The 60,948-nt window shown below is 42.6% G+C and overlaps 2 protein-coding genes across 3 annotated transcripts; both read right to left on the bottom strand.

Moving 5' to 3' along the window:
* Positions 1 to 212: 212 nt before the first annotated feature.
* Positions 213 to 28,880, bottom strand: LOC106564479 (structural maintenance of chromosomes protein 3). Of its 2 annotated transcripts, XM_082958755.1 has the most exons (30): positions 28,664 to 28,880; positions 27,933 to 28,008; positions 27,740 to 27,778; positions 27,546 to 27,613; positions 27,370 to 27,441; positions 27,186 to 27,265; positions 26,991 to 27,069; positions 26,172 to 26,289; positions 25,618 to 25,793; positions 25,297 to 25,377; positions 24,566 to 24,730; positions 23,441 to 23,562; positions 22,910 to 23,123; positions 22,626 to 22,729; positions 21,707 to 21,806; positions 19,279 to 19,439; positions 18,868 to 19,009; positions 18,518 to 18,668; positions 18,038 to 18,188; positions 15,402 to 15,555; positions 14,662 to 14,820; positions 10,379 to 10,486; positions 9,729 to 9,837; positions 9,288 to 9,430; positions 8,717 to 8,821; positions 7,477 to 7,689; positions 6,861 to 7,052; positions 2,192 to 2,369; positions 1,244 to 1,350; positions 213 to 1,048 (listed from the first exon to the last, which is right to left on the bottom strand). In XM_082958755.1, the coding sequence occupies exons 1-30, from the start codon at positions 28,676 to 28,678 to the stop codon at positions 977 to 979; spliced, it is 3,654 nt and encodes a 1,217-aa protein (XP_082814881.1). In that variant the 5' UTR covers positions 28,679 to 28,880; the 3' UTR covers positions 213 to 976. The 2 variants fall into 2 exon arrangements, with proteins under 2 accessions (XP_082814881.1, XP_082814882.1); XM_082958756.1 differs by lacking the exons at positions 213 to 1,048; positions 1,244 to 1,350; positions 2,192 to 2,369; positions 6,861 to 7,052; positions 7,477 to 7,689 and adding an exon at positions 7,712 to 7,800.
* A 3,377-nt stretch (positions 28,881 to 32,257) lies between these two features.
* LOC106564480 (dual specificity protein phosphatase 5) lies at positions 32,258 to 39,725 on the bottom strand. The gene is made up of 4 exons (XM_014130596.3): positions 39,250 to 39,725; positions 38,103 to 38,266; positions 36,750 to 36,969; positions 32,258 to 33,123 (listed from the first exon to the last, which is right to left on the bottom strand). Exons 1-4 carry the CDS (start codon positions 39,611 to 39,613, stop codon positions 32,669 to 32,671), a joined length of 1,203 nt encoding a protein of 400 aa, XP_013986071.1. The 5' UTR covers positions 39,614 to 39,725; the 3' UTR covers positions 32,258 to 32,668.
* Between the last annotated feature and the right edge of the window lie 21,223 nt (positions 39,726 to 60,948).

Below are 60,948 nucleotides of genomic sequence, written 5' to 3'. Positions count from 1 at the left end.
TCTTATTCGTGGTCCATGTAGTTACCAGACAGATGTATGGTTCAGGTGAAGAGTTTGTGACCTAGCGCCACCCAGTGGTATAATGCTACACAGATCACATGTCACACTACAACTTACTTCACTACAAATGCACACAACTTCTCTTCAGGAAATGTCCCTTTTCTAGTTGACTTTAAGGCCACACAAAATAAAAGATCTATACAATTTAAACATAAGATTTATACGATTTTTATTGTTTTCTAATAGAGTAACAGGGAGAGAACAACTAGTTAAAATGCTGCAGTCAGTGTAGAACTAACTAATGACCTACAGCAGGGAATGCCAAGACACCGTTAACAAAAAGAAAGAATTAAAAAAAAATCTGAACGTTTCAAACCATTTTTCTGGTAACGACGTTACAACAAGTTAATAATATGTCATATCTTAAACATGGAAGATTATTCTGACAAACTGGTTATTATTTCTGTCTTTCACTATACCTCACAGTTTGAGATTCAAAGTGACCAACCAATTTATGATGAAAAATCATCAGCACAACATCAGCACAGACAAACAGTTTCAAATAAAAAAAGAACATGCATTTAAATCTGACATACAATGAGGTCAAAGGCTGCGCCAGCACTGAAATTCAACCCTCATCTCAAACATCAACACGACCACCTGAAAACACTGTTAAAAAATAACAAAACAGTCCAGAAAAAAACGAAATTAACTTTTATTTTCCCTCCTCGGCCGCTAAGACGATGGATGTCGTCATAACGATGGCATAGAGGAGGGAACAGTGGTGCAGCTACTAAGCGCTAGATGATGGACTTGGGAGTTCTGACGGTAGAATGAGAATAGATTCCAATAACGGCTGACCATAGAGTTCAGGTTGAGTTCTGTCAGAGTGGAGAGGACTGAAGGCTCAGAGTTAGGCAGTGCACTACGGAGGTGGATGAGGAAGAGGAGGATGATGATGAAGAGTTGATTATTCTTAACCATGGGTAGTGTCGTCCTCCACAAAGTCTTTCGCCTGCTCTGCCGAGATCACGTCAATGTGACTCACCTGGAAACACACACAGTGAGTGACCAATGCCTGTGTCTGAGTTCCACTGAGACAACCATCTTATGAAACATACTTTTCACGTCTCTGAATGCCAGAGGTTATTAAACTAGTCTAAAACTAGCCAGTGAGTGAGTAACCAGTACCCACGCATTCATACCGATGTGGACCAACGTGTAAACTTTTACGGAACTTCACCTTGTTTCTGAACTTGACTCCGTAGAACTTGTCGGCTGACTCCAGAAGCTCAGGTCTGAACGTAGTGGTGATAAACTGGGCATGGCCCGCCAGCTCTACAATCATATCTGGAACACACATTACACACGGGTAAGGATAAGAGATTTATAGATGTTATAATGCTTACATTTCTTCATGCTTGTTGAAGGATTGTGGTTGCCTGACGACTCACACTGAATTCTTCCACTGCTCTACATACTTCAGTCTGAGACTGCCATCATTGAAGCTGTTTGTGGTGACGTCAAAATGATGGGTGTTGTACATCAGCGATTGGATCATTTCTAACCAATCAAGAGTATCAAAGCCAATGAGACATTTTCAAATTGCTGCTGTGCCCAAGTGTGTTCTGGCTCTGGCCCAACCCATCCGTTTCTGGGACCAATCAGAACATGTTTGCGTTCTAGAAATCGTCGGGGAGGTACTCAGATCTAGACTCATTGTGAAGAAGAAACTAACGTCCATGGGCGTATCGTTTGGCCGGAGCAAGGAGTTCGGGGAGCCAGGCAAGGGTTGTGGATGGCCGAACATTGAAAATCAAGACAGAAAGGATAGCTGTAAATTCAACAGACTTATTTAAGTCAGAAAATCTATTTTACAGATACATTTGTCATTCAGCAGACACTCCAGAGCGACTTACAGGAGCAATTAGGGTTAAGTGCCTTGCTCAAGGGAACATTGACCGATTTGGCTCAGGGATTGAAACCAGCGACCTTTCAGTTACTGGCCCAACGCTCTTAACTGCTAAGCTACCTGCCACCCATTGAAAATCAAGAGAGAAAGGCTAGCTGTAAATTCAACACACTTATTCCATCTCTTCTTATCCGAGGGAGGCAGTCTGTGAGTGGTTGTGTTGTATAAAATATGCTATTAAAATATAATCTATTTATTTGATACGAGTGGTGTTATTACCCGAGACAGCCTTCCTGTGCTGTGCGTCCAGGGCCTGGTCAATCTCATCAAACAGGTAGAAAGGAGCGGGGTCACACTTCTGGATGGCGAAGATGAGGGCCAGGGCCACCAGGGACTTCTGACCTCCAGAGAGCTGCTGCATCTCCCTCATCTCCCCCTGCTTCCCCGTGAACGACACCTGGAGGGGGCAAGATGAGAGAAACAAATGTGGAATATTATTGAAAAGGAGATACACATACAGTGCCTTCGGAAAGTATTCACACCCCTTGACTTCTTCCACATTTTGTTGTGTTACTGCCTGAATTTAAAATGGAATCAATTGAGATGTTGTATCACTGGCCTGCACACAATACACCATAAAGTCAAAGTGGAATTGTGTTTTTAAAAATGTATAAAAAATGAAAAGCTGAAATGTCTTGAGTCAGTTAAGTATTCAACCCCTTTGCTATGGCAAGCCTAAACATGTTAAGGAGTAAACATTTGCTTAACAAGTAAGTTGCACAGACTATGTGTGCAATATTAGTGTATAACATGATTTGTAAATGACTACCTCATCTCTGTACCCCACACAATTATGTGCAAGGTCCCTCAGTCGCACAGTGAATTTCAAACACAGATTCAACCACAAATACCAGGGGAGGTTTTCAATACCTCGCAAATGGCACCCATTGGTAGATGGGTAAAAATGTATCCCTTTGAGCTTGGTTAAGTTATTAATTACACTTTGGATGGTGTATCAATACACCCAGTCACTACAAAGATACAGGCATCCTCCCTAACTCAGTTGTCAGAGAAGAAAGAAACCATGAGGCCAATGGTGACTTTAAAACAGTTACAGAGTTTAATGGCTGTGATAGAAAACTGAGGATGGATCAACAACATTGTAGTTACTCCATAATACTAATCTAAATGACAGAGTGAAAAGAAGCATGTACAGAATAAATGTTAAAAAAACATGCATCCTGTTTGCAATAAGGCACTAAAGTAAAACTGAAAAAATGTGGCAAAGAAATGAACTTTGTCCTGAATACAAAGCTTTATGTTTGGGGCAAATCCAACAACACAACACTGAGTACAACTCTTCATATTTTCAAGCATGGTGGTGGCTGCATCATGTTATGGGTATGCTTGTCGTCGGCAAGGACTAGGGAGTTTAGGATAAAAATAAACGGAATGGAGCTGAGCACAGGCAACATCCTAGAGGAAAACCTGGTTCAGTCTGCTTTCCAAAAGACAGAGACAAATTAACCTTTCAGCAGGACAATAATCTAAAAACACAAGGCCAAATATACACTGGAGTTGCTTACCAAGACTGTTACAGTTTTTACTTAAATTGGCTTGAAAATCTATGGCAAAACTTGAAAATGGCTGTCTAGCAGTGATCAACAACCAACTTGACAGAGCTTGAAGAATTTTAAAAAGAATAATGTGCAAATACTGTACAATCCAGGTGTGCAAAGCTCTTAGAGACTTACCCAGAAAGACTCACAGCTGTAATCGCTGCCAAAGATGATTGTAACATGTATTGACTCAGGGGTGTGAATGCTTATGTAAATTAAATATTTATGTATAAAATGTTCTATAAATTAGTAAAACAATCTGAAAACATGTTTCACTGTCATGATGGGGCATTGTGTGTAGATGGGTGATATGCATTTACATTTTTACCTATTTTGAATTCAGGATGTAACAACAAAATGTGGATATGAATACTTTGTACATACACATTGACATATCGAATTTCATGACTTTTAACCAAATTTCCATGACCAACAATTGGTGTCGTCTCTGTACGTATAAAAAATAAGCGTAATGTGGAATCGACACTGGGAGACTGCTCTCTGAACCCATATAACATCGCCTGTCGTGGTGCAAGGCACTTAGGCAACTGTATAAAACACATGTGGTCAACCCTCAGTCTGGAGAACCTATGGATGTGCAGCCCTGCTCAAACACATCAGAGCCAGTTTATCAAGGTCTGGTTGAGCAGCTCATTTCTAAAATGTGGTTTGTTAGAGGGGGACTGGAATAAAAGCCTGCACACTCATTAGCTCTCCTGGAGGATGGTTGACCACCCATTAGCTCTCCTGGAGGATGGTTGACCACCCATTAGCTCTCCTGGAGGATAGTTGACCACCCATTAGCTCTCCTGGAGGATGGTTGACCACCCATTAGCTCTCCTGGAGGATGGTTGACCACCCATTATCTCTCCTGGAGGATAGTTGACCACCCATTAGCTCTCCTGGAGGATAGTTGAACACCCATTAGCTCTCCTGGAGGATAGTTGAACACCCATTAGCTCTCCTGGAGGATAGTTGACCACCCATTAGCTCTCCTGGAGGATAGTTGACCACCCATTAGCTCTCCTGGAGGATGGTTGACCACCCATTAGCTCTCCTTGAGGATGGTTGACCACCCATTAGCTCTCCTTGAGGATGGTTGACCACCCATTAGCTCTCCTGGAGGATAGTTGACCACCCATTAGCTCTCCTGGAGGATAGTTGACCACCCATTAGCTCTCCTGGAGGATAGTTGACCACCCATTAGCTCTCCTGGAGGATGGTTGACCACCCATTAGCTCTCCTGGAGGATAGTTGACCACCCATTAGCTCTCCTTGAGGATGGTTGACCACCCATTAGCTCTCCTGGAGGATAGTTGACCACCCATTAGCTCTCCTGGAGGATGGTTGACCACCCATTAGCTCTCCTGGAGGATAGTTGACCACCCATTAGCTCTCCTGGAGGATGGTTGACCACCCATTAGCTCTCCTGGAGGATGGTTGACCACCCATTAGCTCTCCTGGAGGATGGTTGACCACCCATTAGCTCTCCTGGAGGATAGTTGACCACCCATTAGCTCTCCTGGAGGATGGTTGACCACCCATTAGCTCTCCTGGAGGATAGTTGACCACCCATTAGCTCTCCTGGAGGATAGTTGACCACCCATTAGCTCTCCTGGAGGATAGTTGACCACCCATTAGCTCTCCTGGAGGATAGTTGACCACCCATTAGCTCTCCTGGAGGATAGTTGACCACCCATTAGCTCTCCTGGAGGATGGTTGACCACCCATTAGCTCTCCTTGAGGATGGTTGACCACCCATTAGCTCTCCTTGAGGATGGTTGACCACCCATTAGCTCTCCTGGAGGATAGTTGACCACCCATTAGCTCTCCTGGAGGATAGTTGACCACCCATTAGCTCTCCTGGAGGATAGTTGACCACCCATTAGCTCTCCTGGAGGATAGTTGACCACCCATTAGCTCTCCTGGAGGATGGTTGACCACCCATTAGCTCTCCTTGAGGATGGTTGACCACCCATTAGCTCTCCTGGAGGATAGTTGACCACCCATTAGCTCTCCTGGAGGATGGTTGACCACCCATTAGCTCTCCTTGAGGATGGTTGACCACCCTTGATGTATAACATTGCGACATTACAACCAAATACGTTTTTTATGCCTTAAAATAATTTGCTCATTCAATATATCAAAAGATCAAATGGCTATGGTAGGCTACAAATCCTTTTATTCGGCTGAAGCAAGCCCACAAATCTTTTTCAGGAAATGTACCTTTTCGAGTTTAGTCATTTTATCTTATAAGTGGTTATTTGCAGGCAGACTAGCATCTATTGAGTTGCAATGTCCCAAACATTGAATGTTCAAATCAACTGAAAGTATCTACAAAACAAGTTGAAGGCACATATAATCCAAAAGAAACGCCAAATTAAATATTTTTCCTAATATAACTGTTCACGATTCACAAATTATTATTTTGATTCACTGCGATTGAACAGAATCCCAACTAATACAAAGGCAAAGTGAATCGTAAGTGTTGTCAAAATCTTTTAAATGAATCGCTCAAAAAAGTCAATAAACTTTATATGGCCTTATTCGCGTGTGTCGGTGGTTTTTTTGAGTCATGCCGAAAACATTAACACATGCTAATAACAGCTAAACAGTTAACTAGAGGGTACAAGATGTGTTTTGAATAGGCTATCTAGTTATTAGTCCGTTCTCTATCATATTTTATAGGCTAGGCCTACCTGGTGCCGCAATGTCCGACTGTCTCTCTCCTTGAGCAACGGCCCACTCGACTAGTCTCGCACACATAAAGGTGATGCCACCGAGGTATATGGTGATGCGCGCAAACACAGACGATGCTCAACTACACTTCAACTTGTGTATTCTACCTTCCAACATTAGGTTAAGACCCCAACTGAGTTCTTTAAAAGAAATGGTAAAGGGTTGCCCATCCCTGTTCTACATGAACCTGGAAATACGACAGAACCTTACCTTTTTTCAATATTAGGAAGAAAAGGTGACATGAGCAACAGCAAACTAGGATAATGTGATACAGTCAATAATGAAACTAATCATGTCTTGCCCACGCTGGGGTTTTGATTACTTTGTGTAAAATAGGGAGAAAGAAATATCTTAAAAAAGCTATTCAGAGTGCATATGACATTTTCACTATTTATCACAAATCTCTCTCGTGGTTCTTGGGTTCACTCTCAAACAAACAAACAAACAAACACACACACACACACACACACACACACACACACACACACACACACACACACACACACACACACACACACACACACACACACACACACACACACACACACACACACACACACACACACACACACACACACACACACACTTACCCTGATGCCGACTCCGGTGAACTGGTCTACAGAGGGCACACTGCTCTGAGAGCCTGAGCCCTTCTCGCTGTCGGTGCCCCCCTCCCCCTCGTCCTGGGACTGACCCCCCTCCGTGTCACCCTTTTTCATCACCAGGGTGGCCTTGCCCCCTGGAACCAGCTTCTGGAACACCTCACTGAAGTTCTTAGACACCTGAGGAGAGGAAAAATGGAATGGTTAGTCACTTTGAAACAGAAATTCTTACTGTAAAATGAAAAGAGCTTGTAAGTAAAAACTACTATTATCCATCCAGCAATGTGATTGATTGAACTCATGATGACAGAACTCAACAACAACCATGTCCTTCATTTGGGCTCTTGAGTTTCATATGGTTAAATCATGAACATTTCTCCTGTTGAAGGATAATGACTTATTCAGGGGGTTGAAGTCTCTGATTGAGACCTTGCTCAGATGGTACAGGTGTATGTGCAGAAGGCGTCACAGTCTATCTGTTAAAGACCTAAATCAGGTTGAAAGCGTACCAATATGAGAGTCGATTGAGGCTTTGATTCAAGGGTTGAAGCGTACCCGTCACCTAATGGAGGGGTTGGGTACTTGCCCAGTGAGGACAACATACCTGTTTGAATGTGAGCTGGATGGCCTCGTACTTCCTGAGCTCCAGCACGTTCATGAGCTCCATGATGGACTTGTGTCCTCGCTCCAGCTCGTCCTGGCGCTTGATCAGCTTCTCCTTCTGCTCAGAGAAGTTGACAAACTGGTCCAGGGCCTTCTTGTTCACGTGGCTGTACTTCTTCAGCTCTGTGTTGCACTGCTCTAGCTTACGGAACAGCTACAGAGGGAGGGAGGGAAAGAGAGGGAGTTAGGGTAACATTAAAAATGTCTTGTTCACGTGGCTGTACTTCTTCAGCTCTGTGTTGCACTGCTCTAGCTTACGGAACAGCTACAGAGGGAGGGAGGGAAAGAGAGGGAGTTAGGGTAACATTAAAAATGTCTTGTTCACGTGGCCATACTTCTTCAGCTTACAGAACAACTTGTGGGGAGGAACTTTTGGATGAAGAGGCAAGGTAACGCGTTACTACGCATGCTGTATTGTAGACATACACGTTTCAAGTGAAAAGCTCGATGGCAAAGTGCCAAAGATGATATTTCTAATCATCATCTCTTGAGTATGAAGAGGAGTTGAAATAACCATAATCCCAACTCTGACATGTATTCCTTCAAAACACTCAAAACTATTAATAATCTTCAGTTTCTATGTCAAGTCAAGAGACCTATCAAAGAGAGAGGCTGTATAAGAGGTAGACTATCATCCTTAGGCTTCATCCACTTCTAGAATCCACTATCTGACCTGGCCCGGCTAATCAAGACTCAATGTCTTGGGGAGAAGGATTAAGGAAGCTAACCTTCATCCTCACGAAGTATGGGATATTTCTAGTCTTGTCAAGGAGACACACACTTATGAGAGATGAGCCAGCAGCCCACTCAACACACACGGAGGTGCCCAGGGACGCCGGGAGCCGGCTAACTAGGTGTCTGAGTCACAGTGAGATGGCTGCTGCTGCTTTCATAAGTGTGAGAGTGGGTGGGCGGTGTCACAGCCGTGTGTATGTGACCAGGCCCTGGCCCCTCGGTCGAGGCTTGAGGAGGCTCTCTGAGATTATTGTCGTCGTGACTGTTTGGCTTTGGCTGCTAATCAAAGTCCTGAAAGTTAAAAACAGGACAGGGAGCCCAGAGAGAGAGAAAGTGTGTTTACCTATAGAGTGTGTGTTCATTAAGCATTTGTTCAGAGTATGTGTGCAGGTTTATCCCTAGGGAGTGTCTGTGTGTTTATCCCGAGAGAGAGAGAGAGAATTCACCTGTTTGAGTGTGAGGGTCTGGTACTTCTCAAAGGCCTCCTGTGGTAAGGACCCCAGCTCCCTGATCTTCTTCATGCATTCCTCTTTCTTCTTCAGCAGCATGCCCTGTAGTAGGAGTAGTAACAGTAGCATTATGGTTTTAGTTGTAGTATCAGTACTTTATTACCACACAGCATCAGCAATGATCAGAGACACAAGGAGTAATAACAGGTGTTACCTGTCAGGTATTTTAAACGATTCTAATATCTGCTTATCAAATGTTTGTAATGTCTACTACTGTCGTCTTTCAACATAAATTGTCAAGTCTTATGTCTAATGTATTTTTAGTAATGTGTATGGACCGCAGGAAGATTAGCGGTTGTCATGGCGTCAGTCAATGGGCATCCTAATAAGGTACAGTAAGTAGCCTTGGTTTGTGCGAGCCACAATGGCTCATAGGAGCAGGAGCCCATCTCCTGTTCCTGTACACCCACTGGGCAGGATGCTAGTCTATCGCAGGGCCTTACCCCCAATCTATCCAAAATAATGGAAACACTGAACTCTAATATAGCTGGAGATTTAAAAGGCGGACCTGTCGGTTGGTCATCTTCTCCAACTCCTTGGTGTCATGGTTGATGGCGTCGTTCTGTTCCTTCTCTACGTTCTTCCAGCGGTCCATGCTCTTGGCGTGGTCCTTGACCTCAATCTCCGCCTTGTCGATCAACACGTCCAGGTCTGGGGGATGAACAGGGACAGATACCATTTTTTCTTTTTTAAACGTTGGCACTTTGAAGATGTAACAATTGTACTTGAGTTGTACCTCTATTGATATTGAGGATTGTGTGTAGGTTTTCATCAATTCAGGTCAAATAACATACTAATGTTCAAGAGAGACCAACACAATACTTCCTGTGAGCTCCATTCTTTCTATTGCTAATGCCTTTGTGTGTGTGTGTGTGTGTGTGTGTGTGTGTGTGTGTGTGTGTGTGTGTGTGTGTGTGTGTGTGTGTGTGTGTGTGTGTGTGAGACCTACCCTCTGAGCGTGCCAGTGTATCTTTGATGCGTTTGTTGATTCCCTCCAGCTCTGAGGAGGTGGCTGTGAGCATGGTGCCTCCCTCAGTCTCTCTCAGCTCATTCAGCTCCTACAGGATCACATGGAGAAAGACGTTAATAAGGAGAAATAAACACGTTTACATGCGCTTCCCTGTCTCTCTCAGCTCATACATCTCCTACAGCAGTGGTATTCAAAGTCGGGAACAAAAAATAAAGAGTAGAGATTATTGTATGGGACAATATACAAACGTTTTTGAGAAAGATATTTAGAAAAATTACATTTTATTCAGTATTTATTTAATGGTTCTTTTTCATTTTGATAAGAGATTAAAATGTAATGAATTGAAGGTTATTTGAAGATGTAAAAATGTTAATGTAGCAATTTTAAGGTTGTGTCAATATTTGGGTTGGGGTCATGAGACATTGTGAAATAAATTCGGACAGATTTTTTTTTTTTTAAGTTAAATAAAAAATAAATAAAAAAAGTCGCTATTGTGATATTCTGGAATTCTACCAGTTCTAGGTTCCCATCTAGACATTCAGGAATGGGACCTGTTCTAGTTTCTGTTTGGAAGATTCTGGAACCGGACCTGTTCTAGGTTTAGTTTTGCACATTGTGTAACACCATACCTGTTCTACTTGGTCGAGGCGTTTCCGTAGGTTCTCGTTGAGGTACGTCTCCACCCTGGTCATGATCCCCTCCAGCTTGATCCTCTCATTCAGCAGCTGCCTGTTGTCCTACACACAAAGATAACCTGATGAATTACTCCTTTCATACAACAATACATCACACACAAACACAACAATCATGTTTGTTGTTCTACATTCATATCCTCATCATTCATAACAAAATACAGAACACATTTCAGAGAGAGACTCCCTCTGTTCGTAATAGAATAGATGAGAGAAAAACAGCGTACTCCCCCTCACACACCAAACAAATGAGCCTTCATAAGAAAGAAAGAAAGAAAGATGAATTTAGAGAAAAAAATGAAAAGAACTGCAGGCGGGGAGAGAAAGAGAGAGCGAGGGAGAGGAGACTGAGGGTCACAGCCCGTCTACCTACTCTTGTACAGAACACGAGTCTATTTCTATATCGGGGACGATTGCATAACGTTAGCAGATAGAACGGCTGAGGTGGCTACTGAGGTGGTCATTGTGAGCAGCTGGCAGTGTGTCTGTGTGGTTGGCTGTGAATGCAGTGCCCACACCACAGCAGCTAGCTAGCGCTCAAACTCTTCGAGGCCACTTAAAACAGGACAGTGAGTCTTAGGGTGTTTTTGTATCAAAAAGGCAAAGACAAAGCTGTTAACAATCCATGTATGATGTAACAACGGAAGGAACACGACAGTGAAATGATCATAAGCCATAATCTTCTTCTTTCATCAGGGACAGGGTGATAAATTAGAATCAACTGAACTTCCGGTATTCATTCACTCACTATCTGTATTCTTGACAATATCCACAAACTTTCTCAACCAGGTATTACATCATTCAGGGCAAAAGATACATACCCCGTACAGGCCTAATTGCAAGAAGATACATGTGCTAAATGACTTTCTATATTCTGAAATGGCATGTAGAGCTCTGGTGGAAATCATCAAAGATGCCAAGAAACAACATTTGATTTAGATGTGTGGTATGAAACATATTGTGATATTATATATTCTGAAATAGGAACAAAATTATGTGATTAAAGAATACACCCAAGCCCAGGAAGGTTTACAAGCCAAACAAGTCTTATTGGAATGATAAGCTAAAGGATCTATAGTCACTAATGCGCAAGGCTGAGTACTTATTTTTACAGTGTAAAGATAGGAATACAAGAGAACATTTTAGGAAGGAATTTAAGAAAAATCAGCATGTGTTTGATAAAAGACTGCACCTATTTAAACAGAGATATAAGAGAGGGCAGTTATTACACCTTGAGGGGATACAGACAATACATCCTCAACAGTTTGAGCCAAATAAACAAGTTGTTACCAAAACGACATAAGAACATTCCAATGGAAGTCAGGGAAGAGCGGGGGGGGGGCTGAACTCTGATATTACACAGGCTCTTAAGGAGTGGGAGAAGGGGTTTGCTAGCTTGTTCTCAGGTATCGAAAATGTTGTATATTTTGAGGAATAATTTTATAAAGACATATGTTCCCTGAGAACTAAAACGGAAAATACAATGTCAGAACCCTCATATATATATATGAGTTATATATATAACCCGTACTTAAATGAGGAGCTGTCTGCAAAAGTTAAGTGATTGACACTGCAAAAAATGAGAAAGTGTTTAGCACTGATGAACTGCCTAATGAAGTTTTAAAATCCCCTAAATTGACGGTAGGCCGTCATTGTAAATAGGAATTTGTTCTTAACTGACTTGCCTAGTTAAATAAAAGGTGTATATATATATATATATATATATATATATATATATATATATATATATAAAAAATTGAAGTCCTATATGATTTGCTCCAAATTTGTTTTTGTGTACAGTATACTGCCATACAAGTCTATAGTGAATCCCATTCCCAAATCTTCAAAAAAAATGACCCTAGAGTGCCACTGAACTAGAGGCATAAGTTTATTAAGTACGGTTTATAAATTATTTTCATCTATCCTCAACAATAGGCTATTGACCTTTTTGGAGGACAAAAAACATTCTGGTGGAAGAACAAAATGGTTTTCGTAAGTCCACAGCCTGTATAGATCACATCTTCTCGGTCTGTACAATAATCAGAAATAGATTACACAAAGAGAAGCCTACTTTTGCATGTTTCATTGATTTCATTTTAGTCATTTAGCAGACGTTCTTATCCAGAAAGCCTTTGATTTTGTATTGCCTAGTTAAATAAAAGGTTAAATGAAATAAAATTCAAAAATTGATTTTGTAAATAGGGATCTTTTAGCCTATAGTTTGTTAAAGACAGGGGTTGGTGGGAAATTTTATCACGCAATCCAGTCTCTTTACAAAGTACCAATTGCTTGTGAGTGTGTGTTAATGAATATGGTACAGATTGGTTTCCCACAACCTCGGGTGTAAAACAAGGAGACGCCTTATCACCGACTTTGTTTGCCATGTTTATAAATTATTTGGCAAAAGAAGTTAAATATTAGAGTAAGATATGATGAAATGCTAAGTTACCTTTTATATGCTGATGATATTACTTTGATGGGAGAAACCGACCAATCCTGCAGAACATGTTATTATGTGCAGTCAACTGGAGTAAAAGATGGAGACTCATGATCAACCAGACAAAAACACAAATAATACCTGGTTTTCTAAAGTGCATTAAGAGAAGCATTTTTCAGTTTTGGTGAAGACATTCTTGAGTTCACTAGCAATTATAAATATTTGGGTATTTTTATTGATGAACATATTACCGTCCTATACGGAACATCTGCCCTGGCCGACTCAGCAAGTAGAGCTCTTGGGGGAGTTGTAGGAAAAACAAAAACACTCAGATACTGGTTACGCTACGTATTCCAAACTGTGTTAGACAGTGTCCTGTTCTGGACAATTCAGCAGGAGTGTGGGTTGCTAAGAGGCATTTTAAAAACGAACATGTCCATAACAGAGCAGCTACTTATTAGGTGTCCAAAAGTTTGCACCTATACTTGCAATAACTGGGGACATGTGCTGGGAACCCTGTGAGGTGAGATGGAAGGCGTGTATGGTGAGACTTTGGAATAGACTGTTGGATATGCCAACTGCCAGAAAAGCTAGTCAAGTTTTTCAATGGGATCTACCCATAGGGGGAGCCTGGGCAACTGAAATGTTTAACCTTTTTCAACAGTCTGACTGTGAACATCTGAACGAAAACCAAATTAAGGCAGACATAGATATGATTAAAAAACAACTGTTGATGCAATTTGAAAAAGAAAAAAAAATGGGTGGAGGAGATTAATCATAAACCCAAATTGACAACCTTTTGTTTGATTAAGGGTGAATTCGTGTGTGAGAGATATATTATGTATAACCTATCCAAAAGCAAGAGATCGCTATGTGCACAGGTAAGATCAGCGATATTGCCTCTGCGTATTGAAACAGGTCGGTATTGTGGTGAAATGAAAGAGGAAAGACCATGTAACTATTATGACCTTGAAGAAATGGAGAATTAAACTAATTTTATCCTCTATTGCCCTTTCTACCACGATATACGCTTGCTCTTATTCCAGAAAGCACACCAGATATACCCCGGCATTATGTGGCTGAGCGATGAGGAGAAACACATTTTTTTTTTGTCCATTGTGTATTTACATTTGCGGAATATTTAGATAAAGACTGGAGTAAAAGAAAAGGGCTACCTATAATTAAATTGTAAAAATATTTACCTTCTATGTGGTAAATTGTACGTGTGTATATAGATTGTGTATAGGCTTGTCTCCCATATGAATCTTCTCTTTGTGCCAGACTGGGTTTAAATGCCTTCTGTTTAATTTTTCTGTATTTATTTATCTGTATATGTATGCATGCATGAATGATTTTACTGCTCTAGGAATATAATTATTGTTTGGATAACCTTATTTACTATTACGTATTGATTGACCTTTTTTCACTCTTTATGCGATGCGCAAAACACCAGAAGAAGAATGATCATTGAAATACCACAGTGAATTATTGTAATGTTTGTTTGTGTCAATTAATCCATAAGGAATGGGTTGCCAATTGGCGATTTGACACAAAAATAAAAATGTAATTCATTCATTCTAGATATAACCTGCGCCCCATTTAAAGGTGTTCCCTGTCTCTAGCTGTAATGTTTACATGCTGGAGCGGTCTGATTTCAACGTCAAGGTCTTAACAGTAGGTAAAACCATCCATCTATTCAAACACCACATACAACCATACATCCACACACAGTGCTCCGTTTAAACTTGTTCCCCCTGTAGTCTTTCATTAGCTGTCTCCTTACCTGCTGCAGCTGTCTGATCTCGTCGTTGAGGTCATCCACACGTCTCTGGTCCTCCAGACTGAGCTGAGAGAGCAGGTCTGTCCCCAGCTCAGCCTTCAGAGACTCCCTGGTGGACTCCATGGCATGGAGACTGGCCTCTAGAGACTGCAGTGAACGTTGCTGTGAGGAGAGAACAGAGGAGAGATTGTTAAGAGAGGAAGAGTTACAGGGTAGACTCCATGGAATGAAGACTGGCCTCTTGAGACTGGAGAGAGCGTTGCTGTGAGGAGAGAGATTGAATGGGTTGAAATTACTTTAATCAATGCCCAAAAGATGACATTTGGTTTGCAAGCAGCAGGCACAGTTTATGCTAGTACAGTGCAGCAATGTGTTCATGTGTTCAACATGTTCAAGATAATTCAAGAAGTCTAGACGGAAGACAGCAACAATCATAAAGTTAGCTATATAACTGTAGGCTACCTTAGGCATGAATGTCTTCTCAGACTTTTACATTTGAGAAAATGCAGCAAGGCAGGGCGCTTGCCATGGTAGCATGATACTGACGTTTGTAGGGTATTAATTAAATACACCTTTCTTATCATCCTCCTGGATGTTATGGTACTTTTCTGAATCTAAAAACAATCTGACATTTTTTGGATCAAGGTCTGATTCAGTCAACTATGGCTACATTTTATTCATGATTCCCTTGAATTGGGCCCAATAGAAACCAAGAGACACATTGAAGTCCAAATCAACCTCACCTTCGGCATGAACGTCTTCTCGGACTGCTGCCTCTTCTCCTTGAGCATCTTCATCTCAGACAGGATGGAGTCTCTGGAGGCCTTGAACTTCCTCTGCTGGGTCTCAATCTGCTGCATCTGGTTCATCAGCTGGTCGATCTCATTGTTGATACGTGATGCAGGGTTAAGGAACATACTTTATAAACAAATAGAACCTATATATCATTGTTGATACATACAGGGGAGGGTTAAGGAGCATACTTCATAAACAAATAGAACCTATATATCATTGTTGATACATACAGGGGAGGGTTAAGGAGCATACTTCATAAACAAATATAACCTATATATCATTGTTGATACATACAGGGGAGGGTTAAGGAGCATACTTCATAAACAAATAGAACCTATATATCATTGTTGATACATACAGGGGAGGGTTAAGGAGCATACTTCATACATTGTTCAATTGATTGATTGGTTGGTTTTTGGGATTTATAACACACTTTTGGAGAGGCTCAAAGCATGTAACATTGTATTGGTTAAACTCAAATCATCTAAAACTAGAGCTTTCGTTTTCCATACAATTGAAGTGGCCATCAGCAATTTAAACAATAAAAAATATGACTCCCTGCCCGTTTGGGTTAAAAGCTGAGGGACAGGGCTGGAGAAATGTAACCGCTCTCAAACTGACCGTCCATGATATCAAAATTATAGTTTTAAGCATGTTTTGAGTCTATATAGTGTTTGTTTACATTTACTTTGTTTACAAACATTGGCGTAAAACAAGCTTATATATTTTGGGGTATGATGGGGTATGACAGCTGAACTAAGCTCATCAGGCATTTCTAAATTTTATTCAAGAATCAATGGGTCCATATCATAATTAATAAGTCAAAAAATGATGTAGCAACTACAGATTGCCCATTTAAAGACTTATTAAAAATAAAACAGACAGGCAATCTAATGGCAATCTTACCTAAGGGCCAGAGGTGGTGTAGATAAAAAATAAATATATAAAAAAAACATGCTTTTAAAATCATTGATTGAACCTCTGACTCATCGCTGGGGGCTTACAGGAGTGATGCCATGTCAACAATCAACTCAAGCACGCACACGCACAAACGCCGTGGTGCTGCCTGCTACCAGTGACTCACCGAGAAAGAGGTCTGAGGGCAATGCTCTCACACTCTAGCTAATCCTCTTTGGCTCTCCATCACACACATTCATATTATACATGTAATCCTCCAACATCCACCTACACACACCTCCTCCCTCCTGCTGGGTTCAAGACATAACCTGGCTGCATGAAATCCCCTCCAACCAGCCAATCACACACAACCTCCTGAGAACCAGGGAGAGCAAAACATGACACTCCATTACCTGCTTAATCCCCATGTTTTACAACTAAATGAAACACCACACACACTATCCCATCCGTTTCAATACGAAACCTGTTCATCTCTTACACATTAAATCTCCTCCAACTGAGCGCAAGAGCGACGACAACACACCATCACCTACTGAGCACCTGTATTTAGGACTAAAATGGCATATTAGTATCTCTGGTGTCTGACTCACTTCAGGTCCACTGTAGGGTAGGGAGTTGAGTTAGTGTACGACAAGCTAGACTGAGACAGGACCATGGTAAATGGGTCAAATCACAAATCAATACATGCCTATATTCCTGACTAATCAGAAACAAAAACAGTGCCTATAAAATCCACGATGCGGAAAACGCGGACAGAATCATGGAATCCAGATATTAAAACGGAATTCAACAATATTCAAAAAAACGCATTGAACTTAGTATGGAATCAACTAAATGTATTGAAGATTAATTTGCCCAAGTATATCATAGTAAATTAACAGAATGCATCAGTTATTCGTATTTCCTGCAACTACCTACCACCTTGTGTAGCCGTTAGCGATGATGCTAATGAAAAGTCTTGTTAGATGGAAAGGCTTTTCCGAAAACCTTTTCAATTAAACGTTAACTACAAAGTAGCCTCCGCTTACCTGGCAGAATGCTATGGTTATTTGCATCAGTATTTGTTTTGCAATCTCTACCATCACATGCGCTACAAAAACACAAATTAACTCTACCTACATGTACATACTACCTCAACTAACCGGTGCCCCCGCACATTGACTCTGTACCGGAACCCCCCTGTATATATTGTTATTTTTTACTGCTGCTCTTTAATTACTTGTTACTTTTATCCGTATTTTTTGAAACTGCACTGTCGGTTAGGGGCTCGTAAGTAAGCATTTCACTGTAAGGTCCTGTTGTTGTATTCAGCGCATGTTATTAATACAATTTGATTTAAACAACAGCCAAGTGCTTGGTGTGCACTAGAATGAAAAGGGTAACGACACCCAAAAATACACATTTCCAATTAAGTTGCTTTTCCTTTCTTTTGTGTGTGTGTGATTTTCAGAACGAAAACCTGAAGAAACAGGGGAAAACAGAAACCTCGAAAAACAAAATGGAGAAAACAGAATTTTTGGGGAAAAAACCCAGAAATCAGACAAAAACAATCAAATTTTATTGGGCCCTACAAAAAAAACTGTTTGGGTCTTTAATTTAGAGGACTAGGGGAGGATCTGTGTGATTGAATGAACCAACAAACTAACAATGGAGTTAAAAGATATGTTCGATGTTCCTGCGGAGGTTCTCGTTGAGTTTGGCCTCCAGCTCTCCCAGCTCCTCCTCAGCCTTCCTCATGTCCTTCTGCAGCTCCAGACGTGACTTCCTGGTGTCATAGTAACCCCCTGTCAGCGCCCCGCGGTGGGAAACCTGGTCACCTGAGAGACACAGTAACAAAACAAAAAAATTTACAAAAAATATATATAAATAACAAAATCACACACCAGAAAAATAACAAATTCAATTACAATTAAAATAACTAAACTGTCCCACACCACACTAACTGGTATGGTACTGTGCTGGTCACCTCTGCAGCAGAAAAACACCCGTGATCTCAACTCACAAACACAACAACAACAAAAAGCGAAACACTTCAAAATCTACACCAAGAAACCTCTAGTTACTTGAACATAGACTGTAAAAGGCAGACAAGAATTGGTGTCATTTACATTAAAGTGTCATCTTGATCACGTAAGTTGTCACCTACCCTCCAGAGTTATACAGTCCATGGTGAATGCCCGGGCCAGCTGGGTGGACACCTCCATGCTACGACAGATCAGGGTCTTTCCAAACACGTGCTTGAAGGCCTTGTCAAACTGCTGGCTGTAGCGCAGCTTGCTGATCATGGGGATGGCATCCTAAAGGAGAGAGGAAATATAGGTCAGTTTACATTTACGTCATTTAGCAGACGCTCTTATCCAGAGCGACTTAACACTCTTTGACGACCCTAAGTCATAGCAGGCCTGGGTCAAATACATAGTACAGTATTTGAGGTATGTTTGATTTTTTTGCTTGGTTACACTTTTAGGACAATTCCATTCAAGAATATTCCCTTACGTTGGTCTCAGGGTAAGCGGTGTCCCTGACGTCCAGCTTGCTGAGGGGTAGGAAGGTGACCTCTCCAGGCAGGTTCATCTTGTTGAACTCCGTCAGGATCTTGGTGCTCACCTCATCTGTCTCCACTATGTGGTAGAACAACCTAGTCGGGAGGGGGACATGAAGGAGTATGAGCTGACAAATTTGAGTAAGAGTTACTTTTACATTGAGGAAACAAGCTTCTCTCTGGCTTTCTCAATGGTCTTTCCACAATTCACTGTGTCCTCTCTCCCAGTCTCCTTCTCAAAACACACTGGAGGTCAGAGAGGAAGAAACTCGGATCTTCTCCTCCAATGTGTCCTCCAATCCAGGAGAAAAGAAATGACATAAGGAATACAAAAAAATACTATTGAAAAAGAGCCCGTCACTCACCTGGTTCCCGCGGTGACCTCCACACAGGTGTAGAAGGCGGGCTCACACTCAAAGTTGTTCATGACGATGCCATGGTAACCGTTGATGACGTGCTGGTTGATCCCCTTTCTGCGGAAATGCTCCAGCACCTTGTTGATGCTGTCAATACCATTCAGAATGGCCTAGTGGGGACAAAAACAGCAAGATTTACCTTAACATTTCAACACTTTTTAAATGCATATTTATCTGTGGCGTCACACAAATGTCTTCATTAGGGATGGGCATTTGAAAAGATTTCGAATAATATCCAGAATTTTTTTCTGATATTCAGACAGTCGAAATAGATGCGTTTTAAAGAAAGCACTTGTTTTGATCCCCACGTCCTTGTCTACAATTCAATTCATATTAAAACAGCCCACCTGTTGGTTGCTCATTGTAGCCTAATCCTCATCATCTAGCCAATTTAATTCCGTAATTCTAAGTCCATTTAGCATCGATTAGAAATCTCCCACTTCACTTGCTACACATGGAGCCTTTGATGGTAGTGAAGCTTTGATTGACCCACAATAAGCCACATGCATGAAAAGTGTGTAGGCTACCGGCACCTCTTTTTCTATTTGTTATGGGGCCCAGTCATAAAAATGACCAAACTGTTGTTTTATTAAAAAGTTATGGTCTGTCTTTGTATGTACTCTCGGAAGTCATTGAAAACTAACGTCCGTTTGGATATTTATAATAATAGTGCCCATCCCTAGTCTACGTAGGTGAAAATAGTGATTTTCCACATTCTGTAGTCCAAAAGATAAGTACTCTCTGTGACGTCCCGGGCATTATTTATTTATTTATTTCACCTTTATTTAACCAGGTAGGCAAGTTGAGAACATGTTCTCATTTACAATTGCGACCTGGCCAAGATAAAGCAAAGCAGTTCGACACATACAACAACACAGAGTTACACGTGGAGTAAAACAAATATACAGTCAATAATATAGTAGAAAAATAAGTCTATATACAAAGTGAGCAAATGAGGTGAGATAAGGGAGGTAAAGGCAAAAAAAGGCCATGGTGGCAAAGTAAATACAATATAGCAAGTAAAACACTGGAATGGTAGATTTGTAGTGGAAGAAAGTGCAAAGTAGAAATAGAAATAATGGGGTGCAAAGGAACAAAATAAATAAATACAGTAGGGGAAGAGGTCGTTGTTTGGGCTAAATTATAGATGGGCTATGTACAGGTGCAGTAATCTGTGAGCTGCTCTGACAGCTGGTGCTTAAAGCTAGTGAGGGAGATAAGCGTTTCGAGTTTTAGAGATTTTTGTAGTTCGTTCCAGTCATTGGCAGCAGAGAACTGGAAGGAAAGACGACCAAAGGAGGAATTAGCTTTGGGGATGATTAGTGAGATATACCTGCTGGAGCGCGTGCTCCAGGTGGGTGCTGCTATGGTGACCAGCGAGCTGAGATAAGGGGGAACTTTACCTAGCAGGGTCTTGTAGATGACCTATAAGTCAGCAACGACCGGACCACTCAAGCTAAGTAAAGACGGCAATCACCAAGGTAACCATCTGGAATTTTGACAGAACTTCATTTTGAGGAGATTTTGATTGAAGAAAGGACTGATTAGAGTGTGACTGAAAAAGTAATAATCAGCTGAGTCATAGACACACACTGGAGATTTGTAGGAGAGTGGGGAGAAAGGGGTGGGCTGATTCTTTGTTAGACTGTCTTTACCTCTAGGCAATTTCTTTCCCTAATAATTGGTTGAGTCACAAAATCACTACCACTCTCTCTTTCCCTAATAATGGAGTCACAAAGTGAGTCTTCGGTGTTCAGGTGGGATTGCTTTCATCAGTGTTTGACTCATCGTTGCGAAAGCCGAGCCCTCGACGTCGGTTGAGTAGGTAGTGCGACGGCGTGTGTGTGTGTGTAGCCTTTATTTCATGGTGTGGACTTAGTAATTCATCTGTAACACCAGGCCCATGACATGACATAGTAAACAGTAAATGTGTGGAAACGAGTGTCCGTGTGAAGGTGTGTGTATTCTTTCTCCTTGGCCGTGGGGCAGGGAGTATATAAATGGATGGGTGTGTAAAGGTGTGACCTTTGTAATCTATGATTGCCTCAGAAGATTTACCACATGGCTAGTATGATCATGTCTAAAGGGGAAGGTGTGTGTCCTTTCTAATCTGGCATTGATTCATAGATGAATGGAACTACCACACATGGTTAAGCATAAGGCTAGTAAGATGATATGGATTACATAGACATTCATGTAGAGGTGAAGTTGGGTCTTGTATAATTAATATGACTCATAGGTCAATCTAACGCCATAGGGGGAGGAGGTTATTTTGACCTTGCCGGTGGCAGTATGATGATATGCATGATATGACGATGCATGCTAAGGTGCGAGTGTGTGTGTGTGTGTGTTTCGTTGGGTAGGAGGTCACACTGACCTTGCCGGTGGCTGCTCTAAGGAGCTGTTGTTTCTTCTCCAGCTCCTCTCGTTTGGCTGCCAGGGCCTGCTGCTCAGCGTTCTCCTCCCGCCACAGATAGCTGTTGGAGGCGCACAGACAAACACACTGCTGGTTTAATGCATTAACTTGTCATTCAGTCCAAAAGACATTGTGCCAAATTATGCAGCCAGGGCAAATATTGTAGATGTTAATTTTGTTGAATCATTTCCAGGAAAATGCCTTAATTTTGAGAGCAGCTCTATTGTAAACTTTAATGACCCATATGTCATATTCTATTCATCATCTCTGGTCTTCTCCCTCCTTACACAACTCAGTATCTCAAGGCCCTTCTCTACAGCACACAGTGCAAAGCTCCAGGCAGCATCCAACATCCATCTCACAGTGTTATAAATACCTCTCCATTGTTAAGGAGAGGAGAGGGGAAAGGCATGCCGACATTCACAGCAGAGCAGACCACAGTCTGGTAAGGAAATAAAGGTTACCAGGCGGAAGATGAATGTAAGTCTTAAGGGGGAACAACCATCCGACCTTTAACACGGTGGAGGTCGAGTCATGGCTAATAGGCCTTCGTCTTGTATTCCAGACAAAGTAAATACATATTTTCTAAGTAAATAAATATTTAAAGTGCAAACCATGACTCAATGAGGAAAGAGTACAAAAAACAACAAAAGGAAAAGAGCAAAGAAAGTTACGATTTACAAGTTAGAATCAATATATAAAAGCGCAAATGATGACTCAACGAACATTGACCAAAAAGCAGCAAAGAAGAAAGAAAAGCGAGAAGACGAAGTGAAGATTTACAGGTTCAAATCAATATCTTTGCCTAACACTGCAATGACTCAACCCAAGAAACAAGATGGAGCAAAACAAATGATTAAGATATGGATCATGATCTTACTTTCTCTCGCTCTGCAGCTCGTCCTTCTTATTCTTGACTTCGTAGTATTTCTTGTCCAGCTCTTCCACCCTGGTCTTCACCTCATTCAGGTCCTGGTCCAGTTTCTACAGGGGAAAACAGACCAGTCAGATAGAAACTTGATCCCAAGAATTATAGAACACAGTGAAATCTAGAACAGAATCGAACATTCTATTTAAACTAAATCATTCTTATAAGACATTATAATCAACCATAATAGTAACAATTGAACTACAGCATAATGAGTCATGAGTTAGGTTCCATACACTATACTGTTCCAGGTTCTTCTCCTTGTTGGTCTCAGTGTCCTCCAGGTCTTTATGGATGGCAGCAATCTGCCTCTTCTTGTCATTGATGGCCTGGTCTAGGGACTTGAGTTCCTTCTTGATCCACTTGTCCCTCTCCTCTTTAGAAGTAAACTGGCTGCCACGGCCCTGCTTGGCGTACAGGTCTGTTCTCTCCTGGGTGGCCTGGGCCAGTCTGGGTGGAGCGAGGGATGACAGGAGGTGTTAAAAGGTACATAGGGAAGTTCAGAAAAAAAATCTGAAGGGGGTCTTATTCCTTATTTAGTGGCCTACCAATAAGGTGCCATGTTGGACACACTCCAGTCTTTCACCAATGAGGATTACAAGAGAACCAACTTCATTCACTTTCTAGTGGCTCAACATCAGGTGTAACTAACATTACATGGGGGGAAAATGAGTTAATATCCTTTTACTAATACATTAAAAAGTTGTTGCCTATTAAATGATTAATTCATTGTTGAGCCTTGAGCAGTGTAGGGTTTTCCTACAGACCTGGCGATGCCCCTCTCCTCCCTCTCCTTCACAGTGTTGAACTTGGGCTCAGTCTCCTGCAGCTCCTTCTGCTTCTCCTCTATCTTCTCTAGCAGCTTCTGCCGCTCCTTCAGCAGACGTTTCTGGAGGAGGAATTCATTATTATTAAATAGAAACAAATGGTGACAACGGGTTACACTCAGAGGCATTTGAGGATACTCATACGTGTGTGGGGTCATCAGTGAAATAAGTTCAAACGCCAGCAGATAAAACATTATCTACACACGTGATTACTCTAGATATGTAAACCATAAGGGAAAGGGGATACCTAGTCAGTTGCACAACAATGCATTCAACTGAAATGTGTCTTCTTCATTTAACCCAACCCCTCTGAAGAAGAGAGGTGCCGGGAGCAGCTTTCATTGATGTGGTCGCTGCCCGGGGAGCTTCCTAAAGTCTGCTTTGATCCATATCACTCAGATAGGATCATGTGACTCACAGCAGTCAGAAAGGCAGATGACGCAGGTACACCCACCCGCTTTCTCCCTACTTCCCTCTTCCTGCCCCCCTCCAACCATCCCAACAAAACAAAGCTAACAAGAAAGCTGTTGCAACATTGTCCCGGCCAGGTGGGCCTAATCCAACCTCGCTGAGATGCTGCTGTCTAATCTGTAACACACACAGGGATTGGGGCCAGATCTCTTCCCTTGGGCCACTGCCCAGAATGAAGGGATGCAGGGAGAGAGAAAGAGAGGTTAAGACTAGCAGTAGGGGGAGAGGGATGGAGGTGTGTGGTGAATCAGTGACGCAGATGGAGAGGCTTCTGTCCTTACCCTCTGAGAAAAAGAAGGGGGGAGGGAGGGATGGATGGAGAAAAGAAGAGCTAGGGGGTGTTGGAGGTGTGGGGGGGGATTATCACTGACGCAGATGGAGAGGCTCCTGTTCGAGGATGGAGAGGTAGGTACGTAGTAGGTAAGGATGGCGAATCTCACACACACATCTAAACCCACACACAGTGACGCAGATGAGGAGGTTTCTGACCGCCCCGTTTCTTCGGTTCACTGTTGCCATCTACACACACACACACACACACCACTCTCTATCTCAGACACGCACACTCTCACCCTCCCCACCGCGCTCCCCTACCTTCTGTTCGCTGTTGCCGGCCAGCTCCTCCTGCAGGTCTTTGGATTTGAGCTCCAGCTTGGTCCTCTGTTTAATCTGCTCCTGTCTCTCTGAGCTCAGCTGCTCCTTCTCCTCCTTCATGGCACTGATCTTAGACTTCTTCTCACGCACCACACGCTCCGTCTCCTACAATGGGAGGATGAGGAGAGGCCATGAGAGAAATAACACGTAGACAAGATGGACACTGACTGTAGAGGAAATAGAAAAGAAGCTGGTCAGGTTTACATTCACAAAGAGAGAAACCCCTAAGATAGAAACCTTTTTTTGTTTTACCCCCTTTTTCTCTTACATTTTGTGATATCCAATTACAATCTTGTCTCGTCGCTGCAACTCCCCAACGGGCTCGGGAGAGACGAAGGTCGACTCATGCGTCCCCTTGAAACATGACCCGCCAAACCGCGCTTCTTAACACCAGCCCGCTTAACCCGGAAGCCAGTTGCACCAATGTGTCGGAGGAAACACCTTTCAACTGATGACCACGATCAGCCTGCAGGCGCCCGGCCCGCCACAAGGAGTTGCTAGAGCACGATGAGCCCCCCCCCCTTCCTTTTCAGCACGGTTACAGGAACTGTGGTGGATGGATGCGTAACCAGGCCAGCTCAGTACAGCTTGGCTCAGTAGTGTGAAAAGCTGATCAGATCCATTTACACTCCAAGCCAATCTGTGCAAATACTGTATGCAGAATCACTTACCTCTACTTTGTCTCTGGCATCCTGCTGGGCATCTCTCAGATGTCTGGACTTGTCTCCACAGGTCTCTCTCTTAGAGGACAACTGAAAGAGGAAACAGAATTTAAAGAACAGTTAACTATGCAATCAAAAATATCAAATGCCATTTAAAGAAGGAAGAATTTGAAAGGCCAGACCAGCCAGACCACAAAAGCAAACCACTACCAACTGAAAGTTACTTTTTGTTAGACATCCTGTGCCCATGATGAATACAATTTGACAGATATTTATTTCTTGACCCAAACTCCATAAACACATTTTGTTGATTTTTTTAATTCTTATTACCTCGTCCAGCTTGGCGCGTGTCTCGTTGAGCTCCTGGTTATAGATAGTGTACTCCAGAGCCCTCCTCATCTTGTCCCACTTCTGGTACTGAGCCAGCTCCTCCTTCTCATCCTCCAGGGTCTGGAGACGCTCCTCAATGTACTTCAGCAGCTCATTGATCTTCTCTCTCTTACCCTCTGGGGGAAACACAAAACAGTGCACCAGTATGTTATTTAGGTCTACAGTTATACGTACAGCTGTGGTGGCCCAACCAAGGGCCATTTGTAATAGGAAAGGGAGATGCTTATCCTGGGAACTAAATTATATAGCTTTTCCTTGGAAAATAATTTGGAAATTGAAAGAGCAACATTTATTTTGAAAGTTTGTGCGATAGGTCTGAAAGTCAACAGTTTTTTTCTGTAGATAACTGCACGCTTTGAATGTCTAAATCGAAGCTCATCTTAGGTAGTGAGTCAGAATACCACTGCTTAGATCTGGTGACTGAATGCATGTGAACAGAGTCTTAGATGGTGTCATTGTAGACATATAGAGAGACTTTGGTTCTTCTACTGTACCGGTTTCCTTCATGAGGGAGATTGACTCCTCCTTGCGCTCGTCGTACACCCTGGTTCCTGCCACCTCACGCAGCAGCTTCAGACGCTGGGAATCAGGGGCTGTAGCCATCTGGTTAATCTGGATACATGATAAAGAGAAGAAACACACATGAACGATACCCATGTATAACTTACGTATAAAGTGATCTGGATACAGGATAAAGAGAGGAAACATATGAAAGGTATCCTATGTATAAAGTTATATGGTTGATCTGGATACATGATGAATCTAATTTTATTTGTCACATGCGCCGAATACAACAGGTGTAGACCTTACAGTGAAATGCTTACTTACAAGGCCTTAACCAACAATGCAGTTAAGAAAAATACCTACAAAAAAAAGAAATAAAAGTAACAAATAATTAAAGAGCAGCAGTAAAATAACAATTGCAAGGCTATACAGGGGGTGCCGGTACAGGAGTCAATGTGCGGGGGCACCGGTTAGTCGAGGTAATAAGTACATGTAGGTAGAGTTAATAATAGAGTAGCAGCAACATAAAGATGGGGGGGGGCGCAAATAGTCTGGGTAGCCATTTGGGAGACGAAACATATTAAAGGTATTCTTTGTATAATTTATGTAGAAAGTTATATGGTTGTTCTGGACACAGATTACGGACAAGGGAAAACATGTTATCTAAGATATCATTGTATGAGACGTTGGGTTGTATGAACAGATATTTAGTCAGCACAGTGGTGCAAAGAAACATGTTTGCAGCAAATAACCAATGAATGTTGCACAACGGAGCCTGTTTAGAGCATATGTTCATAGTGCCGTCTTACCTTGCCCTGCTTGACGATGTAGTAGGGGTTACTACGGGAGAAACCAGCACTCTCCAAGAGGTTCATGACGTCATTTTTACTGGAACAAAATCAACATACATGATTACTGATTAGATGATGATTACATATTCAAACAGAGAGGCAATTTTCGATCTTTGCTCAGTCACAACAAACGTGTAGTCAACAGACACTTACGTCACCATCTTCTTGTCTAAGAAGTACTGGTCCTTCTTGGCGCCGATGACACGGCGGAGGGACACCTCCTCTTTGTCGATCTGGAGGGAGAGTGAATTTATTGACCAACGAACGGAGAGATATCAAACTAAACATGACTGACTAAATAGTCAAAGGTGACAATCATGTTTGGTGAGAATCTTACCGGCAACCTGTTGTCAGAATTGTCAAATATAATCTCCACAAAAGCTGAGATGACACGAGGACCAGTTCCCTCCTGCAGTGACAGGGAATAACATTGTTATAACAGTGTTATGGGTTTAACAACAGACTGAGGATTATATAATATCCATGAATGTTAGTATAACTTCCACTACTTACATGGAGCAAGGCCAGGCGCTGTTCGGGGCGAAGATGGCTGAACTCATCGCTGAGCACAAACTGAATGGCTGAAAGAAAAAAAAAAAATGTGTTTTTGTTATATACAGCAAATAAATGCATCACCATTTTTTATATTCTTCTAATTTCATATGGTAGAAAACATCAGAAGAGGACAGGGGAGAGCACGCACGTACCGTAGAAAAAGTTACTTTTTCCAGATCCATTTCTTCCCACTGTGAGAAAACAACATACAGGGAGGGAAATGTCAGTCAATCAATGGATGGAAAGGCAGCAGCCCATTGTTTCCTCTACCTACATCGTGATGTGTTGTTGATGATTAAAGATAGCTAGAGGTTTTGGGAGAGAGTAAACTTTGCAGAATCTCACCGATGACATTGGACTTTGGACTGAAAGGATCCACCACAGTCTGGTCCCTGTAACTTCGGAACCCCTGGATGATGACCTGAGAGCATAAGAAGGGAAGTGCAACTGCTATCACAAATCTGAAATGATCCAAGCTTGCTAGTTACAGCACCATTGCATTGAATTAACGATTCAGACATCCACCAATAGTTTATTTTCACAGGATGTTGAAATTAGCTGCCAGCAATTGCTAGCCAGCTAGCTTGTTAGCTATGTCAATAGTCAAACTAATGTTATGCAAGCTGGATGGGGCAGTATCTTCCGAGCTAGCTTAGCTAATAACAAACAACGTTATCTTAATAGCTAGCTAATGTGACTACTTTATGAACAGCTTGTCTTGATAGCTAACTGGCAAGATAATTAGCTTCCCTAACTAGTTACGTTAGCTGGATTGAAGAAAGTTACCACATATTGCTAGCTACTATAACGTTAGCTAGCGACTAGCATCACCACTACTAGTATCTGAGCTAACTAGCCTACTGACAGACATGGTCCAGAATTGTTTGCAATCCGGCACATGAAAATTGTTGTAGATTACTTTTCTAAGTGCAGTATTGTAGACTATATCCAGCTAGCTAGCTACATGTACATTTTAATTTATTTACAGTACTTCTTAGCTAAAGCTAGCTATCTGGCTAGGCCGCAAGCATCATTTTCATAGATCGGGTCGTATGGAGCTCACGCCGCTAGTTTACCTGTTTGATGTACATGGTCGCCTAATCAGGAACTTTCCTCAGAAAGCAAAACAAACAACTTCAATAAATACCCCTTCTCCTTCAATAAAGGGAAGGTGGGCCTTTAAAGTGATTATTGTGAATATTTGTTCAAAATGCATGTATCCAAGTTTGTTGAAATATCCTGCCGAAAGAGAAACAACAAGGAAAATGGCGTCACGAGCGGGATGAAATGGAACAGTCAATAATGAGAAAAGAGGGGGAGCGTAGATATTTAGATTAATTAATATTAGATACGATCGAAATATAAAATGTTACTCGTTTACCCGTTGAAATATCAATATACAAAGGATATTTATAAATGTGAACTTGATTCATACAAGTACATACAACATATTTATTATTAGTATTCTGTTTTATCACATACCCATTATTTGTACTTGGTATGGTCCTCATGCGTGAGATTGTTGGACGTCAAAGAGCTGACAGAGAAAGTATATTTTGGTACAGTATTTAAAACTGAAATACTGTATTTTGAAAAACTGTATTTTCTTCGCCAAACGAAGGACTGAGGGAGGGATATTTAAACACGAGAGAGAAGAAACAGGCCACCCATTCTTATAATCGTTTCCTAAATGTGACACTGAATGAAAATGTTTTTTTTTTTAATATATATATATATATATTTTTTTTTACCTTATTTTAACTAGGCAAGTCTAAGCATGCCTGGTCAACAATGCTTCTGTATCATTAATTAACTAAAAATTGCTAAAATGTAGTCATCATAGACTACATTTGTGGGCGTGTCCATGCATGCATTTCAAAGTCAGTGGCCAGTGGAGTGTTCTAGTTTGGATCTCTATCTTGTTAGGTCGCTGCAGGTGTCACTGTTGCCTAATGCTAATCTCTTGGCCTAGCCTACTGCTGTATGGTTATGTATCCATTGTCCTAATTATGCATATGTGTCAGAAGAGGCTGGTGGGAGGAGGTATAGGAGGATGGGCTCATTTTAATGGCTGGAATGGAATCAAAGGAATGGTATCAAACATGTTTGATTCCATTTATTCCATTCTAGTCTTTAAAATGAGCCTGTCCTCCTATAACTCCTCCCACCAACTTCCACTGATTACTTTGTTACTGCATTTGAAATACGGTTCAAATAATGATTGTGATCGATCAATCAATCAAATTAATTTATAAAGCCCTTCTTACATCAACTGATGTCACAAAGTGCTGTACAGAAACCCTGCCTAAAACCCAAAACAGCAAGCAATGCAGGCACGGTGGCTAGAAAAAACTCCCTAGAAAGGCCAGAATCTAGGAAGAAACCTAGAGAGGAACCAGGCTATGAGGGGTGGCCAGTGCTCTTCTGGCTGTGCTGGGTGGAGATTATAACAGAACATGGCCAAGATGTTCAAATGTTCATAGATGACCAGCAGGGTCAAATAATAATAATCACAGTGGTTGTCGAGGGTGCAACAGGTCAGCACCTCAGGAGTAAATGTCAGTTGGCTTTTCATAGCCAATCATTGAGAGTATTTCTACCGCTCCTGCTGTCTCTAGAGAGTTGAAAACAGCATGTCTGGGACAGGTAGCACGTCCGGTGAACAGGTCAGGGTTCCATAGCTGCAGGCAGAACAGTTGAAACTGGAGCAGCAGCAGGGCCAGGTGGACTGGGACAGCAAGGAGAAAGAAAGAAAGAAAGAAAGAAGAGAAAGAAAGAAAGAAAGAAGAGAAAGAAAGAAAGAAAGAAAGAAAGAAAGAAAGAAAGAGAGAATTAGAGAGAGCATACTTAAATTCACACAGGACACTGGATAAGACAGGAGAAATACTCCAGATATAACAGACTGACCCTAGCCCCCCGACACAAACAACTGCAGCATAAATACTGGGGGCTGAGACAGGAGGGGTCGGGAGACACTGTGGCCCTGTCCGACGATACCCCCGAACATGTCCAAACAGGCAGGATATAACCCCACCCACTTTGCCAAAGCACAGTCCCCACACCACTAGAGGGATATCTTCAACCACCAACTTACCATCCTGAGACAAGGACGAGTATAGCCCACAAAGATCTCCGCCACGGCACAACCCAAGGAGGGGCGCCAACCCAGACAGGAAGATCACGTCAGTGACTCAACCCACTCAAGTGACGCACCCCTCTTAGGGACGGTTTATTGATTGGCAATATTTGATGTTGTATGTTGTGTTGTGCATGTTGCTGTGGCCAAAGACAGATTCCGGTGGCAGAAGATTGTTGTGGCCTATATGTCCCACCCGGGACTAAGAAAGGCTTAATAGTTGTAAGTAGTAGCACATGTTGCCCTGTGGAGGCTTGTGGGAGGTGCTATAGGAGGACTAAACACCTCCCTCTGCAACTGGATCCTGGACTTCCTGACGGGCCGCCCCCAGGGGGTAAGGGTAGGTAACAACACATCTGCCACGCTGATCCTCAACATTGGAGCCCCTCAGGGGTGCGTGCTCAGTCCCCTCCTGTACTCCCTGTTCACCCACGACTGCATGGCCAGGCACGACTCCAACACCATCATTAAGTTTGCAGACGACACAACAGTGGTAGGCCTGATCACTGACAATGACGAGACAGCCTATAGGGAGGAGGTCAGAGACCTGGCCGGGTGGTGCCAGAATAACAACCTATCCCTCAACGTAATCAAGACAAAGGAGATGATTGTGGGCTACAGGAAAAGGAGGACCGAGCATGCCCCCATTCTCATCGACGAGGCTGTTGTGGAGCAGGTTGAGAGCTTCAAATTCCTTGGTGTCCACATCACCAACAAACTAGAATGGTCCAAACACACCAAGACAGTTGTGAAGAGGGCACGACAAAGCCTATTCCCCCTCAGAAAACGACAAAGATTTGGCATGGGTCCTCAGTTCCTCAAAAGGTTCTACAGCTGCAACATCGAGAGCATCCTGACTGGTTGCATCACTGCCTGGTACGGCAACTGCTCAGCCCCTGACTGCAAGGCACTACAGAGGGTAGTGCATATGGCCCAGTACATCACTGGGGCTAAATTGCCTGCCATCCAGGACCTCTATACCAGGCGGTGTCAGAGGAAGGCCCTAAAAATTGTCAAAGACTCCAGCCACCCCAGTCATAGACTGTTCTCTCTGCTACCGCATGGCAACCGGTATCCGAGCACCAAGTCTAGGACCAAAAGGCTTCTCAACAGCTTTTACCCCCAAGCCATAAGACTCCTGAACAGCTAATCAAACAGCTACCCGGACTATGCATTGTGTCCCACCTGTTGTATTCGGCGTACATGACAAATAAACTTTGATTTGATTTGACAGGCTCATTGTAATGGCTGGAATGGAATTAATGGAACAGAGTCAAACCTAGTTTCCATATCCTTTACAATGAGCCTGTCGTTCTATAACTCCTCTCACCAGCCTCCATATATATATATATATATAAATAAAACATGGCTTTATAGGGCCTCATATATATATATATATATATATATATATATATATATATATATATATATATATATATATATATATATATATATATATATATATATATATATATATCACAATTGTATTCTTATAAGGTTCATATTTGAGAAAAAGAGAACATGAACACAAAGGTACTTTTTGGTGGAAACATTTATTGGCATCCACATTTGTATTTAGAAAAAACACAGACAATCAGACGGACAAGATGTAACAAATAAATTAGGTTAAAATGCCTTGATGCGGCATGTGAATAGGCAAAACATCACATTATCAACCTAAGGCATGTATTGCAGTAGTCTTTGTGGTTTCACGCTGCAGTTCAAAGTTCAAACAAAGACTGTAGTCTGAATTTCAGGGACTTTTCCCAACTTGAATGAAAAATCCCATATAGACGATCAACGCAATATCTTCTCTCAGTCTTTGTTTCTGTCAGCCGTTCCACTTCGTTACTGGCTTGTGCCAGCACCAGACAAATAGAGCATTTTATTTGTATTTTGTTATTGTTATTTTTCAAGTATTCTGAGACCTACTAACAGTCACATCTTAAGGCAGTGCAGTTATGGGGCTCAATTTAAAATGGCGGAGTGGAGGAGTCTGAAGAGGCATGGGGGTGAGGAAGGAGGTAGGGAGGGGGGCGAAAACTGTGGAAGGTTCAAAGTCAAAGTTATTTTTGTTGAATGTGAACTCTTTCGAACTCCCAAAGAAGGAGACCGTCTCTTTACCGATGCAACAGGGCGTGGCGGGTTCGATGGCGGTTTCGGGGGTCGTTGCCGCGGTAATAGGTGTCGAAGACAGGATCTCAGACTCGAACTGCAGCAGCTGGCCCATGAAGCTGAAGTTGGGCGAGATGAGGGAGCGGCGCTGTTTGATGATGTCAAAGGCCTCTTCGAGCTGTAGCCGCTTGGTACTCATGATATAGGCCAGACAGATGGTCGGGGAGCGGGAGATGCCCGCCTCACAGTGCACCAGGACTCTGCCCCCTGTCTGCTTCACACCATCTGGAGAGGAGACAAAATGGTAACATTTACGTTAATGACATGATAAACATGAGCTATATTACATTGTTACATTTGGTCAGAAATGGAGTATGGCCACGTAGCCACTTACACTGTGTAACTCAAATATAGAAGAATTGAATAGGATAACTGCATCCTAGAATAGAACCACTCTGGCTAAATTCTCACAGGAAACAAGTGCTGTCAGAGCTATTTTAGTTTGTGAACGCAGAGATTGAATCCTGTTCTTCAGTGTCTAATCATCACCTGCCTCCCCACCCCTTCGCTCTTCCTCTCTTCTCGCCCACACAGAACCTATAAGAGCCCTGCTGCCACTCAGTCACCACTCTCCCATTAGAAACACACACTGTGGCAGGGCTGACTGACTCACCCTGCACAGCTGCACACGAGACCATGTCTCTCTCTCTCCTACGTGCCTGTGGGGGAGCTGAGCAGTACTATACTAAGTTCACCACGGCTGGGAGAGGAGGGAACTTATTCTCCTTCAGTATTACATGCACTTCCTCCACACTCTATCTGACACACACACACACACAAACCTAGATTCTCTCTATCTGTGTCACACACACACACACACATGTATGAGCCACCGGGGGGGAACAGCCAGCGATGGTTTCTGACAGCTCCGATCCTGTGAAAACTGAATGAATGAATCATTAAGCTGCTCCCATCTGGAGTGCTGGGAGGCTTTCTGAGAGGCAGCTAGAGAGCCTGGGGGTGTTTTAATGACCCATCCTCTGGCTAATGGCACCCTATTCCCTACATATTGCACTACTTTTGACTGGGACTCATATGGCTCTGGTTACATGTAGTGCACTATATAGGGAATAGGGTGCCTAAAGATGTTCTTGACTGCTGTTTTTATCCTCTGTTTCCAGCTAAATGGTTGACAGTAGAATATTCTACCTCCACCACATTGAATTCATCCAGAGATTCGGGGAATTGGGATGTGTCTTCTTCATAAAGAGAAACAAGCCTATTGTTCTAGATTTGGATGCAATGAGTGAATATTTGAACACTCCCTGTATATAGCTCCACATTGATCTGGTACTGGTACTCCCTGTATATAGCTCCACATTGATCTGGTACTGGTACTCCCTGTATATAGCTCCACATTGATCTGGTACTGGTACTCCCTGTAAATAGCTCCACATTGATCTGGTACTGGTACTCCCTGTATATAGCTCCACATTGATCTGGTACTGGTACTCCCTGTATATAGCTCCACATTGATCTGGTACTGGTACTCCCTGTATATAGCTCCACATTGATCTGGTACTGGTACTCCCTGTATATAGCTCCACATTGATCTGGTACTGGTACTCCCTGTATATAGCTCCACATTGATCTGGTACTGGTACTCCCTGTATATAGCTCCACATTGATCTGGTACTGGTACTCCCTGTATATAGCTCCACATTGATCTGGTACTGGTACTCCCTGTATATAGCCCCACATTGACCTGGTACAGGTACTCCCTGTATATAGCTCCACATTGATCTGGTACTGGTACTCCCTGTATATAGCTCCACATTGATCTGGTACTGGTACTCCCTGTATATAGCTCCACATTGATCTGGTACTGGTACTCCCTGTATATAGCTCCACATTGATCTGGTACTGGTACTCCCTGTATATAGCTCCACATTGACCTGGTACAGGTACTCCCTGTATATAGCTCCACATTGATCTGGTACTGGTACTCCCTGTATATAGCTCCACATTGATCTGGTACTGGTACTCCCTGTATATAGCTCCACATTGATCTGGTACTGGTACTCCCTGTATATAGCTCCACATTGATCTGGTACTGGTACTCCCTGTATATAGCTCCACATTGATCTGGTACTGGTACTCCCTGTATATAGCTCCACATTGATCTGGTACTGGTACTCCCTGTATATAGCTCCACATTGATCTGGTACTGGTACTCCCTGTATATAGCTCCACATTGATCTGGTACTGGTACTCCCTGTATATAGCTCCACATTGATCTGGTACTGGTACTCCCTGTATATAGCTCCACATTGATCTGGTACTGGTACTCCCTGTATATAGCTCCACATTGATCTGGTACTGGTACTCCCTGTATATAGCCCCACATTGACCTGGTACAGGTACTCCCTGTATATAGCTCCATTCTTGTGTATTTTATTGTATTCCTCTTGTGTTAGTTACTATTTCATTTTGTATAATTATTTTTAAACTCTGCGTCGTTGGGAAAGGTTCGTATGCAAGCATTTCACTGTACAGTATACACCAATTGTATTTGGCGCATGTGATAAATCCAGTTTGATTTTATTTAATTGAAGATTGTTTTTTTCAAGGAGACATCCTCTGTTAAGATTCAGCCATGGGCTGAGAAGGACACCTCTTTGTCTTACGAAATGCTTACGGGCTTAGGCAAAGACGCTTAAATGTGGGGGCTTAAAACAAAGAAGAACAACAGCAACACCTCCACCATTGATACAGGTCAGGTGAGGCCTCCATGGTGGGTGAGAATGAGATTCAAGCTTGTCCTCGGCTGTGCCTGGATATTATATTTATAAATAGAAGTGCAGGCTGCTCAACATCTTTGTGAGCGCTATTATCCAACACTTCAAGCCTCTTTCTATCACACATTCACTCTCTGTTCCCTCAAGGCTCTGTCTCTGAACACATGCATCATGGTTGAGTTCCTTTGGTACCAAACAGAAGAAAAATGACTGAAACACTACCTGAAGTTGACCAATAAATGCTTGTTTTCATTTTCTGTTGCGAAACATTTCGCTACGGTTTGCCCTAATGAATATGACCCAGATAAACAATAACTAAACAACCTTTGTGTACCTTTGTGTCTGTGAACACAGCCTCCCTCCTTCAAAAACCCTCCACCCACCATTAGTGAGTAAGGCTAGCTAACAACATTTGTCACACAGACAAACTGACTGAGTGAACTGACCACACCCGATAATAACCCGCAATAAAGCCACTAGCCGAGATTAACTGTGAGCCGGGAGGCAATGACGGCATTGCAGAGAATCTCTTTTTAAACTTAAAATGGGGGAGGATGAGAGAGAGGTGGAGGGAGGGGTAGGAGAGGGAGGAGGATGAGAGAGAGGTGGAGGGAGGGGTAGGGGAGGGAGGAGGATGAGAGAGAGGTGGAGGGAGGGGTAGGGGAGGGAGGAGGATGAGAGAGAGGTGGAGGGAGGGGTAGGGGAGGGAGGAAGGGAGTGAGGAGAGGGGGAGGGAGCACACAGAAGCTGTTCTCTGAATGAAGCCAATCTGGGGATTTGTGAAAGGAGAGAGAGAGAGAGAGAGAGAGAGAGAGAGAGAAAGAGAGAGAGAGAGAGAGAGAAATGGAAGGAAGGCAGATGAGGCTAACAGATTAGTGAGAGGTTGTTGCATGTCCTCCTTTTAGACTGGCGGGGGGGGGGGGGGGGGGGGGGGGGGAGTGAAGCCATGAACTATTCTAATTGAGTTGCCCCATCCCCTCTGTTAATGGACTTGGAATCCTATCTTTTCCATGAGAGAAGAAGAAAAAAGAAAAGAGCAGAGAAGAAATCTGAAAAAAAGGAGAAGAGAGCAGGGAAAAAAAGAGAACAAAATGTCCAGACCACGACACTCACCAATGAACTGGAAGGCCTCTTGGAAATGTGAGCTGATATCTGCTGTGACGTTGTCCTCCACCGGGATCCACTTGTAGTCGTAGTGGCCCTTGGAAGGCCTGGTGTCCCTCCTGGAGACATTCAGCAGGGCTGTGACTCCAAGGTCACTCAGATAGTCCTGCCTGGAGGCATGGTAGGCACTGCCCAGGTACAGGAAAGGAAGGATCTCCACAGGCTTGCCCTGAAGAGAGAGGGTAGATAATAAAGGGGGGGAGATATTAGACATAAGAACTGCAGAGTGTGTGAGCCAAGATAGAGGGGAGACACAACAAAGTGATATTAAATCTGTGAGCGGTAGAGACAGAGTGTGGCAGAGATACAGCACATGACACACAGGGTTTCCTAAAGACACAACAATGGGCGGGTAGAGTTCAAATACAGATGTAGGATCTTAATTTGAGCCAGTTTTCTACAGCAGGAAAATAATCCTGCAGCAACAGGAAATATTAATTATTATGTGGATTATTATAAATGGATATTTTTGTAGGGGTTGATACATTTTTCACAAGGGAAAATCAAGTTTGAAATTTCAAAGTGGAAATTACAAACTTCAGAAACCTTTTTTAAAACCTCAAATACACTACAAAGTTATTCTGCAACAGAGTGATCAAATTAAGATCCTACACCTTTAGTACATACATCAATAGAGATACTGAGAGGTATGTACGGTGCAAGACGCAATAGTACATTTTCTGTACTGTAAACAGATTGTGTTAGCCTATCATGATGGTGTAAGAGGTAGGGATAAGGTCAGGGATGAAAAGGTTATAAAAGGACTTTTGATGTCAGCTGGGGGTCTCTGACTAGTGGCCATCTTCTCTTGATGACTGGGATGCAGTGAAGGTCAAAGCTAATACCAAGCGTGTGTCGGAGAGAATGTTGAATGGTGGAGGCCACTGTTTTGAGAATGGTCAGTAACATATCTGACTCCATAGACAAAATATTATCCTTATGAATGTACAGCTGTACATTTAAGATCAGCTAGACAATATGTGCCTTTTATAATCCTATGAGTAGGCGTTTTGTTTTTGATGTCTTTCCTTGAATGAAACTAAATGTGCTCTATAAAGTCCACAAATATCTCTGAACATACAGTACATTCGGCTATATGAATCTATTTTGAATTGCCAAGAAGACAGTATGACTAAACCCAGTACAGAACAGTCATTCTTATCTAACAGGGATATTCCACTCAGTCAAAAACCCTGCAGCCTGAACCCTAAACCCCAGCCCAACCTAGGGGAAGTGGCTAGCCACCTAACCATGAAAGAATAGGCAGCAGGCTAAAAAAGGAAGTTGTTTTCGTTTCCATACCTGATCGTAATCTGGTTTGAGGTTGGAGCTCAGTTTCTCACAGAATAGGGTGTTACTCGGCCCGCATTTCCCGGTTTCGGTTCCGTTGTTCTGGTCGACCCCGACGGGATTCACGACCTCAGTGCAAAGTTCAGGGTACTGGCCATGGAAGTTTTCAAACCCCCCTGGTAAATACACAGAACAATACAAAATACATTTAATACTTTAATGAAATTCAATAGCCTACAATTGAATGTATTCCATCAGGGGAAATGTTAAAATAAATTATACACCAAAGACAGCTTTGTCTGACTTGCCTAGTTAAATAAAGGTTAAATAAAACATTGAAAAATGATTAAATGTTTATTTGTGCGTCATGAATGTCAGCATTTGCCAACTAGATTTAGGCCTCATACTAGGCCGTGAAAACGATGTGCTTATAATGGATTATAACGTCATATAACCTTATTCTAACGTCGTAATTCATCTGCGTTTCAATTAAAATAATCAATTTAGGTCTATGAGTACAAGGTGACAATCTGACAGACTTTAAATGAAAGGTTCTGACACATAGTCGAAAGGAAGAGGTATACATGTTCGAAACGAATGATAGAAAATGTATGCTTTCCTTGTGAACATTCACACATAGAACATTCTCAGAACAACCAGTCATGAAGTTCTCGAGTTCTCTTTCGAGCCTTTCGCGCACTGACTCATCTGGACTACTTTGACGCTCACATTACATTTATCTCTTCGAGAGCTCGACCGGAGAAGTGTATTGCTCAAATGACAAGGTTGCTACAACACGGTCAAATAAAACAATGACTTTGCGTCATAGGTCAGTCCATGGAAAACAATACCAAGGCCTTTTAAATTTGTTTGTTGATTTGAAGATATGGGGATATGGGTCAGTTTTCTAAACAAAAAGGGAGGATGTTTTATAAGGCATATTGAATGTCAACCATTTCATGTTATTATCTTCAAAATATAGTTTTCATAATAGCATAATTTATTAGCGTAGCCAATCGGTTATAATAAACATTGTGTTCAAGTGGCTTCAGACAGTGAATTAGCCCTGGACACTTAGTGAAAAAGTTACCCAGACAAACTTATAATGGATTTCGAGTTTTATAGTCCAATGATTTCAGAATTTTGTAACAATTCTCACCTTTTAGGAAACAGATGTTTGTCCCACTCGCCAGATTATTGAGCGTGTTAATCACTATCTGTGCGATACTGTCCTTTTTCAGTTTCTGCCAGTGAGGAGCTCGGTCATCAAGAACTACCACTGCCGATATGCTCCCCTCTCGCAGCCGTAACAGGGCTTTCTCATCCGGGATGACAAACTGAAGAGGTACCGGCCCTCCTCTGGATCTCCGGACAACAACCGAGTTCAGGTTGGCATTGACAGAGCCTTTGATATTAGAGTTCGAGAACGAAAAATAAGGTCGACAATCCACAATGAGAGAAGTTCCACATTCCTTCCTGATAATCTTCTTGAGGCGACGGCAATCTATGCTTGAGACTTTCATGTTTGCCTCTAAAAGTGTGTATTATTTTATAAGCAATTACTGTATACGGGCCGTCAGAGACGAGTACACTGAACGCGCCCTAGTGAACCTGGTAGTTGCTTAGATTTCCTCCAAGGGGGATACCGTCGGATCGGTTTTATATCGACGGAACCTCCGGCCCGTGACATCACGAACCATATATGGACACCGACAAGTATGATCAAAAGAGAGCCTGCCCACACCGCAGAATTGACTACGTCCTAACCGTTCTACCCCGCTCTGTCGGGGGTGAAGTGAATTTATGCTCTCAGTTTGACTTAACTATTACTCATGGCTATCCAAACGTTTCGTTCTCATGTTTATACTGCCCATCCAAGGAACCATAACAACAGCATTCTTCAAGGAAATACTATGAATGCCTCTCATATTTCAGTAGACATTAGAATATTATCCGTGTTATCATGAACTAACAATATATGAAATGCCCCCTGCCCCAATAGAGACTAAAGGTAGACTATTGACTCTATACAATAGAAATACAATTTAGATTACATTTCTATAATTTCTATACTCTATACACCTGACCTCACCACCACCAGCCCACTGATAGCCTATAGGCCTATGAATCAGGAAACTAAATCAATGATTGACAGAATAGTCAGAGAAAGAGAGAGGATTATATTGGACTATGTAGCCTATTGACTAAAGCAAGATAAACTTCTGTCTGTTATTCCATGTTTAGCCGACTGTTTTAGCCAATATCTGCTGGTTGTAATATCATTATGGGCTAATGGGGCTTAAATGTCATGCTACTGGACTCATGATATCCACTTTGGAGGGGACAATTACATGAAATTTTCTCAAGAGCAATTCCTGAGGGGGACACCAAAAGTAGTGCTGTAACACATAGCCTACATTGTAATATGGTAAATGTATATTGAGGAACCAAAGAAATAAGGTGTTTGCCGTACTCCTAACTACCGGTACCCAAAACTACACAACTAATCACAACAGCAATACCATTGCCTTTAACAAATCTTAGTTCAGTCACCAGTTTAAGTTGAGAGTGGGGGTATCCATGGCATTTTTCAATTATGTTCCTATTTTACAAGTCAAAAAAATGTAGAACCTTTTTTCTACCTGGCTGGCTGGCTGGCTACACACACACACAGTGTGTAGGTTATTTACAGTAGGAGATGGGCTTCTATCATCTTCAATCATTCTATTTGGGCTTCGATCTAAAAGGTAGCTAGCAAATGTGAAACGGATTAAAATGACAAGAGTTGACAGCTGTATGAGTTCACCATTTACACAACATATGCTGCAACCTTTTGTAATTTTAATAGTTTGTTTCATATTGTCTGGCTTCCAACAATAGCTGAATTTGCAAAGCTAGCGAGCACCAATTCAGTTTCAGTGGTGTTTGCTATAATCTTTGCTACCCGGGTTAAATAAAGGTGAAATAAAATAAATAAATAAAAGTTCCCTTGCAACAATTTAGCTTTTGCAACGAGACCATTAAATATATTTAAGACAATGGTAGAAGAGAGTGTAGTTCTGTTCAGTTTGGATTTCAGTTTATCGCTAACCTTATCACAGGGACTTTGAAGCACTAACTTACATCATCTGCATGCTGATTCCATATTTGACGACGCCACATAAATGGAATAGGTACTAGCTAGCTTAATAGTTAATATTTGCGCGCTAGCTCTGCATATTCAGCTAGTGTGTGTGTGCGCGATTGACTGGATGAACCTCACGGCAGTTACGTGCAAACTAAGGAACTGGCAGTGGATCAAACCATTGTGAGGCAAAGGGTGGGGGGGTCGCAATCTTTTGAAACTTAAAAACGCGCTATTAAGTGTCTATAATCAGCACAATTGCTTTCATTGCGTATTATTAATATTATTTAAATTACATAGTTATGTTTCAGTGATATATTGGGGGGGACAAATCATATTTTTCCCAGGATGGGGGGGTCGTGTCCCCCCGTCCCCCCCGGGATTTCCGCCCCTGATGTTAGGCTATACACAACAGTTAGATAGACTGTGCCATTGTGTATGTGTCTTAGAATGGGAATGGATAGATGTGAATAATTCTAAGCAAGACAATGAGAGTCTCTCTCTCTTTTACTCTCTCTTCCTTTGTAGCCTGCCTATTTGTCTCTCTGTCAGACACACACAGAGACAGAGAGAGCAAGAGAGAGAGAATAAACAAAAACAGAGAAAGAATGAGAGAAAAAAACGTCAATCTTCTTTGCTCCTTAGCTAGTCCAAAACGTGAGCTTGACTTAAGTGAAACAGGGATCCATGGTGCCAGGATAACAGGAAGGAAAGAAAGTGGATGCCAGTGGATTAGTAGCAAAACAGACAGCAGGCAGTAAGACAGTATTAGTAGCAGAACAGACAGCAGGCAGTAAGACAGTATTAGTAGCAGAACAGACAGCAGGCAGTAAGACAGTATTAGTAGCAGAACAGACAGCAGGCAGTAAGGCAGTATTAGTAGCAGAACAGACAGCAGGCAGTAAGGCAGTATTAGTAGCAGAACAGACAGCAGACAGTAAGGCAGTATTAGTAGCAGAACAGACAGCAGGCAGTAAGGCAGTATTAGTAGCAGAACAGACAGCAGGCAGTAAGACAGTATTAGTAGCAGAACAGACAGCAGACAGTAAGGCAGTATTAGTAGCAGAACAGACAGCAGACAGTAAGACAGTATTAGTAGCAGAACAGACAGCAGGCAGTAAGGCAGTATTAGTAGCAGAACAGACAGCAGGCAGTAAGGCAGTATTAGTAGCAGAACAGACAGCAGACAGTAAGGCAGTATTAGTAGCAGAACAGACAGCAGACAGTAAGGCAGTATTAGTAGCAGAACAGACAGCAGGCAGTAAGGCAGTATTAGTAGCAGAACAGACAGCAGACAGTAAGGCAGTATTAGTAGCAGAACAGACAGCAGACAGTAAGGCAGTATTAGTAGCAGAACAGACAGCAGACAGTAAGGCAGTATTAGTAGCAGAACAGACAGCAGGCAGTAAGGCAGTATTAGTAGCAGAACAGACAGCAGGCAGTAAGGCAGTATTAGTAGCAGAACAGACAGCAGACAGTAAGGCAGTATTAGTAGCAGAACAGACAGCAGACAGTAAGGCAGTATTAGTAGCAGAACAGACAGCAGACAGTAAGGCAGTATTAGTAGCAGAACAGACAGCAGACAGTAAGGCAGTATTAGTAGCAGAACAGACAGCAGACAGTAAGGCAGTATTAGTAGCAGAACAGACAGCAGACAGTAAGGCAGTATTAGTAGCAGAACAGACAGCAGGCAGTAAGGCAGTATTAGTAGCAGAACAGACAGCAGACAGTAAGGCAGTATTAGTAGCAGAACAGACAGCAGACAGTAAGGCAGTATTAGTAGCAGAACAGACAGCAGACAGTAAGGCAGTATTAGTAGCAGAACAGACAGCAGACAGTAAGGCAGTATTAGTAGCAGAACAGACAGCAGGCAGTAAGGCAGTATTAGTAGCAGAACAGACAGCAGACAGTAAGGCAATATTTGCCATAAGGTCCCTCTGCTTAATCTGGGGCCGTGACATTACTTACTGAGGAGTGGGAAGCACTCACACCATCCGTTTCTCTAGTCTTCGACACACACACACACACACACACACACACACACACACACACACACACACACACACACACACACACACACACACACACACACACACACACACACACACACACACACACACACACACACACACACACACACACACACACACACACACACACACACACACACACACACACCCATGCCTCAGTGCAGTGTTGTAGCTAATATGGATTGCCTTAGTTTCATTCATGCCTCAGTGCAGTGTTGTAGCTAATATGTTTAGGATGTTGTCTGCAGACCATGCAGGCCTTAATCCTTCTTACAGGGAGGTCTTTTGTGAATGACTGATACACTAAATGTACTCTACTGAAGCTACAGACAGTATGACAGTGATAAGGATCATTTAGGCCTAGTGGTAGTAGATTGAATACTTTATTGTCCCTTTAGCTGACATTTTTCTGGAAACATACTGCAGCTCCTGGCACACACATACACAAAATCCAAAACACAGGACATACTTCACTTATGTACAACACATATGTCAGGACATACTTCACTTATGTACAACACATATGTCAGGACATACTTCACTTATATACAACACATATGTCAGGACATACGGGAAGCAGACGTTGGTTCAAATAGTATTTGGTTTTCTCTAACACTTGGGCTTTGTTTGATTAGGCATGCCTGCATGGAGCATTTTCACTCCAGACAGGCTCAATGACATGTCAATGTCCCGACATACAATATTCCATGAAAATGTACTGGGTTTCTGGGTAACTTGGTTGAGATTTCAATCAATGTAACCAAATCATTCGTCTCACATGGTCTCTCTTCCTCAGAATTTGTTCAAGCTACTGATGTTTATTTATTTACAGGAGAGTAAACAATCACTTCTCTCTCTGGAGTGGTAGTATGTGTAGCCTACGCATCGAGTGACTTCCTGAAAGAATATAGCAACACACACATACATTTACACATACACACGCACGCACGCTCACACACTTACATACACAGTGGTGGTATGTAGCCTACGCATCCAGTGGCTTCCTCTTTCAAGAAGAACTATAGATACTTCCATCATGGGGTTTATAAAAAGATTCCCACACAATGGCCACCACATAGACAGGTCCCTGTGCAACACACAGGTGCTTCCTGGTTCTCTGACAACCCATCAAATTCCTATGGCAAAACACCATTTCCCCCAATAAGAACACACAATTACTCACCTCAGCTGACTGTTGGACAATGTGTGTTCTAAAGGATTGTTCCCAAAATGGTAATGTGTTGCTGATGTTGGGAATTTCACAGTCCAGGGGCCGACTGGTCATAGGGCAGTTTGGGCAAAGGCCAGATGGGCTGGTCCATTTGGGCTGTCTGTGTGGGATTTCTTTATAAAAAACTATCATACAGATGTAGGATTTTAATTTGATCACTCTTTTGTTGCTGAGAATTTTCCTGCACAGCAGAAAATGAAAACTTGTAGTGTATTCAAGGTTTAAAAAGGCTACTAAAGTTTGTAGTTTCCACTTTAAAATGTCAGACTTGATTTCCCCTAATGAAAAATGTATCAACACCTACAAAAATTTCCATTAATTATAATACACATAATAATTCACATTTCCTGTTGCTGCATGATTATTTCCCTGTGGTAGAAAACTGGCTCAAATTAAGATCCTACATCTGTAATTTGTCTAATAACGTGGGCCCTGAGCGGGGGCTGTATTAGAAATGTCCGACCCAATTCCTGGCCCATTCCGTCCATGTTACAATCATAACACTATCGGTTATGGAATGTCTACCTAAATTCCTCTCAATATCTCAATTTCTCATTGCCAGGAATACTGGTAGTAATTCAGAGGAATGTTGGTTACATACTTTAGCAGTGGGGGTTAATGGTCACACACTGGTGGGAGACGCTATAGGAATAAATGGAACGGTATCAAACATCAAACATATGGAAACCACGTTTGCCTCCGTTCCATTGATACTATTCCGGCCATTACAGCGAGCCATTACTCCTTTAGCTCCACTGTTGTCAACTAACTTGAATGTAATGTTAAATCAACATAACATTTCACCATCTCATCAGACTTAGGTTAAAAGTTGGGTGAAAAAAAGACGAAATGCCCTTATGTTGATGACTGATGGATTATATTTGATTTCCACGTTGATTTGGTAGAATTGACATGGAAACAATGTTGATTCAACCAGTTTTTGCACAGTGGGCAGTGACATACAACGAAGAGAGAACAAAGGGAGTGTGACTCTAAGGACAACTACAGTTATGAAGACAATGGCTTCATCCCAAATAGCACCCTATTCCCATTAATGTGCACTACTTTTGACCAGGGCCCATAAGGAATAGGGTGCCATTTGGAACGAAGCCAGCGTCTGTCTGCGTTTTTCAAGACATGGTATATGAGGGTGCAGTGAGATACCAGATGGGTTGGATGATACCTTTCTCGTCAATCATCTTGAAAAAACATATACTTAAAAACAGGAAGTCAACTAATCCTCCGTTGTTAACCCTATGGAAAGGTCAAATGCTTTTTTATCTAAATGTTGAAAGTACGTGAGGCGACAGAGAGAAGCAAAATGGTGCCGTTTGAGGCCATGTGGCGGAGAGCGATGCGGGCGTTGGAGATGGGTGTGTGAGCAGGTGGGTCTGGGCAGGTGTGATGTCGTTGTTGTTTGTGTATGTATGTCTAATAATACAATCTTACAAAAAAAGGAATAGAGTGCAATTCGGGACGCAGACACTGACTGTTGTACAATGTGTGTTCCAAATGAATCCTTCCAAAAATGGTAATGTATTGCTAATGTTGGGGATTTCGCAATCATAACAAGGAATTTCTTCCCAATCTGGTAGTGGTCCCAAGGAATTCCGGTAATTTTCTCTTTATCTTGATTTGGATGCCTTTTAACAATAGCTATTCTTCCTGGGTTCCATAGCTATTCTAAGGAATGTTGGTAGTAGTTCCAAGGAACATTTGTATACATTCTTTAAGAGGAGTTGGTCGTAACCAACAATGTGGATTAATGGGGAGCCATTTTTATGACTACAGTAACTAGTATGGAGACATCGACTGTTGTACAATATGTTCAAACGGACCCTTTCCGAGCTAATAATACAACGTTTATAGTGGGAATTTCTCAATAACTTACAATTATGATAATAATACTACCATGGAATGAAGCGTTGTATACTCTATAAAGGGATGGTTTGCTACCCAAGAAAGGGAGTCACTCTTATGAGTAACTACAGGGGGAAGACCCTGGCTCAGAATAGCACAACGAACTGGAAATGAAAGAAGAACATACAAGATATCATAACAGATGAACACACGCACGCACGCACGCACACACACACACTCCAGAGACTTGACTGACTCACCCTAGATCCCACCCACTGCTCCTCCCGTGTCACAAGAGGCCCTCACAGAGGAGAGAGAGACAAATAGAGAGAGAGAGAGAGAGGGACAGAGAGAGAGAGAGAGAGAGAGAGACAGAGAGACGGGGGATAGAGGAGAAGAAGAAAAGAAAGGCTCATCTTTATCCACCTCTGTTGATCAGAAACCTCAGAGAGAAAGTCTGCTCTGTGAAAATAGAAATAGCAGGGGCCTTAGGTGGCGACAGATTTTCTGTCAACATTATCAGCCGATGCGTCATTATTTTCCGTCAACATTATCAGCCGATGCGTCATTATTTTCCGTCAACATTATCAGCCGATGCATCATTATTTTCTGTCAACATTATCAGCTAGTTTAAAAAAAAATCCTTGTGTCTCTGCCTTTTGCAGTGCAGCAGACTCAACTCTCCAGGACATCTGTTAATAATGACGGTAACCTTAAATGACCCAAAGAAAAGTGAAAGCGTGGTATTGATGGATTGAAATACCCTGTCCCTATTTCCTCTTTGATCAGAATAGAAAGTAAATACTTTGGTAGTTCTCGACACTATGTTGTGTGTCTTTGTGGTGTACTAGTGCCATAACCACAACAGAGGCATCACTGACACGGCTACTTTGGTGCTTAGTCAGTTCTCTGTCAACTTCCGCTTTTAGTCAGAGGCTGCGTTCTAAATGGCATCCTCTTCCCTACATAGTACACTACTTTTAATCAGAGCCCTATGGGATCCCTAGAGTAGTGCACTATATAGAGAATAGGGTGCCATTTCAGACTTTACAGGGCAAACTGAGGGGAAATTTAGAAACCACTCCGGGCTGTGAGAATTCTACAAAGACTTGACAGACATTGGAAACTGTTTGAACCATCACCCTTTGTCTTGCTGCCATATCTCAATATATCCTCTCCAATATACAGAACAATACTACTCCTCCAAAGCTACGGTCCTCTTTCTACAAAGTTTGTGTATATCTCAGTGTATATTGTATATATATGTATATATGTATATATACACTGTATATATACTGTATATATATCTATATATATTGTATATTTATTTATTTGGACATTTTTTTGTTGGGGGTTACAGGTATTTTATATTCAGTTCATATCATATTTACCTGTGGGCTGCCACTCAAAATGAAAATAATACATTCAGAAAAAGGTACATGAATACAAAGTATTAAACATTATGATTACAGAGTAAAAAACACCCTGAAAGCATGTTTTCCACCCCTTCCCACCACCCTAGAAACTAGGGTTGCTTGTCAGTCACCCCCCTCCAAACCCCCACATCTCTATCTGCCCGCCCATCACCCTACCTCCCAGAAATATAAAGTCGTCTTACAGCAAAATGAAACAGACAGATAAATAGACTTGGTGAGTGGATGGAGCAGTGGTGAGGCGCTAGCCGAGATTGAGTTTGCCTCATACTGAAGTCTTCAATGCAGCTTCTAGGAGGAAATCAATATAGGTTTAAGCTCCATGGTATAAGTCAGACTGAATCTATGTCATAAATGACATCCTATTCCCTATATAGTGCACTGCTTTTGACTAAGAGCCCAATGGGCCCTGGGAGAAAGTACAGCACTACATAAGGAATAGGGTGCCATTTGGGACTCAAGCCTATGGATCATAATGGACTGTCAGCCCCTGCATCCATATCTCCATCCATGAATTTTACAGTGGCTGGTGGTTCAATTCTTTATCCCCATCTTTCAGCTTTATTGGGCTGTCATTTTGTTGTTTTTCAAGTAACGGAGTGGGCCTTTAATGCTACATCAAGGACGAATTATGAATAGAGTGTCAAGTCCCTAGTATGAGTCAGACGAGCTAGGCTCATAAACTTCAGAGCACAGTACAAATAATCTCATCCGTGCCTGCATTGAGGAAGACTGTACGTAATATAGATACAGTATCTGAAAGAACTGGGTTTCAGTTAGCTACCAAGGAAAGGATGGAGGGCAAACTTAGTGGAAGCAGTGAGTGACATTGTGAAAAAGTCATTCAAATACTGACGTTGGTTATTATACAGACCCATATACTGTCGGCCGTCTATTGCAATAAAGGGGTCTGCTGTAGGCTACTGATTTTTAAAAGTTTGACAGGATGAGAGAATGTTTCATTCTGATCCTAGAGGTTTTCAATAGAACACACTACTTGCACCAAGAGTATCCTTTATTTTGTTGTTGTTGTTGTTGTTGTGACCTATTTCTTTAGTTAGCGACATTCATCATCTCACAGAAATGTTGGTGTGAAAAGCGGTCAGCCGCTGAAAATAACAACCTTCAACTTTTCTGGAACATTTCCTGAAGATTGGAAAGAAGGGCAAGCCAGCCTTTGTTGTTGGAGGAAGTACATTCCTTTACCAGCTCAAAAACATTCCACTAAACAATTGGACATTTGTGTTGTGCCATGCGACTGTGTGTGATGTGTGAAAGTGTGTACAGAGGGGAAGAGGATTGAATATGAACTATAAATAATTTGGTGACTGCAAGAACCTCTGTAAGCGTCTTAGGGAAAATAAGAAAAGTAAAGAAAGGGATTTTACCTGTACCCAAACCATCGTTCCACACGACTTCACAACAACAGAAGCTATTATTAATACAGAATGGCCGATGCTAGAAGGAAACACAGGGTCCAGTGGAGGGAAACCATGTCAGAGATCACTAACAGCACAGATGCAACAGAGATAAAGAGGTTCTATTAAAGAATCGGAACAAAATAATCTCCCTCTCTCTCTCTCTCTCTCTCTCTCTCTCCTGTGTCAGGGAGGGATGAATATGTCATTCCCTCTGCCTTATCCCTCTCTCTTATTCTGCCATCTCTCTCTCTCTCTGACTCTATCACTCTACTCTCTCTCTCTGACTCTATCACTCTACTCTCTGTGTCATCCCCCTCCACCCCTCTTCCATCCCTGCAGCTCTGCCCCTCCCTCCCTCCCTCCCTCCCTCCCTCCCCTCCCTCCCTCCCTCCCTCCCTCCCTCCCTCCCTCCCTCCCTCCCTCACTTCACCTGTGTGGGAGGCAGAAAGCCAAATCCACTCAGCCGGAATTAAAGGCAGCAGGACCACAGATTGCACCGGTCTACTCCTACCTCCCTAATCACACATAGACAGACAGCTCCACTCACCCAGAGCAGAGAGGGAGGGATGGAGGGGAGGTGGAGGTGGGGGGTTGGAGCACATCCACGTCATAGGAAGAATTTCTCGTGACCCCCCCCCCCCCCACACACACACACACGCACACACACACACACACACACTGTCGTCATCAGGAGCAGGTGTTGGAGTGTCCGAGAAATGGATTTGTAATTTGTGGCAGGCTTGACATAGCATGAGACAAACACAAAGACAGAACCTATCTGGGTAACACCTACAGTACCATCACTACGTCATAGAAACATATATTTGTGTTCTCTCTACCCTTCTGCTTTTAAAGAGGAACAAGAACAGTAAACAGTTTCCATTAGTGTTTTAATTTATAGGTTTCTGTGGGGGGTGTACAGTAGCTTCAATGCTATATTTAAAATGTCATTATAAACTGGGTGGTTTGATCCCTGAATGCTGAGTGGCTGGAAGCCGTGGTATATCAGACGGTATACCACGGGTATGACAAAACATGTATTTTTACTGCTCTAATTACGTTGTTAACCAGTTTATAATAGCAATAAGGCTTTGTGATATATGGCCAATATACCACTAAGGGCTGTTCTTAGGCAAGACACAACACGGAGATATACAACACCTCCTCGGGCCTTTTTGCTTAATTATAACAGTCAAGTCAAATTACACTTGATATTCTGACAGGCAGAAGTCATGAGTTTTGGGGGGATTTATCTGAAGTAGGATGTCACACAGACAGAAGTCATGAGTTTTGGGGGGATTTATCTGAAGTAGGATGTCACACAGACAGAAGTCATGAGTTTTGGGGGGATTTATCTGAAGTAGGATGTCACACAGACAGAATGGAATTGATGCCACCCTACTGAAACCACCAATGTTTCCAATTTACGTAAGACACCACAACGGTTAGGCCGTGTAACTATCAGGGGGTGAAGAAGTATGCAATCATCAAAGTGCTATACACCACATACAGTAAGTCTTGAACAATTACATGTAGCTGCCACTGTGGGAGTTTTAAATGAGACATAGGCCTACAGTTGGCTGTCTAGGGGATGAGTTGACAGGTGGGTTGGCAGACAGCTGGGGGTTTTGACATTCTCTCTCTCTCTCTCTCTCTCTCTCTCTCTCTCTCTCTCTCTCTCTCTCTCTCTCTCTCTTTATCTCGCTCTCCCTCTCTCTCTCTCTCTCTCTAACTTTCTCTCTCTTCTATACCATCCTTCCTTTAACGTTGTCTCTTCAGGCTGGCGATGGAGCCGAAGTGAGTGACTCATACTGTCTGTAGTCACCATCTAACGTCCCTTTTTTAGTGTATATGTGTGTGGATGAGTGTGTGTCTATGTGTGTGTGTGTATGTGTGCGCAAGCGAGGATGTGACTGTCTTTTCCTCTTCCCCATTGGGTAGGGAGAGAAATATGTGAGGGAGGGCTGTGGTGGGACAGTTGTGGAGGAGGGAGGAAGGTGACACATCCTATAGCTTTGAGGCATCGGAGCTGCAATCTACTGTAGAGATAGAGTTCTGTCCTACTATCCAGGTCTATGCTCAAACAGTTTGAGCTACTACTTTTAAAAACCCATCTCTCCAGAAATCAGTCTCTCACTGTTGTCGCTTGTTATAGACCCCCCTCAGCCCCCAGCTGTGCCCTGGACACCATATGTGAATTAATTGCCCCCCATCTATCGTCAGAGTTCGTACTGTTAGGTGACCTAAACTGGGATATGCTTAACACAATCTAAGCTAGATACCCTCAATATCACACAAATTATCAAGGAACCTACCAGGTACAACCCCAAATCCGTAGATATAATCCTGACCAACTTGCCCTCTAAATACACCTCTGTTGTTTTCAACCAGGATCTCAGCGATCACTGCCTCATTGCCTGCGTCCGTTATGGGTCCGCAGTCAAACGACCACCCCTCATCACTGTCAAACGCTCCCTAAAACACTTTAGCGAACAGGCCTTTCTAATTGGCCTGGCCTGGGTATCCTGGAAGGATATTGACCTCATCCCGTCAGTAGAGGATGCCTGGTTGTTCTTCAAAAGTGCCTTCCTCACCATCTTAAATAAGCATGCCTTTTTCAAAAAAATGTAGAAAATCGAATAGTCCCCGCGATATGCACCTTTTCAGGGAAGTCAGGAACCAAGATACACAGTCAGTTACGAAAGCAAAGGCTAGCTTTTTCAAACAGAAATTTGCATCCTGCAGCACTAATTCCCAAAGGTTTTGGGACACTGTAAAGTCCATGGAGAATAAGAGCACCTCCTCCCAGCTGCCCACTGCCCTGAGGCTAGGAAACACTGTCACCACCGATAAATCCACGATAATCGAGAATTTCAATAAGCATTTCTCTACGGCTGGCCACGCTTTCCACCTGGCTACCCCAACCCCGGCCAAAACAAACAGATCACCGACCATTTCGAATCACACCGTACCTTCTCCGCTATGCAATCCGGTTTCCGAGCTGCTCACGGGTGCACCTCAGCCACGCTCAAGGCCCTAAACGATATCATAACCACCATCGATAAAAGACAGTACTGTGCAGCCGTCTTCATCAACCTGGCCATGGCTTTCGACTCTGTCAATCACCGTATTCTTATCGGCATACTCAACAGCCTTGATTTCTCTAATTACTGCCTCGCCTTGTTCACTAACTACTTATCAGATAAATTTCAGTGTGTCAAATGTTGTCCTGTTGTCCGGACCTCTGGCAGTCTCTATGGGGGTGCCACAGGGTTCAATTCTCGGGCCGACTCTTTTCTCTGTATATATCAATGATGTCGCTCTTGCTGCGGGTGATTCTTTGATCCACCTCGATGCAGAAGACACCATTCTGTATACATCTGGCCCTTCTTTGGACACTGTGTTAATAAACCTCCAAACAAGCTTCAATGCCATACAACTCTCCTTCCGTGGCCTCCAACTGCTCTTAAATCCAAATAAAACTAAATGTATGCTCTTCAACCGATCGGTGCCTGCACCTGCCCGCCCGTCCAGCATCACTACTCTGGATGGTTCTGACTTAGAATATGTGGACAACTACAAATACCTAGTTGTCTGGTTAGACTGTAAACTCTCCTTCCAGACTCACATCAAACATCTCCAATCCAAAGTTAAATCTAGAATTGGCTTCCTATTTCGCAACAAAGCATCCTTCACTCATGCTGCCAAACACACCCTCGTAAAACTGACCATCCTACCGATCCTCGACTTCGGCGATGTCATTTACAAAATAGCCTCCAATACCCTACTCAATAAATTGGATGCAGTCTATCACAGTGCCATCCGTTTTGTCACCAAAGCCCCATATACTACCCACCACTGCGACCTGTATGCTGTCGTTGGCTGGCCCTCGCTTCATACTCGTCGCCAAACCCACTGGCTCCAGGTCATCTACAAGACCCTGCTAGGTAAAGTCCCACCTTATCTCAGCTCGCTGGTCACCATAGCAGCACCCACCTGTAGCACGCGCTCCAGCAGGTATATCTCACTAATCATCCCCAAAGCCAATTCTTCCTTCGGCCGCCTCTCCTTCCAGTTCTCTGCTGCCAATGACTGGAACAAACTACAAAAATCTCTGAAACTGGAAACACTTATCTCCCTCACTAGCTTTAAGCACCAGCTGTCAGAGCAGCTCACAGATTACTGCACCTGTACATAGCCCATCTATAATTTAGCCCAAACAACTACCTCTTCCCCTACTGTATTTATTTATTTAGCTCCTTTGCACCCCATTATTTCTATTTCTACTTTGCACTTTCTTCCACTGCAAATCTACCATTCCAGTGTTTTACTTGCAATATTTTATGTACTTCGCCACCATGGCCTTTTTTTGCCTTTACCTCCCTTATCTCACCTCATTTGCTCACATTGTATATAGACTTATTTTTCTACTGTATTATTGACTGTATGTTTTTGTTTGGCAGCATTTTACTCCATGTGTAACTCTGTGTTGTTGTACCTGCCTACCTGGTTAAATAAAGGTGAAATAAATAAAAATAAAATAAAATGCTGCCAACCATACCCTCGTAAAACTGACTATCCTGCCGATCCTTGACTCCGGCGATGTCATTAACAAATTAGCCTCCAACACTCTACTCAGCAAATTGGATGCAGTCTATCACAGTGCCATCCGTTTTGTCACGAAAGCCCCATATACTACCCACCATTGCGACCTGTATTCTCTCGTTGGCTGGTCCTCGCTACATATTCGCCGCCAAACCCACTGGCTCGAGGTCATCTATAAGTCTTTGCTAGGTAAATCTCCGCCTTATCCCAGCTCACTGATCACCATAGCAACACCCACCCATAGCACACGCTCCAGCAAGTATATTTCACTGGTCATCCCCAAAGCACCCCCTTTGGCCGCCTTTCCTTCCAGTTCTCTGCTGCCAATGACTGGAACGAATTGCAAAAATCACTGAAGTTGGAGACTTATATCTCCCTCACTAACTTCAAGCATCAGCAATCTGAGCAGCTTACCGATCGCTGCAGCTGTACACAGCCCATCTGTAAATAGCCCATCCAACCAACTACCTACCTCATCCCCATATATATATTTTTTTCTGCTCTTTTGCTCATCAGTATTTCTACTTGCACATCCTCATCTGCATATCTATCACTCCAGTGTTAATTGCTAAATTGTAATTATTTCGCCACTAAGGCCTATTTATTGCCTTACCTCCTAACTTAATTTGCACACACTGTATACAGCTGTTCTACTGTGTTATTGACTGTACGTTTGTTTATCCCATGTGTAACTCTGTCTTGTTGTTTTTGTCTTATTGCTTTGCTTTATCTTGGCCAGGTCGCAGTTGTAAATGAGAACCTGTTCTCAACCTGTTCTCAACTGCCTACCTGGTTAAATAAAGGTGAAATCTTTTTTTATTTTTTTATTCCCTCCTACTTTTCCCCTCCAGCACTGTCTCCCCCTCCCCTCCCCCTCCCCCTCCCCCTTCTCACACAGCTATCAAACACTCAACACTGTATATAGCCATAATATGACATTTGAAATGTCTCTATTCTTTTGGAACTTTTGTGAGTGTAATGTTAACTGTTCATTTTATATTGTTTATTTCACTTTTGTTTATTATGTATTTCACTTGCTTTGGCAATGTAAACATATGTTTCCCATGCCAATAAAGCACTTTGAATTGAATTGAGAGAATAATTTGACCTTGCCTAACCCACTACCTTGACTAGTGAAGACTGATTCTGCCTGATAAGTGGCTGGCTGTGCTGCTAAGAAAAGGAATCGTTTTCACCACCAGACAATCACTGACAACATCCTCAGAAGTTAGAGAGGTATCAATCTAAACTCCTCTTTAAACCTCAGGAGATAGAGAGGTAGCTATCTAAACTCCTCTTTAAACCTCAGGAGATAGAGAGGTAGCTATCTAAACTCCTCTTTAAACCTCAGGAGATAGAGAGGTAGCTATCTAAACTCCTCTTTAAACCTCAGGAGATAGAGAGGTATCAATCTAAACTCCTCTTTAAACCTCAGGAGATAGAGAGGTAGCTATCTAAACTCCTCTTTAAATTATGAATCATAATGAGGAGGATAAATAATGGAAATCTAAATGTTCAGGATCCTTATTTTTACCATGGGTGCCAGTCTGTTGGTCGTGATTGCTTATAGTATAACCTTCTGGGTTCAAATCCAGGTTTCATTCATGTCACAAGACTGTGTTAGCCTGCTGAGCTAAAGCCCTATGCATTACTAAGCAGGCAGTAATCAAACAGGCCAGAACTCTCCCAGACAGTCTGTCCTTTTCTAGTCTCAACATCTCAGTTACTGGTGCTTTACTAGCATAATCATCATATAATGGAAACTATGGCAGCAGAAATCACAACAGAAAAACTCCCATTATAAGAGTGTCTCCCTTTTTCTCTGATCACAAATAATTCACAGGAAATGTGAATTGTTATGTGGATTATAAATAATTGATTTTTTTTATAGCAATTGATACATTTATTTGTTAGTTGAAATCAAGTCTGACATTTTAAAGTGAATATTTGAAACGGCAGAAGCCTTTTTGAACCTCAAAATTCTCAGCAACTAAAGAGTGATCAAATTAAGATCTTACATCTGTAATCTGTTCCTTTGGTGACTCATGGATTTGAGTCAGGGAGGCAGAGACAAATCAGAGGCAGAGGACGCATATGTGTGTGTGTGTTTGTGTGTGCAAGTGTGTGTGCGAATGCACGGTTGTGTGGATTTTGCCCTTAAAGAATGGTGTTGGGAATGTACAGATGTCTCATTTGTTTTCTGTATGTTGTGATGGAGTTGGAAATGTATATATCCAATATAAAAGTATTTTCTTATATGCAAATCTCACAGCATTGACCTAAAAAGGCCCTGTTTGACTTGCAACAAAGGAAGTTGAATGCTGCTTTTGCAGTTAAAACCTTGCTATCAAAACCTCTTCATTCAGAAGTACCCTGGCTGCTGATTAGAGGGGCTAGACTTCTCTCACTCAGAAGACACGGGTAGGGTCGAGTGTTACCTTGGAAAGTACTGTAACAGACCACAGGTTAGCAAAAGAGCATATTACAAGAGACATTTTTATTAGCATTAGCATTACACATTGCTAAAAGGTTAAAGAATCAACCAATTTCAAGAGCAAAGAGGACACTCTGCCTGCATGACTTGAATATTATGGCTCTCTTATCCCTCATTGGCTTGAAATTGACTTGGTGGTTACACTTACACTATTTGGATTGTCTGGAACGTTCACTTGTAGATGCTCTGGTCATACTATCAACAAACTATCTGTTGATAAGCAACTGCTTGCTAAGGTTATGGTTAGGTTTAGAATAAGGGTTAGGGTAAGTGTTAAGGTTAGGGTAAGGCTTAAGTTTAGGGTTAGAATAAGGGTTAAGGTTAGGGTAAGGGTTAAGTTTAGGGTAAGAGTTAAGGTTAGGGTAAGTGTTAAGGTTAGGGTAAGGGTTAAGGTTAGGGTAAGTGTTAAGGTTAGGGTAAGTGTTAAGGTTAGGGTACAGGTTAAGGTTAGGGTAAGTGTTAAGGTTAGGGTTAGTATAAGGGTTAAGGTTAGGGTTAGTATAAGGTTTCAGTTTAGGGATAGTTAGTTGAAATGTTACTGATAGTCTCCCCACCATCCTCCCCATCACCCGCCCATCTTCCTATTAACTTTGGTCAGCCAATCCCATATAATGTGGAGATGCGTATGTTAGCAGCCCTCGGCAGCCGGGTTCATTAACGTCTTGTTTGGACAGGCCAGGGCTTTACGCGGTGACTCACTGGCCTTCCAGACAGCCATTCACACACTCACGTACACATACACACATGTATGTACGCAGGCATGCACAAACAAGTACACACATACACACACACACACACACACACACACACACACACACACACACAACACACACACACACACACACACACACACACACACACACACACACACACACACACACACACACACACACACACACACACACACACACACACACACACACACTTATTAGCAGCTGCCATCATCAGGAGGAAGTTGATGACCTCAGTGGCGATGCCCATTTTTGGTCAAATTTACCAGAACTGAGCTGGTGCAGTTTTTTAGTGAGATCCTCTTCTCAGGCTGAAAAACACGTAGGCTGGTTGGATGGAGGGTGAAAGGGTGAGAGATCCTAATGTAGTGTAAGGGGGGAAAGCAGAAGATACCAGCTGGTAGTCTTGTTGTAGCCATTGTGAAAGAAGCTACTTTGTCTCGACAGTGCTTTAAAATGTTAACCAATGACAAAAATACAAGTATTTCCCCTTTATTTAGATGCAAAGTGACACAGAGACATTTAGTTTCTGTGGTGAGGTTAGATCACCTGCTCAACTTCCCGTATGAAAAATACAAGGTGATTTTCTTTTTTGCGAGAGTTGTTTCCTGTTTCCTGCATTTTATAGGAAAGGTGTTTTCCATCACAGTGACTACAAACTGAGTAAGTTGTGCAACCAGAATGACATTAGAAATGTCTTATAAACCCACTGTCACTCTCAATACATTTCACAACCCATACGTAACCAGCCATGAAAAGGAGTCTCATAAACCAACTGTAACTCTAAATACATTTTCCAATCCACACAAAACAACACAAAATGTGGATTCAGCACTAAAACTCGCTGGCTGCGATAAGAGAGGTTGTCCAAACATCAGTTTCCCCGACTGTAGAAGAAGAGGACAATGTTTGGCATGCGGGAGGAAACTGCTTCCTGCTGGCCCAGGACACACTTCCTGTTCACTTCCTGACCTAGCAATGCTGAGTGACAACAGCACTTCCTGTAGGACAGGAAATGGCTGGGAGAAGCCTGTGGTGCCTTGGGCCTCTGGAACATACTGGACCTAAACTAGATTGTGCCTTTAGAGTTTAGACAAAGGCCCCTCAAGGCCCGTTTCATTCTGAAGTCCATATATGTTTCAATACAGTACCTTGTAGTGCAGATACTTTAAACTAAACTGGTTCATGCCTACACCTGCTAACCACCAGTCCTGGCAACCCACATTGCGCACGCCTGGCAACCAGTATTACGCACACCTGCTCCCCATCGTTTAGCACATCTGGACGTCATCCCCACCCTGATGGTAGCCCTCAGTCATCAGGCAGTATTGGTTTTGGGTACGTTCAGTACGCTTCTCCTGTTTTGTATTTTCTTCATGTTTATTATTATGAAACTCACTTTCTGCACCTGCTTCCTGACTCCCTGCATATACGTTACAACTGGGCCTCTAGATCAGGGTCCTTCAGGCCAATTTCATCTTTGAATATAGTATGTTATTCTAGTTAGCCCGTACATTGGCCTACATCATTCTGGTTGCATTCTACAGGTTGTATCTAAAAATATCCAGACTTGTAAAGTGAGAAGGTTAAAAATGAACCATAACAAAATACCTGGAATATTTCTTTACACACGTTATGTAGAAGTACTGGAAGATGAGTCATCTTCACGTATTAGGCCTGTCAGTGAGTGGTAGGGTGTGAGGCCACCCCCCTTTCTGCATACTGCAGGGGTGGAATCCGCTAAGGTTGTAGTGAGAGTGAAACTACAGCAGCGAAACACGCTTTTGTCATAGCACCACGCTCACACATCTGGGCTGGGTGGGGTGTGTGTCTTATGTGCGCAAAGGAAATACGCGAGTGTTTAGGAAATAAGCGGGGGGTTAGGCAACTTTGACACAAATGTGGTGTTTAGTGTGTGTGTGTGGGGGGGGGGGTTTGTGTGTGTGCGTGTGTTGTGTGTGTGTGTCTGTGTGTGTGTGTGTGTGTGTGTGTGTGTGTGTGTGTGTGTGTGTGTGTGTGTGTGTGTGTTGTGAAACCCTTATTTCTGCAGTAGTGAGAGACTACAAGCCTACACATGCTGATTTTACGATGAGGAATAATCATGGTATTGGACCTGAGGCTAAGGCATATCCTCAATAATGAGAAGGAGTGTGACTTCCCAGTTCCCATCACTTGCATTTTATTCAAAGTAGATCATCAAATCATTTCCATATGTAAATGATAACTAACTATGGCCTTATGCTACTGTCTGAAGGATTCAGTATCAACGCCTACAAAGAATTCTATATGACTACTATTCAATTCTGGCTAAACCTGAATGGCTAAAACACATATTATATGAGTGACTACCACATTCTTACCTTCAGAGATATTGTCATTTGAAGCTTTGGACAAACTGAATTTAGGCAACGTAGTTCAGTCCCTGATCTAACTGAAGGGTCTGAAACTGTGCAGGCCTACTTTGGTCCCATGTCCCACATCCACCAAGGTCCCCATCTTCTCTCCACCATGCCCCACCAGAGTGTCTCGAGGCTAGGGGAAGGAAGCCGTAGCGGGTGGGTCCAGGGCCAGGAGCTCCATGTTTATGTAATAACATCCTGCCTGCTGACTGCTGCCAACAGTGAATAATCTGCCCCCAATCTGTTCTGTTTCCCCGGTCGCCTGGCGTCTGCTCTACCACCCGCCACCCAGCCCTGCCAAGAACCAGCCTGGCACTGGCTGGTCCCAGATCTGCCTCTGCTTGAGCCGACTCTGTCTATCAATGTCACGCCAAGAACCAGTCTGGTCCCAGATCTATTTGTGCTACAGCCAACGTTGTCATGCCTGGTTCTGGCTGGTCCCAGATCAGGATATACTTTAGTCAACTAACTGGCTACCGTCACGCCATACAATGGCTCTGACTATCAGTGTCATGGCAGGGTTTGGCTGGTCCCAGATCTGTATGTTTTAGCCAACTGCTCTGACAATGAGTGTCATGGCAGGGCTTGGCTGATCCCAGATCTGTATGTGCTGTTGTCAACTGCTATCGTTGTCATGCAATAAGTTAGCCTGGTCCTAGATCTGTGTGTGTTTCAGCCAACTCCTTTCATGCTATCATATAGCCTGGTCCCAGAACAGTATATGCTCTAGCCAACGTTGCCATGCCAAGAACTAACCTGGTCCAATATCTCTATATACTTTAGCCAACTAACTGACCCCCATCATGCCATACAATGGTATAACATGTTTGATTTAGCCTGGTCCCAGATCTGTATGATTTATCCAACGGCTCTGACTATCAGTGCATGGCAGGGTTTGGCTGGAGCCCCTACAGATCTGGCACCAGGCTATATCTTGGCCTGAAACAGAGAGTTACGCAGGAAGAGGATGCCACATATGCAGTCAGCATGCCTGGCTGTTAGCTAGATGTGATGAAAGCGTCTTGGCAGTAACGGGGGGTGACAATGAGGAAGTGGGAGTGTGTATTAACACTCCAGATATAAAAGTGCTGATTTGAAGTACAGTGTAGAGAATTGTTGTTTAATAAAATACAGGGAGAAAACCATGCAATCATATTAGAATGAGCGCTCTGGCTGACATTTATAATGACTGTTTTCTTACCGGTATTCATGATGACAATAGCAAGGATAACGATGAGGACAGACTTGTTTGTGGGTGGGGTCAATCGAGAGCTGTGACTAAACCTCCTTACCTCTGTGTGTCATTGGCCAACGCCTCCGTAGACCACACCGCTTTCACTGGAGATCTCTCTTAATACTTATTCACCTGAGATAATGCTATATGCGTAAGAACATTTACCTGCCTTAACATTCCCAGGCAGGATCCACAAACCATACCCCCAGGCCTGCTGATGAGTCAACCCAGAGATGGATGCCTCCAACTGGGTGGACGTCTTGGTTACCTTGGGCTCTCCTGGAGAATTTCCAAAT

This window comes from Salmo salar, chromosome 12, assembly GCF_965601325.2.
Source record: "Salmo salar chromosome 12, fSalSal1, whole genome shotgun sequence".
Taxonomy (NCBI): Eukaryota; Metazoa; Chordata; class Actinopteri; order Salmoniformes; family Salmonidae; genus Salmo; species Salmo salar.
The sequence above is the reverse complement of the archived record's forward strand: the minus strand, read 5'-3'. Positions and strand labels throughout refer to the sequence as shown.

Bases quoted from the DNA above. Each gene is read 5' to 3' on its own strand.
- LOC106564479 (XM_082958755.1), bottom strand. The intron at 26,290-26,990 runs GTAAGACGGCAC...TCATGTATCCAG, and splicing joins ACATCGTCAAGCAGGGCAAG to ATTAACCAGATGGCTACAGC. The intron at 25,378-25,617 runs GTAATAAGAATT...TTCCTCTTTCAG, and splicing joins CACGCGCCAAGCTGGACGAG to TTGTCCTCTAAGAGAGAGAC.
- LOC106564480 (XM_014130596.3), bottom strand. From the start codon at position 39,613: ATGAAAGTCTCAAGCATAGATTGCCGTCGCCTCAAGAAGATTATCAGG. The intron at 38,267-39,249 runs GTGAGAATTGTT...TGTATTTACCAG, and splicing joins AAACATCTGTTTCCTAAAAG to GGGGGTTTGAAAACTTCCAT. The intron at 36,970-38,102 runs GTATGGAAACGA...CTCTCTCTTCAG, and splicing joins TCAAACCAGATTACGATCAG to GGCAAGCCTGTGGAGATCCT.